The sequence below is a fragment of the Hermetia illucens genome, chromosome 4 (genome assembly GCF_905115235.1).
Source record: "Hermetia illucens chromosome 4, iHerIll2.2.curated.20191125, whole genome shotgun sequence".
NCBI lineage: Eukaryota > Metazoa > Arthropoda > Insecta > Diptera > Stratiomyidae > Hermetia > Hermetia illucens.
In genome coordinates this window covers 12,986,101-13,036,685 of record NC_051852.1, presented here as the reverse complement: position 1 = coordinate 13,036,685, position 50,585 = coordinate 12,986,101, and the positions used below count along the sequence as shown (strand labels likewise).

At 44.5% G+C, this 50,585-nt stretch overlaps 2 protein-coding genes across 3 annotated transcripts; both read right to left on the bottom strand.

Annotated features, from left to right (window-relative positions):
• Positions 1–5,505: 5,505 nt before the first annotated feature.
• On the bottom strand, positions 5,506–7,025 carry LOC119655284 (odorant receptor 46a-like). Its single transcript, XM_038061101.1, has 4 exons — positions 6,274–7,025; positions 6,119–6,218; positions 5,796–6,053; positions 5,506–5,735 (listed from the first exon to the last, which is right to left on the bottom strand). The coding sequence occupies exons 1-4, from the start codon at positions 6,987–6,989 to the stop codon at positions 5,682–5,684; spliced, it is 1,128 nt and encodes a 375-aa protein (XP_037917029.1). The 5' UTR covers positions 6,990–7,025; the 3' UTR covers positions 5,506–5,681.
• Positions 7,026–27,934: 20,909 nt separating this feature from the next.
• LOC119655231 (odorant receptor 94a-like) lies at positions 27,935–29,733 on the bottom strand. Of its 2 annotated transcripts, XR_005249890.1 has the most exons (5): positions 28,998–29,733; positions 28,843–28,942; positions 28,520–28,777; positions 28,281–28,455; positions 27,935–28,223 (listed from the first exon to the last, which is right to left on the bottom strand). XR_005249890.1 is itself a non-coding variant. In XM_038061013.1 (4 exons), exons 1-4 carry the CDS (start codon positions 29,711–29,713, stop codon positions 28,402–28,404), a joined length of 1,128 nt encoding a protein of 375 aa, XP_037916941.1. In that variant the 5' UTR covers positions 29,714–29,733; the 3' UTR covers positions 27,935–28,401. The 2 variants fall into 2 exon arrangements, 1 of the variants encoding a protein (XP_037916941.1); XM_038061013.1 differs by having other exon boundaries at positions 27,935–28,455.
• Positions 29,734–50,585: the final 20,852 nt, after the last annotated feature.

Below are 50,585 nucleotides of genomic sequence, written 5' to 3'. Positions count from 1 at the left end.
AATCCGGCTCTAAGATGGATCCTTGCGCTAACCCCGCCGTGAACCTCATCCAACTCTGACCCCCTTGCGTCTCATAAAGCAGCGAGTGGTTCATAAGATAATCCTTCAATATCTGTAAGAGGTAGCTCGGCACGTAGAACCACCATCCTTTTCTACCGAAGTGATCCACTATTTAAAAGTTAGCTAATTGCTAGAGAATAAGTAAAAGATGCAGTCAAATATATAAACAAGGCTTTCGTTGAATTTCGGCTATCAATCATCAATCTCACTCGGTAATTCCCAAAGAAGAATATCTTTCTATCCTACGGAATTAAAGGCATTTTTGACGACGAGCAACATCCACGACTCGCCTGACAACATCCACTGTGGGTCTTTTTGCTCTAAGGTCGTATTGCCCTGGGGATAAGTCTCCGGCAGAACGTATTGCTTTAGCGCGGCAGTGTCATATAAAGTAGTTACTATGAAAAGGGCATTTCAGGGTCGCGTTTCCCTTTGCTAATCAGCGCAATCCTCGTCACCTTCCAATGAGAAGGGAAAGTGCCCTCTTTTAGGCAAGCTTTGATTGCGTCGAATAGCAGGTTTGGCCGATATTGGAACGTCAGTCTGTACATCATCACGTCCTGGTGCCTTCTTGTTTTTCATGGAGATGATCGGCTCTTTATAGAGAAAAGTGGGCAGTCCTCGGCGCCCTCCACGCTGCATCATTATTCGGAACGGGATGTACAGGGAATAGTGCCCGTACGATGTGGTCCATCTGCTCAGCCTAAAGTGAACAGGATTTCTGCAGTTTCGAGATACCAGGGGCCCACGGGTCCCCATTGAAGGTCCTGCCAGCATCTTGTTTTGCTTTTGTTTATTGCATTGTGGAGTCTCCTTTTGGCTTGTACTTTGACATTGTGATACATGCCTCCTTCCGGGCCTTTGAAACAGTGTGTAAAGCCGGGGAGTTTGTGACATTCCTTCCAGAGTTCTATAATTTCCGCCGTCCACCAATACATAGAAGGCTTGTCACGTCTCGATGCTCTCCTGGTCATTATCAGGTTCATAGTTGAATTTGCGGTAGTGTTAGCTGCATTGCGACTACCTCTAGATGAGCCCTTCAGTACGGCCACACCTGCTCCAAAAGTTTCGGCAAATCTCCCGGTGTTCACCTTCGCGACGTTCCACGTACAGAAAGAGCGTCGGCGTGGCGAATTTGTGTCAACCACTTCCAAGTCGATGTATTGATAGTCGCTTGCCGAGAAATTTTCCAGAACTCGTCGCCCGTCCACCAGCGACACCAATGATTCTGACGCGAAGGTTACGTCGGGAATGCTTTGCTTGCAGCCTGGACGCCGGAATATTAAGGTGGATCCGCTGTTTAAAACTGTCTTGTTCTCGCCACTTTCTAGCTCTTTCCAGTTCTGCTCTGAAGATTCGACATCACTCTGAGCTTGCAGTGTGCGCAACGCTCTCATCAGGCGCGCTTGGATTGCTGCATAGGACGCAACTCTTTTTTTCGTTGCAGGTGTTCGATTCACAACCTACCTGGTCGCACCTATGGCTTCTTGCCATATGTGAGTACCACATTGGCGTTGAGAATAGCATGGTTTGTCAGTAAGCCTTATACACATAGCGACTATCAGGCAATTTTCCTCCAGATCGAATATGGGCCCAGCGGCGATGTGCGTGAAAAGGTTTGAAGAGGATGTATTCACAGAGATGCTATTGGGAGGCCACAATTCCGGTGGTGCGGCTTCAGAAAAGATAGAGCAAATGATGGAACGCATAATGAGAGCATGTGACGATGCTATGCCGAGGCGGCGAGTCTTCGCAAAAAGGCGGTCAAACGGAATGTAGAGATCGCGGAATTAAGGGCTGCATATTTTCGAGCTAGAAGGATCTGCCAGCGATCTAGAGGAAGACCAGACTTCAACGAGAAACGGTAAACGGCCTTCGAGGTAGCCGTAAAAAGGCTATACGGGCCAGCAAGCGAGAATGCTTCAAGGAACTTTGTGCAGAAGCAGACAAAAGCCCCTGAGGAACAGCGTACAGGGTGGCTATGAAGAAGATGAGAGGGCGAATACCACAAGTGACCTGCCCGCATCTTCTATTCGATATCGTTATGGCGTCCCCCCGGATAAAGGGGAGCGCACATAACGTAAACAAGCATTGGATTGGATTTCGATAAGCCCACTCATCGATAGACGTTGTAGATTGTAAACGTTGAAGTTGGCTCGAAGCGCGATGTCGTCTAATCAACGCTGTGCGTGTTGACGTTGATCGTCATAAATGCGTTGAGTTCAGCCAGCTGGGAGTGGATCAAAAGCTCACTGGTTAAAACGGTTGCCACTAGTTTCTTGGAAGTTACATCTTCGAGAGGACACTTTGGTACGATACAGTTGAGGGATCCAAGCAGTACACCGTCACCACAGGAGTACCATAGGTCTCAGTGTTCAATCCTCTCCTGTGGAACGTGATGTACAATGGGGTCTTTGTCCTTCCCGTGCCAAAGGAGGCCACGCAGATGATCAAGCCGTGAAGACGTTGAAGCGTACGCTAACGAGACCATTAGCGCCATAAAAGCCTGACTGTAGATGATTCACCTTGACTTTACGGAACAAAAGACGGAGGCGATCTGATGATTGACGCCTGGACTATGCCTGTGAGAAACCCGCAAATACCAGCGCGGATGATGCTTAACATTGGAGGTCGAAGATAAAGTCACAGATAACGTGTGGCCGGAGTGGTTCGCTATACGCGGCACCAATTTCGAAGGAAGCAATAACGTGTGAGAGAAATCGGACGAGGGTAAACATCGCTTACTGTTTTGTGGCGCTAAGGGTGTGCAACGCCTTCAGAACAATATCAGGTAAGGCAACGTGCGTTATTGCGGGAATGATCCCGATGAACATTTTGGGAAGTCTGTACGAGGAAAGGATACATAATGCAGAATACCGAAAGGCGGCAAGGCGAGAGTCGCTGGAATAGTGGCAGCAACGGTGGGATGACTCGCAGAGGGGTCGCCGGATCCACACTTTGATTCTCCGTATTGAAGCGAAGATAAGGCGAGATTAACGACCATCTGACGAAATTCCTGTCAGGACATGGTGGTAACAGAAAATATCTGCACCAATTCAGGTTGGATGATTCCCTCTATTGTCTTGAATGTGGCTGCACACTGAATAGGCGGAGCATGTTATGGTCAACTGTCCACAATTTTACTCAGAGATGAAGAGCCTGGAAGACTTTCTGAGAATCAACATAAGCCCACAGAACATCGTCGGGGAAATGGTGAAGTCGGAGGAAAACTGATGTACGGTGAACTCCGCAATTAAGAGTAAACAGGAGGAACTTAGAAAAACGGTGTGCGCAAGGAAAGAGAATTCAAAGTTTGGTTGTTTAAAGTGTAGTTCTCCCAATGAAATAATGCTTTGCGGCGGTTTCGGGAGGAAGCAAGCAGGAGAAAGTGGAGGCGGTTTTAGTGGATGAGAATCTCACACACTGTTGCAACCTGGCGCAGCAGTGTCTCGGAATCCCAGTACCGGCGGTCGATATTCCTTGATCGTGTTGCCACGGTGGTGAACCACTTGCTATAAGTTTTTTAGATTTCGAAGAGGTGTTCAAGCGAAGTGCCACTCTAACGAGAGCACCAGTAACAAAATTGAAGGAAAGATGAGTTGAAACCAGATCGCTGGACGACAGAAACGGCAACAATACTGACCGCACATATTAAGGAGGAGCGCGAGCAGGAGGTAATCCAGGACCAGGAAAAGGACTCACTTAGAACTTTGAGATCTCCGCCAATGCCAAACATCAAAAAAGATAAAACGGAGGGAAGCTCAATGAATGCTAAACGTGAAGGACTATTTAAAAGTAGTAATCCGGTTGGGACTCATGGAGTCGAAATTAGCTGCCCCAACAGTGTCACAGGCGACCCAAGTAACACCTAATCGTATTGCCATCAACATGCCACCAAACAAGAGGGTGTGGGAAAAAGATGGCGATTCTCTGGGAAATCAGCAGGCGCTTAAGAGGAAAAAGGCCATACATAAAAGCACCGAAGGGAGAAAGCAGGTCCCCCATTAATGCGTGAATCGAATTGAGGCAGTTAATAAGAAGGCGAAGAAAAAGTGCGAATTCGCCCAGAAGCAATCGTGATCCCCAGCAAGGGAAATTTGTCCTACGCGGAAATACTGGGAAAGGTCAAAACTGACCCCGATCTAAAAGATCTAGTTGGAAATGTCAACAGGATTCGAAGGACCCAAAAGGGTGACCTCATGTTTGAGCTGAAAAAAAAACCAGCTTGGGAAAAACTGATGGCTTCCAAGCTCAAGTGAAGAACTCACTTGGGGAGAATGTCACAGTACGGACCCAAAAACATGAGGTCTGTATACAGTACCAGGATTTCGATGAAATGACATCCAAAGGAGAAATTTGCACTGCCTTGATGGAACAGTTCAAGTTGGAGGAAGTTGCCGAGGAGTCCATTGTGAGTTTGCGGAAAGCCTGTAACAATACTCAAACAGCCAGATTGCGATTACCAGTGGACGCAGCGCAGAAGCTATTGGCGGCCAGGAAGGTTCGAATCAGATGGGTTGTTTGCTGTCTGAGAGAGAGATTTCTCTAAAGGGGTGCTTCAAGTGCCTTGCGTTTGGTCATTTCCCGAAGGCATGCACCAGCGGCATTGGGCGGTTCGATCGATGCAGAAGATGTAGGGAGAAAGGTTATATTGCCAAAGAGTGCAATAGGGACCCCAAATGCTTACTGTGCGAAGGAAGTGAGGGGCGTCATATTGCCGAAGCGCTAAATGCCCGGAATTTAGGAAGTGGCCGACTTCAATGAAAAAATAAGGTTTATTCAAATAAACATCAACCATTGCAGGATCGCTCAGGATTTACTCGAGCAAACCACCTACGAATCCAAGGTGGAAATTGTCATCATTAGCGAACCCTACAGAAACCGTCACGGTATCGTATGGGTTACAGATTCGACTGGTGAAGCAGCGATTTGGCATGCGGTCGACAGTCAGGCAGGCTTTGTGTGGCGAAAATAAACGGGGTATATGTGTACAGCTGTTACGGCCCACCGAGTCTGACACTGTTTGAGTTCGAGGAAAAGTTTGACAGTTTTGTTCTCGACGCAAGCGGTCATAGTTGAAGGGTGATTGTTGGTGACTTCAATGCTTGGGCCCCAGAATGGGGCAGCAGAGGGACAAATTCAAGGGGTTGCAGTCTTTTAAAGGCTTTTGCACAGTTAGATATAATTCAGGCCAACGAAGGTTATGTAAACATCTTTCAGAAAGGGAGCCTGCCTCGATCGTAGACCTAACCTTTGTCAGCCTTGCACTGAGTGGGTGGAATGTCCTGGTGCCTTAGCAGGGACTACTAGGAGTAAAACACTTCCGGATAAAGTACATCCGAACACTTCAAAGGTTAGATTGAAAGAGGGCGAACAATTTTTCGGTTTGGTAGGACACGTTAGGAGGAAAAAACACAGAAATGAGAAACAATCTTCAGAAGATCTTTAACTTGATTATTAGAGCAAACTGAAATCGAAAAATACACATTAAAATCCGAGTATTAAGCGTGTTTCATTAACAACAAATGGCAAACAAGTGCGAATTCTGATAGAACATTAAAGTTGGTGCGAAACTAAATCGGCCATTGTCGTTGGTTATTGGATCATTTGATTAGCTTCCTTCATTCAGGAACTTGTTGCAGCAAAGCGTAAAGTTTATAAGCGGCGTCAACGATCTGAAAAGATATTGAAATAAAACTTTCAAAATAGTTCAGATACTCAATATATCTTTATACCTTTGTAAAAGTTTGCAGTAGTAGGCTCTGTATAAACCCAAATCTAATGACAATTGGATTATTGAGTCTCATACTAAGGATTAGTACCATTTTGCGACAATCTTGAGGAATATCTGGCCATGGCGATGAATATAAATCGAAGAACAGTTTTTCCGACTTCCCTGTAAGAGAGTCTCCTGCGTAGCACACTAAGAATACCTCATAGAGCATGCTCGTTATAAAGGAAAGGAAACGTATGTATGTTTCAGTATCATTCGCCTGAAATAGATTAATTAAATTGGCTTTTATCTGATAATCTGACCGGAAAACTTGGGAAAATTTACCAACCCCAACGCGAACGCACTCAGGCAGATGAACAAACAGCTGAACAATGTCTGGGTGAATATCATTCCGGAGAATATATTTTCGAACTCTCTGGTTAGTCTAATTGAGGAAGCACATGAGATAGTGGGTTCTATTCAATAATGGATCTTCTTACCTCAATATGGAGTTGTAGTTTGCGACATATTCCTTGAATTTAATCCGCCACATTGGAGCATCCTCAACAGGTAAATTTTTCAGCCGATACCCAAGGGATTGGAGTTGTCCACCAATAATCAGAAGTACACAGGCCATGAAAGTATCCGCAGTTAAGTGCAAAATGATGTAAGTGAAAGAGGCGGAAAACTCGAATATAAATAGGACCGAACATAGCCCAACCTTTCCTTCCCATTCGAAGGGATACCAATTGGGGAGTGTTCGAACTGTTGTAATTTCTCCAAGGATGACAGGAGTCAACAATACCGATGAACATAGAGAAGTTAATAAAACTCCCAATATTTTTGGTAGAAGCTTGATTTTCCGTACTGTCGAAATTTTCGTATCTTTTTCTCCAACTTCTGTGAAAAACGGTATTTTATCGAGTTTGCTTAGGAAATTTTTAATTTTTTCGGTTTTTATATAGAAGATTAGTGTTTTGACCATGGTCAGCACTGCATTCCCGGTATACAGCGGGGTTATGATTATCTCCACAAACTCAGTTTGTTGAAAACTGGACACAAACATTAAAACTGTTGACAACGAAACTAAGCACACCATGAAGAAAAAGGCTCGGAAGTAATTCAGAAGGTCCTTTTTCTTATCCTCTGACCGCCACACTCCGAAAAAGTTAAAAACGGACACATGAATCCTAAGTAAGTCACTTGTCCGATCCATGTCTGAATATTCTCACTGTTACTGAAAGGATTAGAACTGCCAGTTGTGATGCAGCCTTTTATAGTGCAAAAATGCAGTTGAACCTTTAATCAAAGGATTACTATTGAAACTTCTCCCCTCCAGTTCCCCACAAAAATGGAGAGAATATGATGGGAGGGGGAGGGGGGAGTGGCATTTTGTAGTGTTAATTGAATAAAGAGCCTTCATACACTCTCCACATTGATACGTGTTATTTCGCTTGGAAGTGATGATATAATGGGATCGATATAATAATGGCATAATTTGTAGATTCAGGATCTACGGATTGACTTGTATGTAATGGATTGGTGAGAATAGTACAAGTGTAACCTGTTTAGTAGGCTCGCACTCCCCCTCCTTTTAGGTAGTTCTGGAATGGATAGAAACAAGGAGGGTTGTAAATTCCTGCCTGATAAGGTGGAAGCGGTAACGTATTAACTTCAGATCTAACGAGAGGTGGGTGGAAAATGGGGATTACCTCCGGGCCCGGAGTTTCCCCGGGGTCCCTGAATAGGAATTTCAATGAAAACGGGTATAATATGGGGCCTTCATAATTTTCAATCCATACCTGTATAGTTTTTACCCCCGGACCGATTTTGTGGCACAATTTCTACCCTGGGGGTGGATTTCCTCTCTACGGTCCTGGCTAACTTATTGGAGTTGCTCTCCAATAATATAAAATGTACGAAGATATGCTTGATATTGCTGTTCAGGCTTCTAGTTGTAAGTGGGGTTGGGTTTCATTATGGGTGATAGTGAACATGAAGTTATTGGGATGCTTCATGGTCGCAAATGCTATGCTATCGTACGAACCTAGGGAAAAGTTGAACGAGCAGGTCCCCCGGCACCTAACTGCAGCAGCTGCACTGAAGTGTCCCATCGACAAACGTGTAACCCAGGCTAGGAATCTGGGGGAGAATCTGGGTTATTTCAGTCACTTCCACGCAATTGACACTTCCTCTTAACTTTCCTTTTCACATCCGTAGAAGAACCTGGAATAGGAAGGGGAGGGTGGGGGTATATCACGAAAAGTTCTGGAAATTAACGCAACACTTATTTAGAACAAGTCGGGAACAAGAAGCTGAACGCTTTAGGTATGAAAGGTTTTGTATATTTCTTCTGTATATAATTATATTTGAAAGGGCATTTGTTCCATTTGTACCTGACTCATAATGTTGTGGCGGCACATTGGAGGTGCGAACCTAAGCGCCAACATGAATTCGCCTCCACCGTTGCATTCAATGGCCGTAGAAAGAGCTGACGATCTGACATGAAACTGGGGCGAATAAAATGACTGTTTTGTTGTGTCACTATGGGCTGCCGCTTGCCTTGCAAAACAGGACATTAATAGACCCCACAACTTCGTTACAGACGTAAGGGAAGATTTCTATCTGCCGCAATGACACTCTCTCGATAATTTTCAGTGACGTTGCCGACCATCGCATTCGCGCACTCCTCCGAAAGTTTCGCAAGATCACTATGGAAAGTAGTTTCTCCAAGCCGGTGAAGCACGATGTGCAGCACCATATCAATACCACCGGCTCTCCTATCTGAGCACTTAGAGGATCTCGAGTGTATTTTTCAACATCCCCTTGAGGCCGCATTTGTCTTAAACGTTGAAAAATGCAGATTGCCACAGAAGCAGGTGAAATTTCTTGGCCACCCTGACCCCTGGCGGTACCCAACGTGACCCAGACAAGGTTGAGGCGATTAAGAGTTTTCTACTACCAACCGCAGATTCTTGACATGTTAAATTTCTATCGTCGTCAGGGCCGCTCATCATCAAGCGATCCTGAATGCCTACTTGTCTGGGCCCAAAACTAAAGACTCCCGCGAGGTTACGTGGTGTGCTGAGGCGGTCCATGCGTTTGAGACAGTCAAACAACAGCTTCTTGAGGCAACACTGCTGACATTTCCTCAGCTAGAAGCTCCCCTAGCGGTGTTCGTCGATGACGTCGTTGAACCTCTTTTCAAAACAACTCGCCTAACTACTCGCCGCGTACCTCGCTATTAAATACCGTTTCTCCCTTGAGCGCAGGCCGTTCACTATGTTCACGGACTACAAGCCCCTTGTATTCACGCTTAGAAAAAAGCCCGACAAAGCGCCCCCTCGCCAACTTAGGCATTTGAGTTATATCAGCCAGTTTACTTCTGATATTCAACATGTTCTGGTAAAGACAATGTTGTTTCAGACGCCTTGTCTCGAATTTCCGAGGTCACAGTCCCCGCCTCGGGACAAAAAGGACACAAAAAGACGACGCAGAGCTTGAGAACCTGAATGTAAATTCCGAATATAAATTCAAGGAGTTTCCTATTTTCTGCTCAAGCTCTTATTTACTCTGTGAGACCTCTAATAAAGGACCCAGGCCATTCATTCCGGCCGATTTTCGCAAGGAAGTATTCCACGCGATTCACGATCTTGTGCACCTAGGCATCAGGACGACGAACTGGTTAGCCACCGCAAATATCTCTGACCGCCCATGAACAAGGACGTAAATTCTTGGGCCAGACAGTGCATCGCGTGCCAGAAGTGCAAGATCAACAAGCACGTTTGAAAAGAAGTAGGTGTGTTTCCTCGGTCAAACAAGCGCTTTCACACCATCCATCTCGACATCATCGGTCTTTTGAGAGGTTCGTACGGATTCAAGTATTGTCTCACAACCATCGACAGGTTTACGTGGTGGCCTGAAGCAATGCCTCTGTCTGACATAACGGTGCAATCATGTGCCGAGACCCTCTGTCGAGAATGGATTCCGCGCTCTCTCTACTCTTTTCGCGGAGTTAGGGAAGCTCCTTGACTTTAAACCATCCACCATCCACAGTCCAATGGTATGCTGCAATGTTGGCATCGGACGCAGAAGGCCGCTCTAATGGCCTGTGACATCCGTCGTGGTCACGGTCCTTGCCTTTCGTCCTCCTCGCCTCCGTATAGCCCAGCGAGATGAGTTCGTGGCCAGCCCAGCGGAGATGCTTTACGGGGAGAATTTACGCCTCCCCGCCGATCCTGTTTTGGACATCAGAACAGGGTTAAACGACTCGGAAATGCTGCGTCTGCTTAGGGACGCGATTTTGAAGATGCGTCCGACTCCACCGTCCAGACACGCGACATTGGTCAACACCCCCAGGGGTCTCGAGATGTGTGACCAGCTCCTCTTCAGGGTGGACGCCCCTCGGAAGCCGCTGCAACCACCATACGAGGACACCTATATTATGGTGACAGTAACAAGAGAAGTGTTTAAATTTCGATATCGCTAAAATGTTATGTATTTACTTTGTCAGATCATTCACTTTATTCACAGTCAATAAATTTGCACAAAAGTGATAACTTTGACCTATTATAAGTCCATGAGCCTGCTAATCGCTCAGAATGAGGATCTCCATACACGATTATGGACAGTTTTCCGAAGCAAGGTGGAGGGTAAGGGTAGACTTTTCACGATCGAGATGCGATAAAAAGTTGAAGTTACCATATGAACTAGAAATTTGGCAATGTACTTGTACACGTGCCCAGGGAAAAGCGGAGGAAAGGCACTTCGGAGGAGACATTGGGTGGAAAACTTAACGAGGTTCTCTAAGGAATCTGGGGAGCCATAGAGGCGGGAAGAACTGGATCAATAAGGGAAGTAGACTTGCTGCCCAGAGAAGAGAAGAAGCTGGGTGGCTTAGACCTAGACCTTCTAGGGCTTAGGGTGGACAGTGACGTCGAGGAAAGTGCCACGTCGGAGAAGGAGTGTGATACTCCGACAGTGGGGGAGAGCTCCAAGCACTAACGGAGCCAATGACCAGCACTAAGATAGTTCGGATAAACCCCCACTATGCGAAAGCTGTATCTGCGATAATCGCAAGGGCAAGTTCCAAGGAGAACATAGGAATAGTGCTGGTACAGGAACCCTGGGTGTACCGGGGACTGATTCGTGGTCTGCAAGAAGGAAATATTCAGGTAATTTTAGGTTCCTCTTGTGAAAAACCAAGGCTTTCATCACTCTTAAACGTAATTTAAAATATATATGTCTTTCATAGTTTCTGACCGGAGACCTTGTGGCGATCAAAATCTCACTGGAAGCCGGGGGAGTACTCGTGAGACAGTCGTAGTATTGGGCTACTTCCCAGGAGACGACATCCGAATCCCACCGGAGTTAGTTGCTAGACTGGTAAAATATTCTAAGAGGTGGGAGCTACTACTTCTCCTCGGCTGCGATGCTAACGCCAATCACGAAGTCTGGGGAAGCAGCGACATCAATCGAAAAGATGAGTTAGAGTTAAGTTAGAGATATTTAACATAAGGAGCACTTCAGCATTGGTGACCAGCATTAGGCAAGAGGTACTAGACCTAACTCTAGGAAATACTCTAATGAACGGGCTGGTCAGGAATTGCAAGGTGTCCGATGAGCCCTCTATGTCGGATCATAGAATAACTTGAGATTCCTATGCCACACACCTGATCAAGAACATGATTCCCTACAAAAGGGCGGTGATATCAGGAGCGAACTGGAACTAGAAACAATGGTGGAAAACCTCAACAAAGTTGTCATTGGTGCAGCTATTCGTCTGGTAGTCGATGGGTGGTATAGGTTCCAGGATGAAACGTGGATTGGCACCCACAATGGAGCATAAAACCTGGCAAATGCCTGCTGAACCAATACTAACAGATCTGCTATCAAACTTTATCTGCATCTTCAGGTGGTGACCGCTGGGAGTTCTTTATTATAGAAGAGCTACAGGCGGTAAAGGATGAAGGCGAGCCTTCTGCCTTCTGCCTCTGCTGCAGGACAAATTGTATCAACTGGTCCTCCAGGTGGGGCTGAAAACGCTACACGTAAAACAACTTGCCAGAAGTCAGTCAAAAGGAGCCTCGGATTGGATGGAAGCTACGACGACGAACCCGGCAACGAAAACGTAATAACGATTTGTGCCTTTTCTGATGGAACGCGCACTCCCTGTACGAATCGAATGCTGCCGATACCCTGTCCCAATATGGAGCAGAGATGTGCAGGGTAGGGGCCTGAAGAAGAGCCACTACACCATATATTATATGGTCATCCAGTAAACCATGTGCCCGGAGTAGACTTCTTAGTCAGCCAAAAAATAAAACCTGCTGTTATCGGCTTTCCAAGCATAAGCGAAAGGCTATGCAGTCTACGCTTGCAACGCAAATTTGGAAATATAAGTCTCATTAACGTTCACTCCCACAGAGGAGACTGCAAAGTCGGGGAAGGACACCTTCTATGAGGCAGTAGAACGAACCCTCGAAGCCGATCCCAGGTATGATATCAAAATAATACTTGGTAAATTCTCCAGTCAAGTAGGGACGGAGCCCATATTCAGATACGTTGGATCCCATAGCTTATATTATTATGGTACCAATCAAAATGGACTGCGGATATTCAATTAACAGTGTCGCCCGAAATGGTTGTTGGAAGTACTTGGTTTGCACCTCGAACACAACACAACACCATCTACAATCCCCTCTGACAATCAGGTCAGAGTGAATACTGAACCCATTCGCAACAAGGTCCTCCGTAACAAATACAGGGGGGAATTGGATTGGGCAATAACCACAGTCAACATAGGTCCTGGAGATAAATCTTCACAACCACCTAAAGACGGCTATCATTGAGACGGCTAAAACACATACTTTTCCCCAATCGCAAAAAAGTCGGAACAGCTAGCAATGTTGCATTCTCAAAAAACGCGGACGCGCACGAAGACTTATCACGAACTCCGTCAAGTGGAGAAGTGACTTCACACACGCAAAAAGGAAGCCTGGGAGAACCACCAAGTCTGTGAAGTCCAAGAGTACAGGAAGCATCCGCACCAAGCGCGCAAGTTTTACCAACAAGTCAGCAAGCCTTATCCACCTCGATGCTCATCCTGCTGAGACAGAGGGAAATCTGATTTCGGATAGAATTGGCATATGGGAGCGATGTTTTGAGTGTTATGTTGAACTGCTCAACATCCAAAATATTGCAAGTTGGAGGTCCCGCCAACTGAAGAGGACGGACAAATGTTGCCACCACCAAGTTTCGAAGAAACAGTCCAGCTTAAAAGTCATAAGCCGCCAGGAGCCTATGGAATTACAGCTGAACTGGTTGAATATAGAGGCGACCAAGTACACTAAGCGGTTCATAAAATTATGTTCAAGGTGTAAGATAGCGAATCAATGCCAAGCAATTATAGAGGTATCACATTGCCGAGTACCATCTATAAGACATTCTCCACTATCTTGCTAAGTCGGATAGCGCCATACACCCAGAACACCATTGGCCCATACCACGGAGGCTTCACTTCAGGCAAATCAGCAACAGATCAGATTGGCAAGCAATGGAAAGACTGTTGGAGTGTGGCCATTAGTTGCATCATCTTTGCATCGACTTCAAGGCTGACTATGATAGCGTAGCGTTCACAATCATGAGAGAATTCGGTATCCTGGCGAAATTGATAAGACTGACTAGGCTGACCATGACCAATGCGCGAGGTCAGATAAAAGCAGCAGGATCACCCTCGAGATCATTCAACATCAACAACAGTCAAAGACAAAGAAATGCCATATCGTGCATCCCTTTTAACTTGACCCTGAAAAAAGTGATCGGCGATGCAGATGTTTACGCAAGAGGCACCATCCTCTTCAAGTCCACCCAATTACTGGCCTAAGCTGACGATATCAACATCTTGGGAAGAGCAACCCGAGACGTACAAACTACCTTTATCCAAATCGAGCAGGCGACGCGAGATCTTGGTCTGCACATTGATAAAGGCAAGACGAAATATATGGTGGTAGCACCAACCATTGGTTAAACGGGAGCAACTAAGATAGGAGACTACGAGTTTGAAATCGTTGATAATTTCTTTTATCTAGGGTCGCAAGAACAGCTTCGACGATGAAAAAAACTGGCATCTTGCCAGTCCTCATGTATTCCACGGAGAGAAAAATTGTGAACTCTTGGCCGCGTTCGAGAGAAGAATCCTGCGAAGAATTTTTGGCCGCCTACAGGAGGATGGACGGTCCCGTAGCCTACACAACGACGAAATCTATGAGCGATGCCATGACCGTCAGGTTGTGGATAAAATCCGGCTTAATAGTTTACGGTGGGCGGGTCACTTAATTCGTATGGATGAGGAGCCCGGAAAGTCTATAAGGCAATATCTATAGTCATCATCATCATCATCAACGGCGCAACAACCGGTATCCGGTCTACCCCTGCCTTAATAAGGAACTCCAGATATCCCGGTTTTGCGCCGAGGTCCACCAATTCGATATCCCTAAAGGCTGTCTGGCGTCCTGACCTACGCCATCGCTCCATCTTAGGCAGGGTCTGCCTCGTCTTCTTTTTCTACCATAGATATTGCCCTTATAGACTTTCCGGGTGGGATCATCCTCATCCTAAATCTAGAAAGCAAAAGATTTAGCCAGAAATTGTCTGATAACCAGTAACTATCAACGCTTGAAGAGAACACGCCCACTGCAGTTACTAGCCTCGTAGTCCACACATTATTGAAGCTTAGCAACTTCCAAGCCGAGGAAGTTGTTTTTTAAGGTGTATCGCTTTGAAAACACAGCGATATGAGTATGTGAAACGCTAGCCATACAAGAAACAATAGTATTCTTGGGAGTCGGCTTTGTAAGGGCAAAAGTTAAGGGCGTCCATATCTAACATGCTAACTAACTCTTAACGGGCTCAGATGATGTACTGAAGATCATTTTTTTCTACACGCCTGAACATTAAGGGTCTTTGAAAGTAGCGCTGCGACAGCAAAATGGATAAGTACATTCTAACCAGTAACAGCCTCCTTTTTGTTTAGGGCGTCTAATATTGGGCATCATGCCAGTTAACGCAACTACAACATTCCCTGCATTCTCGTTCGCGTAGTTCAAGTAGGCCTTGAAGATCAATCGATGATTCAGCCTGACACCGATGTATTTGATGGAAGCCTTGGACTCAATCGCATGCTGCTACACTTGAAACCTTAGAATTTTTTTCAGCTTGCGACTGCTGACTAATACAGCCTTAGTCTTGTATTCCGCTAACTCTAATCCATGTGATACCAGCCAATCCTTGATCCTTGACAGTATCCTCTATCCTCTGAGTTGAAAGCATTCCTCATATCGAGGGCGATGATAGCATAGTATTTTTTGATACCACCTAGCCACCTTATACCTGCAATTCCTTGCTCAGTCTAATTGTCCGCTGCGTTGATAGCATCCACCGTTGATCGGCCAACGCGCAAACTGTACTGTTGGTGGCTTTCTCTACAATTGAGAGCAGCCTGTTGCATATAATACACTTCAATAGATCCCCCTCCTCCCCTTACCGACCAGATGTACCGCATTGCACGGGCAATATTCCCCAGACATCACATACGGGTTGATGTCAATAGCGGGGAAAGCGTCGAGGACTGCCCTCTTTTTAAATCGTGAGAGCTCGAAGGAGCGGTTCTCACCATGAAAAACAAGAAAGCGCCAGGTCCTGATGGTATCCTGGCGGTTTACAAATCGGTGTCAACGGCAAGACTTCCTTTTCGGGGCATTCAACGCTTGCTTAAAGGAGGGCATTTTTCCTTGTTGCTGGCGTTGTCCATCTGCATCTGAGTGCGATTGATGTCAGAAATACCTTTAATTCCGCAAGATGGACAGATAGGCAAGGCATATTAGAAAACTCATCCTACGTGCCATGCTATCTCTTGCAGGATTATCTGAAAGACCACTTCCTGCTCTATGAGACGGTGAAGGGCCAAAGGAGGATGGAAATCACGTCGGGAGTAGCACAGGATCAATCCTAAGACCGGACCTCTACGATAGTCTGCTGAGACTTGATATGCCCGAAGAGTCGCTGCTGGTCGGTTATGCAGACTACGTTGCGGCACTTGTTGGCATAGTGATGCGGCGGGTAAGCGGATGGATGACTGCTCATGGTATCAGCCTTGTGGTGGAAAAAAGCGAAGTAGTCATCTTGACCAGAATGAGAATCCCGACTCTGCGTCCCATATCGATCGGCGAGTTGACTGTCGAGTCAAAACCAGTGATTAAATACCTTGGTTTAATGTTCGACTCGAAGATGAGCTCCTTCGAGGAAATCAAATCCAAGCAGCAACGGACAAGGCTGCAGCTGGAGTCTCGGCATTGAATCGGCTAATGGTGTATGTTGGAAGCCAAATATCTAAAAGGAGACGTCTTCTTACGGGAGCAACGCAGTCAGTTCTGCTTTATGCGCGGAGGTATGGACTGCCCTTGATAGGGAGCTGCATCGTAAGCCCTTTGTTCAAGTCCAGAGAAGGCTAGTTTCCCAGTGCTGAACGCACGGTGAGATTGACTTCTTTCTTACCCAACTTCAAACCGGGCAAGTCATGTATACCATCTGGGAACACTTACAAAGTTTTCTAGATAAATCAAAAAATGAAGACGCTGAATCAGCCTAATGTAAAAGTACATATCGAGCTGACAAATGACCTCGTCTGCAGTTGGTGTACAGGTGATGCGTGAGCTGCACACCTAATTTTAATCCGCGTATCTTTTAATAACGTATTTACTATCTCTCGATAAAATAGTCTTTTGTGCGAAACATTTATTTTTTACTAACGCTCGGAACAACCAACGTAATTGGCATGGGGGGTTTTCAGTCTTACCTGCACAGGATTAGGAAGGCGCAATCTCCTGATTATTTGTTCTGCAATGGAGTGGCGGACGACGCTGAACACACCTTTTCTTTAGTGAAAGATGGGATGGCTTTCTTTAGCAGCTTCGTGCAGACACAGAGGAGCTCTCTCCAGGCAACATTGTGGGAGAGATGTTGAGGAGCGCTGGCAGGCGGTGGTGCTTTACCTGTTTTGTTCGGGCCCGGATTGAACTCGCCCGCCAGAGGGACCGGATGGCAAAGGGTTTCCTGAACGAACAACGCCCTTCCTCCTATCCCCTCCCGTTGGTGAAAGGGATTCCCTGACTTGAAGGCTTCCAAAGCCGAGATAGAGGGAGGGTGAAGCAATGTGTCAAACGGTTTCAGATTACTTCTCTGATGACAAGGAGGTGTATAAATTAATTGGTAGTCGGACAGCTTACTGTTGTGGGAGTTCAAAACTTTGTGCGTAAACGCATTCACCTGCCCTACTTCCAAAAAAAAAACAAGTTTTCCATATTGTCCAGTTAACAAATGGGACGACAAGACGATGGCTCTCCAGGTGGTTTGCCACTCTTTGGTAGCAGCACCAGCATCTGCTTTTCCACTGAGATGCCCTCTTTTCAACAACTATTTAAAGTGGAGACGAATCCCTCTGCTTTTATCGCCGCCTTAAAGGCCACGTTTGGTATTCCTTCTAGCACGAGTGTTTTTTTAGCTCCTACCAATCTATCCCTGGCAATGACGAGCTCATCCTTTGTTATATTTGGGATATCCTTTAGGGATGCTCTCTTTCCGTCGCAATAGTGCATTTACTTTTTTTTTAAAAATAGAGTGGTTCTATGCTTCTCAATAACACTGGGCATTTTATCTGCGGGGTCCTGCTTCCTTTCAACCAATTCATTCTCTCCGCCCCTTCGCACAGTTTTCGCAGCTTTCTCAGATTAGTTTTGTATCTTTCTTTTGGTGCGTTGGCAATTTCTTGCAATTCCATCGAGATTTCGGTAATCTGTGGGCGTTATTTTTGCAGCTTGGCACGGAGGCATCATAGGCTGCGATTATCTTTCTGACAATTTGCTCAGATTTTCCCCCCGCTGTACTTGTTGGTGTGGAACTATCCTTAAATGTCTCAGTGAAAATTTCCGAGTCAAACATCTTTGATTTCCACTGTTTCGTACAACATGATTTGTGTCCCTCGCCAGGAAATGATTTTCATCAATGCACTGTTTACGAATATCCACCTTTGAGCCTGTCTTTCTTTTACGGAAAGTAACAAAACCTTATTGAAATCGGTTCAATGTCTACCTGCCTGTTTGTCACAAGCTGTTTAAGCGATTTCCCACAAGCAATCGATCGCGTAAGTCCGCATCAACAGCGTTAGCAATCATCGGCAGTGATTGCTGCAAGGTCAGCGTACGTTGCTGACTGATCAAGTATCACAATAAACAACAGCAACCTTGCCCATGTGCTAATGCGCAACATGCACATGTGCTAATGTGCAAAATGCAAGCGATTCAGTGTTCCGGCTTGCTACTGAGCGATGTCGTCACCAGCACCATAGCATATGGGAATATTCTAACGACATCGCCCAACGGTTGACTGTTGTGTATACAGTTTTTGTTTTGATTGGACCTTTCAAAAAAACTTAAGTTCGGGGTTGCTGCTAATGGACTTTACGTATTTAAACTGGAGCGAGGCGGAAACGGTGTGGAGTCGAGTCGTGTTGGAGTCGAGTCGTGTTGGAGTCGAGTCGTGTTGGAGTTCTTTTGGAGTCGTGTTCGGAGTCTTTTTTATCGGATACGGAGTTCTTTTTGGATATTAAGTTTGGAGTAATCGAGAGTAAACGAGCGGTCGAGTAGTTAGGATAGTTAGAAAGTTAGTGGTAGATAAGCAAAATTAGTATATTATTAAAAGTTCAATAAAGTATTAGTGAAACCAGAGAAGAGTGTTTGTGCCTTTATTGGAACCGCTGGAACTTCCAAAACAATTGGTAAGACCCTAACTTTGTCCTTTCCACAGCTTTACTCGACAGCGAGGGATAAAGGGCCAGGACTCCATCGCTCTCAAGGGATAAGCGCGCCAAGTTAAATACTTGCCTGGACTTGGGTGCGATCTGCGCTCTATTAGGAGACTCCCAAACAATTGGTCCGTCGAGCCGGATAGGATACCAAATTAGGATCCTTCAAGTAAGTATCTATAAATTAAAATTTATAAAATAGTGAATTTTAATAAAATTTTTTGTGCAAATTATTGTTAATGAGTGCGTAGTTTACAAACGTGTTAGTGTTCCGTCGCGACAATACTGAACGGTTCATATAGTACATCGGTAAAATTATCACTCCGAAACTGATGCTGTAATTCCTGGACTTGCAGCCACCGCCTTGTTGCAGGAAGATCTTCCCTGAGACCTTTCCCCATCGGAGGATTTAATAATCCCCGCTGGATTAAAAAATGTGCGGGTGTCAGCACCTGCAAATCGTGACTATTATTTGACAACGGGTATAATGGTCTACTGTTAAGGATGGCTTCCCAAGTACATACAGCGGTATGGAAATCCTCATATGATAGATTAAGAACCGCTGCCATCCTTCTCACAAAACGCTTGAAGCTTCCCACTGCAGTTTCAAACAACCCTCCGAAATGGCTTGCCCTTGGCGGATTGTGGTGCCAAACTATCCGCTTTTGTGCTAAGCTTTTCCCGACTTCGGCAGACACCTGCTGCCAAGCATTGGTCAATACTTTAGCTGCGCCGACCAAGTTCGTGCCATTATCTAACCGAACCGACCTCGGCTGCCCCCTTCGACTCACAAATCTACGGAAGGAGGCAAGGTAGGCATTGGTGCTGAGGTCGGAACAAATCTCAAGATGGAGAGCCTTGGTTGCCATATACACAAACACAATCACGTATACTTTGATTGTTTTTGAATTTCGCAACGGGCCACTTTTGATTTGAAATGGGCCACAGAGATCAGTCCCAAAGTTTTCAAACACAAATTCAGCTGCTGTCTGTTCTACTGGGAGATCTGCCATCCTGGGGGTAACTGTCAGACCTTTCATACGAATGCATTTGGTACATGCCCTTATCCATTTTTTCTCAAAAATGCTACAGCGATTGGTACGAAATTTTGTGGGAAGTTTGGAACTGTGGGCGCCTACGCATACGGTGAGTAACACCCTTCTACGTCGAGTTTAAGGGGGGGGACGTACCCATTCATGCCAAAGGAAGGTCTTTTAATTAAAATAGTCCATTTATTTGCAAACCACAATTTTTAGGTACACTGGAACATAGACTAGGTTTTTACAATCAATACTCGATAGATGAAGTTATTATAATTTATTAATTTTAATGAATCAGTAAGAGCAAACGACTATTTACACGTTAGAGGCAGAAGAGAATCATCTCGCTTCATGTGTTTCTTTCTGCCCCTAACTCATGGCACACTTTCCTCGCTAGTCCTCCACTCCCGTGACGAGCTCTACAAAGTGGATAGTTCCGCGCCATCTATTTGTTCGCATTCGCAACATTCGAAATAAATTTCCAATGCCACAGTCTAAAGCTTCGTTCGCTAGATATAGTCAAGATGGATATCAAATGAAAGGCCTCGATTAGCCTTTTACGAAGCCGGTATTATGATAGTTTTGACATTTATTGTGTAGAGGGGGGGGGGGGGCGGGGGGGAGGATAATTGCTCTAGAAAGTTGACGGGGCCATTTTAGGGAACTACTTAACTGAAAAATCCGAAAACAAATCATGAAGCTGCTCCTACGTGGTTCTTACAGAAGAAATCCTCAAAACGCCAACTTTTTGTTTTCGACTTGTTTTGATTTCAACTCACATCCTTATGTCGAAAATATAAGATACAATTAACCAAATTTTATCCTTAGGATGAATCTTACAATTTACTTCCTGGAATTATGAGATTATTTGCTCCTTGAAACATTCTCCTAAAGAAATTCGAATTATCCATCAACATTTAAAAATACACACCCCAAGAATATATTCCTTGTTAACTCAAATGCAAAAAGGATGGAACATACGCCATTTTCCCTCCCATTCCAAAGGATATCAAGTTGGGGGTGACCACATTGTGGTCATTTGCATGGACGACGGTGCTAATAACATGGTCAAAGCGATGGATATCAATAAGGATATAAACATTATTGTTCGGAGGAAATGTTGAATGAATGTTAGGTTCATCCTTTAATAGCTACTCAGGCAATGAAGGCGGGTATTTGATGTTCAAATGCATCACTTGCATTTGGGAATATTTTCACTATCGTCGGAAGCAAGAAACATTAACGCCATTTTCAATGGCTTCCATTTATATTCCAAGAATTCAATCAACTTTCTAAGTTGAAACCTATAATCAAATGAAAGTGTGTCAACTGTTGCTGCCAATTCATAAATATTCATGAAAATATGGTGGAGGACGCTGCAGTCTGGACATATGCCTACGAACTTAAATGGTAAGCATGCGATGTACATACTCGCCCCATCTACATATCAGGGGGTGGTTATATTGTGGTAATGAAGTTATTTGTAAATTCAGGGGGTGTGCATCGGGTAATTGCCTGTTATCTATATAAGTAGATATATTCGTTCTAGTTTAAATAGGCTTTGGGAAAAGTGCAGGTGCAAATCGCAAAGCACTCATTGGACAATCGTTCATTTTGGTTTTCCACTTTTCCATAAGGAGGGAGGCAGGTTTAAAATGGATGTAACTTGGGGGTGGAAAATGGAAGCTCCGATAAGGGTAATGGGTGCAAGTGGTAATGTAGTGGTTTATCGCGACTATTCAGTTAAAATATGGACTAATAAGATACTGCGACATTTTTTAAGTCCTTTCTAAAGAATTGGAAGAATTAATGGAACTTCGTGAAGGGTCTACCGAATGGAGTAGAGGATTGCAGCAAATAGCCAAAATACAATAGATCCGTGCACGAATGCACACGAGACAAGCTCCAAGTCGTCCGCAGCTTCTTCAATGTACAGTGAAGGTTTCAGCTCGGTGAAGTTCGCTCCACGTTAGCAAGGTTCGTTCTGATGGTGGATTCGTCATTCGCAATTTTGCGGCGCCAAGAAGAATATATACAAGAGGAGGAACTCCAGCGCCAAAGGAGTACGCAATCTTATTGTGCACTTTTCGGGTAGGGACGAGGTAGATAAGTGGTATTGGTGTGTCCGTACCGAAAAGATGGTTTTCTTGTGAGTGTTTCTTCATCTTATTCCAGCAGGAAACGGATGCATCCGAAGGATTGAACTTGGATTTATTCCCTATTTCCTAGGAGAGCAAACATGGATCTATTGCCGAGAATCTTGGGCGTGTTACATTCAGGGCATGAACCCCAGCCCTTATGTGTAGAATTTTGGTCGCGCAACTCCCGCCGCGGTCGAATATGTGCAAGACTTTTTTGTCTCCATAAAATTTTCAAGGAATATACTGTGAGTTGAATCTCCTATGTATAGTCTTCTTGGGTGGCGCTTTTCTTTTTCTCGGCAGTTACTTTTGAATGTAATTAATTTGAATGAATTCGTTTCATAATTCATGATTTTCATAATTATGGCTTTAGTTGAGTCGGAGGTTTTTCTTCATGTAAGCGTCGCTTTACTACGTAGGTAGATGTGACCTATTACGAAAATTTGTTCCATTGGTGCCTGTTTCCTCATTGAGTTCGACAAAGACTGCAACGTATGCAACAGTTTGTGAAGGTTTGTAATTCTATATAGTGTTACCTTAGAATCTAGTGATAGCTTGCCTGTACCACATTCCAAGGTTAGGTTAAAGTGTAGGGGAGCGAGTTCATCTTCTTGGTCTACACCGCGTTAAATTACTTAGTACCTTTAATTGGGGTGCAGTTTCTGTTATTGTTAACTTAGTTAATTGGTCAGGTATAGCCGAATGAGGAATGTAGGACGTGAGCGTTATTTCATTTTTTTTTAGGAATTTGGGAGTCCTAAGTCCGCATCCACTTGATGTCGGACGGGACCAAATGGAGAGCAATATGCTCCCACTCTTTATGGTCCACTGACTCATCTTGTTGAGTTTAACACCCAAAGTTCAAAAAGTAAAAAAGGGACAAAAATGGCTACGGTTTCGTCCCAGGGTAGAGGCAACTCATAAGGCGCTGCCTCACCTCTGCCCTGGGAGTAGCGTGACCGAAGCGGCTCGCAGATATTATATCCTCCCTTTTATAATTCTCAAAACACGACGCGCAGTTCAGATCAAAGCTGGGCCGGAGCTAGACACTTTTTTTGATTAATCATGGTCCTACTCACAGGGCCTGGCATGGTGAAAGTAAAGAAAACGATTAATGGAGGAGCAGAACCAAAGGCGAAACTGGGGTGAATTAACGGCTAAAAGTTGGGTAGCCAAGATTTATGGGACACAGACGGAATCATCAGCAAGTGAATAGATTCATGCTCAATGTGATTGTTGTGTTACGAGCAAGGACACGGGACATCATGAAGTAGTAAGCCGGGAGTATTTAGATATTACGGAAACTTTAACAAAGGACGAGTTCTATTAGGCTAGATGTAAGGATGGCTCTAACATCAATAAGGAAATCCTGTAAAATAAAAGGATCGGAGGTTCGCACACGGAATTGTCAGTTCGCTTCGAGTTCTCGGAACGGACACAGATCAGGAGCAGAAGCATCTCGAGGGCCGCTGAGAAACTTTTCATTGGACACGTCCAACAAGGTAATTGGAAAAAAAGGAACAATTAAAGTAAAGATTTTCATTACATTTTCAGATCTGTGTGCAACACCACTTATGGACTTGGGATCAGGATGTCCGCCAAGAGGTGCAAGATGATACTCCCGGAGCAGTTATCAGCAGCAGAAGAAGAAGGAAGCCCTTCGGAAATGAAGGTCGTAAATGTGACCCTCCTTGAAACAATCGAGGAATTAAATCAAAGGAAGGCCGCCATGGTCCAGCAACTAGATTGCCAGCAGCGCATCATCAAGCAGTTGGAGGAGCGCTTGGCATCTCTCAAAGGGAGAATGCTGATTCCAACGTCGAGCAACGGCAACATCAACGTCAACAACAATGGAATCAACAACGTGAACAACAACGGGAACAACAACAGGCGCAGGAACAAGAGCTACAACAACACCAAGATGGAGGAGAGATGTGCCTCGAAGTGGTCATCGAAGAAGAGGAAAGCGACGAATTCAATTTCGTGCAGCGGAAAAAGGAAACTACAAAAGATAAGGTCGTTCTTAGTAGAGTAAGTGCTCCTCCGGCAAACCCACAGGCACCCTCACCCCCAATTACCCGCCCAAAAAAGGTAAGACTCCGTCCATCGCAGTGATGATCAATGTACCTCAGTTTTTGAGAATTCTGAAAGAAAAAGGGTTGAAAGAATACGAGGGACGATAGGACCCTCATTTATGCGCGAAGTATCGAAGATCATACGGCGATCTTCAACCTTATCAAAGAAACCTAACCTTAAGGACTCAGTCCTTAGTAATCCGTGCTCTCCATAATGAAGAGAATCCGCACGTGAAGGTTAAAAACGCGTCAAACTTGGTCATGCGAGTCGACAAGCTTCTCCGCAGTCAGAATCCAACGCTTCTGTTGAAGTCGCAATCGGGGCTGTTCATGGCTACCTTCGAGCCCTCTCAAGAACTCAAAGAAGCATTTAAGGTGAAGTACATACTCCACCAAAAAAATTCGTTTGAGAAAGTCGGCTTGACTTCCTCAAACAGTGCAGTGCTACAACTACCAAAACTTCGGACACATCGCCTTCAATTGCTCCATCGTGCACAGGTGCGTGAGGTGCACAAAAATTCATGTGCGAGGGGAATGCTCAAGAACCGGGACAAACACACCAACTTGCTGGAATTGCGGCTAGAATGGACATCCCGCCAAGTACCGCGGATGCCCGGCATACAAGGACATGGTTCTCAGAAGGGAAGCTGGCAGAGCAAAAGAAAAGGTTATATCAGGAGGGCCAAACAGGCGGTGTCTCAGATGTCACTAAGCTTGGCCTAACCAGGTGTATCTTATGCTCAAGCAGCCAGGAATACTCTTCCTAGAGCTGCAGCCCCAAAGCTTCACAAAACTTTAACCCAGACAAGCGAATCACTTACTGAAGCAACTGGGAATACTCTTCCTACAACTGCAGCCGGTCAAGTTCCTCAAGGCAACAAATTGGCCTTCAGAAATTTGGTCGAAACGCTCGCTAAACTAATGAACAGCGACAATTCGCTGCTATCCAAATAATAATGTCCCTATGGAGGTAAAAATTGTCATTTTATGGAGTTAAAAATTGTCTTTTTCAACTCCGCGTCCTTGGCCTCACACGCCCAACGTGCCACCGTACAAGAGTTGATAGATTCTCTGAAAGTGGACTTCTACTGTGTGTAAAGCAGGCATAACGTACGTTTATAATATTATCCTTCCTGGGGCCATTTGACAAAAAACTGAAATAGGGTTACCCTCGAAAAATGGATTCACAACCAAAACCCATTAAACCAGCTTGAGATGATCTTGCCCGACACACGCACAAGACCGGAACGTATCTGATCTCGGGAGTGCCCCAGCCTCCTTGAGTTTTTTCTCCAGGTTCTCCATAAATACCATGCACAGCAGCGTTGAGAGGGGTTGCCCATTGCTGCCCCGGAGGTTGTTTTATAAAATTTATTCCTGAATGTGAAATAGGATTCAGTCTTCTTGCTCCATTCGGATGAATCTTTGTGTGTCGTGACCCATTCTTCGAAAAAGTATAGGACTTCCTTCATCGGTACGCTTGGGGACAGCACTTTTACGTCGAAGGATACTAGTATTTCATCACTTTGTATACCCGGGCCTCATTGAGTCTGGCAATAAGGATAGGAGAATACAACTTTGAGACCGTTGAAAATTTCTTCTATCTAGGGTCGAAAATCACAACCGATAACAGCTACGATGATGAAATCCGCGCACGGTTGTTGTCAGCCAACAGAGCCTATTTCATCTTACAAAGACTGTTCCGCTCGAAGCGTCTCACCTCACCCTATTATCTTACTGTACAAGACTATGATCTTGCCAGTCCTCATGTATTCCTCGGAGACTTGGATTCTTAGCAAGAAGAATTGCGAACTTTTGGCCGCGTTCGACGGAAGAATTTTTGGCCCCCTGTATGAGGATGGACGATTCCGTAGCTTACATAACGACGAAATCCATGAGCGATACCATGACCGTCCGGTTGTAGATAAAATCCGGCTTAATAGGCTACGATGGGCGGGTCATTTAATTAGTATGAATGAGGATGATCCGACCCGAAAAGTCTATATTTATGGTAGAAAAAGAAGACGAGGCAGACGCTGCCGAGATGGAGCAATGACGATCAGGACACTAGACAGCTTTTAGGGATATCAGATTGGTGGACCTCGGGGCAAAACCTGGATGCCTGGAGTTCCTTTCAAGGCAGGCCTAGGTAGGATACCGGTTGTTGCGCCGTTGATGATGATGATGAGGCAAAGTATTTTTCTAGCAAAGTATTCGCATGCCTTTCTGGAATGTTCCGCGGGTGGTTTCTGTCGAGCGCTACGCAATCCAGTGGTACGGATTCACGGGAATAGTGTGTAATTTAACCCTGCCTTGTGTATTACGTTTTTGTATTCTGATGACGGTAGTCTCGGCGTTTCCAGCAAAGGGGATTTTATATAAACCAGACCGAGTACGCAAGTCTTAGTATCCAAGTGGAAATCTACGTAAAACAAGTACACAGCAACATGTATGCTGAGCAAGTTTATGTGCAGTCACAGAGGTCAACATACATTTTGTCCTGTCAATGTTCGCTGACACTATTAAAGAATTCTTATACAGTTCATCTGTGCTTACTGCGGGAATTGCGGTCAAATCCGGAAAACCCTAAAATGTGTCAGTGACCCTTCTTGCTGGGGGAATAACCCCTGGATAATTTTCAACATGAGAGTAGAGCACGTGATCTATGAGGATGACCAGCCTCTCAACTGTCCGGCTTCCGAGCAGAGCTCTTTGAAAAATTGGCAGGCTGGTAACTGGGTCTTCTACTGGGGAATGAGCACCTCCTAGGCATGGACGCGGCGTATGCCTTACCGTTGCATTGTGTGGCATGCAGACCTGTCTCCGTTGAACCACTTGCTCTATTAGGTTGACCTATCTACACTTTTAAGAAGGTTTCCTAGTCCAAAGCTTTTGCAGATCAGCCTGTTTCCTATTTTCCTGACATGTGGCTCCCTGTTTAGTACAAAGGGGATCGCTGCCGATGTAGTATTCGCTAACGTGAGAGGACATACTACGTTCCAGTGTAGAGCTGACAAAGGTAAGGTCTATGATAGAGGAAGACCGCCTTTGCGAAAGGTACTTGCCTCAACATCACCGCCAAAACTAAATCTAACAGGGCAAAAACCTCTAATAGACTTCGGTCCTTGTGGTATTCTTCCTGCTTCCCTACTCAAGGGAACAAGCGTTGAAATCACCGGCAATCATTTTTGGACTTCGTGGCCTACAATCGAGATGTTTTCAAATTCTAACAATGTGTGACTGGGTGTGGCGTAGCAGCTATGCACGTACACACTACTTATCTTCACCCACACAAAATCACTGGACGACTGACTCATGGAGCATTGTATAGCTTGGCCACCGTGCACTCATATCGCCGCTCCACCAGTCGAGTTAGTGACCCATACACCACCGTCACGGTTCCTATAGGGTTCACTTATGGTGGCAATTTCCATTTGAGATTCATAAGTTGTCTGGTCAAGTAAGTCCCTAGCGATCCTGCAGTGATTGAGGTTTATTTGAATAAACCTCATTTTTCATTGTAGCCAACATTTTCCTGAATTCCGGGTATTTACCACCGTCGGAAATATTCCGGTTATCCCTTCCTTCCTTTCCTTCGCATAATAGGTATTTGGGGTCCCTATTGCACTCCTTGCCAATATGTCCTTTCCCCCCCCCCCCCCCCCCCACACCTTCTACATCGATCAGATCGATCAATGCCGCTGGTGCATGCCTTCACAAAGTGTAAGGTAGATGCTTGCCGTAGAGCCGATTTCATTAAAGAGGTATTTCAAGTCTCTTTAAGGAAACCTGCTCTCGGAGGTGGTAGACAACCCATCTAATTCCAACCTTTCCGGCCGACAATAATTTCTGTGCTACCTTAACGATGGATTCTTCTTCCAGTTTTTCCAACTCAAATTGTTCTTTCAGCGCACTGCATATTCCAAATACAAAATGAAATTTGTTGTTGTTGTGGGAACGAATTTGAGGGTTTAGGGGAAAGGTACCAATTGTTGGGTTGTTTTCTTAATAAATAAAATTAATCATTTTAAATGTCAAATGTTGGATATAAATGAATGTTGGGATGGGATATCTATTAACAAATTGATAGGAGTGTATTGGGAAAGCTGAGGGGAATATTACATATTATTAAATACACTCTTTTGTAAGATTGTTCCTGGAAAAGGCGAATGAAACACTGGGCATGTTACGAAGTCACGGACACTACAGTAACTCGGCAAATCCTGGGGTGGAATTGAAGTGCATTTCAGCGGATCGTATACGATGCCGTATAGGAGTGGTTGACCGGCAACGAAGAAAGAAGAAACACCTAAATGATCTGTAGTAGCTAAACATCTGCAACTTGATTATTAGAACAAATTCAAAGCGGAAAATAAACATGCAAATGCTAACGTTTTGAATATTTCACCAACAACCACTGGCAACGTAGTGCTGAGCCTCATAGAACAATAAAATTGGTGCAAAACTATGTTGGCCATTGTCGTTGGTGGTCGAATCACTCAGCTGAAGCCCTTCATTCGGGAACTTGCTGAAGTAAAGCATAAAGTTTATAGGCGGCATCAACGATCTGAAAAGCGGTTCAAATGAAAATTTCTTTATATTAGACCCCGAGTGTCAATCAAAGCCCATACCTTTGTAAAAGTTTGCAGGAGTAGATGCTGTATGAACCCAAATTTTATGACAATCGGATCACCAAATTTCAAACTAAGGATCAATACCATCTTGCGACAATCTTGGGGAACATCTGGCCAAGATGATGAATATAAGTCAAAAAGTAGTTTTTCTGATTTTTCTGTCAGATAGTCTCCTGCGTAGCACATTAGGAATACCTCATAGAGCATAGTGAATATGAACGCAACGAAACGCATGAATGTTCCAGTATCAGTTGCCTGAAATAAACTTATTAGGACTCCTTTTATCTGGCCGGCTAGCTGGAAAACCTAAGGAAACTTACCAATCCCAAAGCAAAGGCACTCAGGCAAATTAATAAACAGCTGAACAACGCTTGGATGAATATCATTCCTGAGAAAAGATTCTCGAACTCCCTGCTGAGTCTAATTAAGGAAAAACATTTTAGTAAGAGTGGCACTAACCAACCGAAATCCTTACTTGTATATAGAGTTATAGTCCTTAACATATTCCTTGAATTTAATCCTCCACATTATGGCATTATCAGCTGGCAGATTTTTGAACCGATACCCAAGGGACTCGAGTTGTCCGCCAATAATCAGAAGCAGACATGCCATAAAAGTATCCACAACAACGTCCAAAATGACAAAAGTGAAACCGGCACAGAGCTCGTAAGTAAACAGGACGAAACATAGACCAAGCTTTCCCTCCCATTCGAAAGGATACCAAGTAGGAAGGGTTCGGCTTGTTGTCATTTTTCCAAGAATGACGGGGGTCAATAACACAATGAAAACCAGAAACGTAAATGAAAATCCCAGTATTTTAGGTAGAAGCTGAATTTTTCGAACTGTTGAAACTTTCGTGTCCTTTTCCCCAGCTTCCGTGAAAAACGGTATTTTATCGACTTGACTAAGAAAATCTTCAATTTTTTTAGTTTTAAGGCAGAAGTTTAGCGCTTTAGTAACTGTCAGTACCGCATTCCCAGTATACAGAGGACTTATAATTATATCCGTCAGCTCAGTATGATGGAAACTCGCAGCAAACATGGAAACTGTCGTCAACGAAGCTAAGCACACGATAAAGAAAAATGCTCGGACGTAGCTCCAAAGATCTCTCCTTTTGTCTTCGGTTCGCCACATACCGAGAAACTTGAAAACGGACATATGCACCCCAAGTAAATCACTTGTTTGTTGCATGTCTAAAGGTTCACACTATTGCCCGAAAGAATGAGCATTATGTCCTGAAATGGTATCCTTTTATATTGCATGGATGTAGGTGGGACTCTCCAGGACCTATAATTGTCAAAGAACGGGTCAGAAAGGGCTCATCAATGGTATTCATCGATTCCTCATAAATAATCAATAATGTTTTGGTATCTCGAAGTGTCGATTTAATGAAAACTCTTGAATCCTTTTCCGCACCCAAACCTGTTATTTCGCTTACACGTAATGAGATCTCTCCATTTGCATATCAAAGCACCATCATGAGAATGGCATACGTTGTCGGTGGAGGACGATTCCATTGACTTTTTGTAGGTCAACCGCATTCACTTCAACTTCAATAGCCACAGGGAATTGATGAGAAAAGTGCAAGTGTATCCTGTTTAATAAGCTTACACCCCCGACATAAGCTAGAACAAAATGCATACAAACAGTACTCGTACGGTAATCGGTGGGAGTGGTAATTGGTATAACAATTTATAGGGAAAGCGATGTAATGATATGGAATGCGCGAAGATACCCTTTTGCTCGTTTTTACAAGGACCGGAAAAGTAGGATATGTGGAAAATTAATAATAATTCCACTGTCTGTAAGGATATAATCATAATCCAAATCCTAGGAACGTGCTCACTTCATCGAGGATTGTAAAACTCCCTTCCTCTCTCTTCTTCCTAGTGAAAATCGAGGAAATTTGAAAATTTCCACGACCCCCGAAGGCTCGTCCGAACGAGAAGGCGTCCCAGATTCAGGAAATGCAAGCCCATTTTCACACTACGAGGTCGGGAAGGCGAGATATCGCGGAAAATCCACGGTGAGAAAGCCTGGTGAAAATGGAGGAAAATTGAAAATTTCCCCGACCCCCGGGTCGTCGAAAGGGACAAAAATTCAAAATCGTCGGATTTTGGTGGGTGATGCCTCGTACGAAAGGGGAGGCGGCCGAGATTCAGGAAATGCAAGAATTTTCACAATACGATGTCGGGACGGCGAGATATCGTGGAAAATCCACGGTGAGAAACCTTCATGAAAATGGAGGAAAATTGAAAATTTCCACGACCCCCGGCTCGTCAAAATGGACAAAAATGCAAAATTGCCGGATTTCGGTGGGTGATGCCTCGTTCGGACGGGGAGGCGGCCCAGATTCAGGAAATACAAGAATTTTCACACTACGAGGTCGGGAAGGCGAGATATCGGGGAAAATCCACGGTGAGAAGGCCTCATGAAAATCGGGGTAAATTGAAAATTTCAACGACCCCCGGGTCGTCAAAATGGACAAAAATGTAAAATCGTCGCATTTCGAATGGGAAATACAAAACTTTTCACGCTACGAGGTCGGGAAAGCGAGATATCGCGGAAAATCCGCTGTGATCCTTGTGAAAATGGAGGAAAATTGAAAATTTCCACGACCCCCGGGTCGTCAAAATGGACAAAAATGCAAAATCGTCGGATTTCGGTGGGTGATGCCTCGGTCGAACGGGGAGGCGGCCCAGATTCAGGAAATGCAAGAATTTTTTCACTACGAGGTCGGGAAGGCGAGATATCGGGGAAAATCCACGGTGAGAAAGCCTCATGAAAATCGAGGAAAATTAAAAATTTCCACTAAAATTTCCGGGTCGTGAAAATGGGCAAACATGCAAAATCGTGGGATTTCGGTGGGCGATGGCTCGTTCGAACGGGGAGGCCAGGATTCAGGAATTTTCACATCAAGAGGTCGCGAACCCAAGGTGTCGTAGGGAGTCCATAACTGAGGTGCCTTTCGTTTTTAAGGTTTTGTGTAAACACAAAACCTTATTAAAATCGGTTTACTGTCTGCCTGTCTGTCTGTCTGTCCGTCTGTCCGTCTGTCCGTCTGTCCGTCTGTCAATCTGTCTGTCTGTCTGTCCGTCACACGCATTTTTCTCGGAGACGGCTATAGCGATTGACACCAAATTTGGTAGAAAGGTGGGAACTGTGAACGCTCACGCATACATCCTTTTAGGTCGAATTTAAGGGGGGGTCCCCATACATGCAAAAGGGAGGTGTAAAATTTTTTTTCATCAAATATAGTCATATGGGGTATCAAATTAAAGGTCTCGATTAGTACTTTTCAAAGCCGATCTTAGTTTTGACATTCGTTGGAAGGGTGGGAAGTGCGGGGGGTTGAAAGTGAACACTTCTTTAAGAGGGCCATTCTGAGAAACTACCAAACCGAAAAATCTGAAAAAAATCAGGAGGCTGCCACTATATGGTGCCTGGGCTCCGAAATACCTTCTATTCCGATATCTGCTTAAATAAAGTTAATAATAGTATATTACTACAATTTTTTGTAATTGGTTAGAAACCCCCCCTAAGTTCATCATAGTTTATGTAACTGACATTTATGTAACTGAAACCAAGAATTGAGTTTTCCTCGGGGCACTGAATTATGTTCGGTGGTCAAAGGGTAGTATAGGTCCCAGGGCGAAACATGGATTGGTATCCACGATGGAGCATTAAACCTGGGAAATGCCTGCTGAACCAACACCAACAGTTCTACTACCAAACCCTATCTCCACCTCCACGTGGTGACCGCTGGGAGCTCTTTCTTAACGAAAAGCTGCAGACGGAGAAGGATGAAGGCGAGTCTTCCGCACCTAAAAACGAGACAAACTGTACCAACTGGTCCTCCAAGTTGAGGGTTGGGTAGGGCTGACAACCCTACACGAAAAACCGATGTTACGGAGTCACGAAAGGAGCCTCGGACAGGATGGATTTTACAACGACGAACCCGGCAACGACAACGGATTAACGATTTGCGCATTTTCTCATGGAACGTGCGCTCCCTGTACAGAGATAACGCTGATGAGCAGCTAGCCGATACCCTGTCCCAATATAAGGCTGATGTAACACCGCTACAAGAGATGCGTTGGACAGGGACCGGTTGTGGATGAAATCCGGCTCAATAGGTTACGGTGGGCGGGTCACATAATCCGTATGGATGAGGATGATCCCACCCGGAAAGTCTATAAGGGCAATATCTATGGTAACAAAAGAAGACGAGGCAGACCCTGCCTAAGATTTATTTATTTATTTATTTAATGAGGACAATACACAGAAAGCAAATTTCTTATTACATATTGTCCTCAGAGGGAGGAGCAAGTAAATGGCATATTTTGCGCTTAAAGCTAGAGAGGGACATAGAGTCAAAGGAACCAAGCTGTAGGGCATTGTAGGACCGGCAAAACCTCGGGATCGGAGAGTGAAAGTAAATCTCGAGCTCGGCGAAGGGTACATCAAAAATGTCCGCATTACGTGTGTTATGAGACGAGGCGGTACGGAAAGTAACATCCGAGTTGGCGGAGCAGTCCATCAGACCATTGCAGAGTTTGAAAAGGGTACACATATCAAGGAAGATACGGCGTTGCTGTAGGGAGGGGAGATTGAGGGTGCGGAGTCGTGACGGATAATCAACCCGTGGAAAGTTCTTTTTATAAAAGAGGGACCGGGTGAATTTGCGTTGTACAGCTCCAAGAGCGCGACCGTCACGGATGCGGTGGGGAGACCAGACTACACAGCAATATTCAAGGATGTTTTTGACAAGGGAATTGAAGAGTGTTAAGGAGGGCTGGATTGAGGTAAAGTCGGACGAGGAACGTAGGATAAAACCAGACATTTTGGAAGCTCTATTGATGATGTCAACGAAGTGGGAATTGAAACGAAGTTTATCGTCGAATATTATACCCAGGTCTTTGAAGGAGGTCAGTAGTGAAAGGGGTTGACCACTGAGAGAATAGGAAAAGGATAATGGGGAGGGTTTAAGGGAATAGCGCATCCAATGGCATTTGTTGACATTCAGTGTTAGCTTGTTGACCGAACACCAACGGGCTAAATTATCAAGGTTGGATTGTAAGAGAGCACAGTCCAATGGAGACGAAACAGAGGCAAACAATTTAAGGTCGTCTGCGTAAAGGAAATACGCACATTTGAGGGTGGAGGCGAGGTCATTGATAAAAAACAGGAAGAGTAGATGGCCAAGTGTAGAGCCTTGGGGAACACCAGAGGAAGGAGAGAAGGAACCAGATGAGTGACCATGAAAAGAAACTTTGCAGGAACGGTATGAGAGATAGGAGGAAAGCCAGGAGATGACTGACGGAGGGAAGTCTAGCGAAGAAAGTTTAGAGAGGAGAATGTTATGGTCAACGGTGTCAAAGGCTTTGGAGAAATCAGTATAAACAGCATGTACCTCCTGTCGTGAATTCAAGCATTTAGCAACAAAGTTGGTAAAGACCAGAAGATTTGAAGCCGTTGATCTATGTTTCACGAAGCCATGCTGCTCTTTGACAATGAGGTGACCGAAGTGCGCGGTCAACCAGTCGTTGACGTATCTTTCTAGGATTTTGGAGCAAGAGGAGAGAAGAGAAATGGGGCGGTAGTTCACAGCAAGGGAAGGGTCTCCGCTCTTGAGGATAGGAATGATAAGGGCCTCTTTCCAGAGACGGGGAAAGTAGCATTCGTCTAGACTTTTGTTGTAGATTATACACAGGGGGAGGGAAATGTGTTTTCTACAGTTAAGGAGGAAGAGATTAGGAAGCCCATCGGGGCCAGGTCCGACATTGGGATCAAGGTTACCAATGAGGAACTCAACCAAGGAAGGCGTAAAGAGAGGAATGGCTAGTGATTCGGAGGAGTCTGTGATTATGAAAGGTGTAGAGGGTGAAGGGCTCGAGGGAGAAAACACTGAAGAGAAGTAGGTGTAGAGAAGGTCGCAGGATTGTTGTGGGGAGTTGGCAGTGGAGTTAACGAAGTTGATAGAAGAAGGGACAGATTGAGTTGGATTACGAGAGTTGCGAGCGTGAGACCAAAAGGGTTTTAAGTTACCGCGGCCAAGGGCGGCTTCGACGCTCAATAGGTACCTTTTACGCGCTTTTCTGACCATTGACTTCACAGTAGATCGTATAACCTTAAAGTGAGCAAGGTCGGCGTCATTTTTAGAAGCCCGAAACTTCTTCCTCAGTGTATATTTCAAGCGAATGTTAATATGAAGTTCCGTTGTGAATCAAGTTGGGTACGAACGTAGGCAGGGAGGGGAAGAAGGAACATAACAGGAGAAGAGATCAGAGATAATATTGTAGAAGGTGTTAAGAGCTTGATCACACGATGAATTACTTAATATATGTCCCAGTTGAAAGACGCTAAAGCTGAGTACAGACCGTCAAAATTGGCTTTGCGGAAGTTGAACTTAGTGGGTTTACGCTTGGTTTTGGGTTTTGAACGAGAGAGCTCCGCTTCAAATTCAACCGCGGGATGGTGAGCGTCGGTTTTTACATACGGGAATTTGCCAGGAAATAAAGAGAGGTTGCGCTCGGGGAGGTTGGAAAGGAATAGATCGAGAGTGCGGCCCAAGGAGTTTTTGGTGGTATTGAAATTCAGGGCAGAGCAAGTATACATAAAGGAAGAAAGTGGGAGGGGGGGAATGGGAGAGGTTGTTGGAAGGAATTGGAAGGCTAGGATGATTAGGCCAGTTGAGCATGGGGAGGTTGAAATCTCCACAAAGGAAGAAAGGGAGGGAAGGGAATCTGACGGTAAGGAGTTCAGATAAACTGTCAAACAATTCTTCATACAGGTGAGAAGGGCTAGCACAGGGGACATATACACAAGAAACAATGAACGGGAGGAAGTTGGGCGGGGAGACACGACGAGCAACACAATCAAAAGGAAAGCCAGAGGAGGAGAAGAATTTAGAGACCTGTGAGGAGTGGCCAGATCTCCCATCAGGCGCGACCCCAGCTGGCGGATTGGGGCATACCTATTGATGTGTAAATATATGCTCATGCACTTTTCTTTTCTGACTGTGCATGGGCTAGTGTTTGCTCATTTCTGGTGCGCGGACCAAAATGGCTATGGGAAGGACACCCAGAAAATAAAAGCAACATGGACGAATTGAGAAGGAGTAAAGTTACGGTGCAGGGGCTCGGAACCCCAGTACCGGCGGCTTTTGGGAGTGAGCAAGCGGGCTCCCGGCCGTCGATTTCCCTCGACCGCAGTGCCTCGGTGGTGGACAACATATCCACCGTGGCATCTAATGCTACAAGTGTTTTAGATTTGGAAAAGGAAGTGTTCAAGCGAAGTACCACTCTACCAAGGACACCAGTAACAAAACCGAAGAAGGGTGAATTGAAAGCAGATCGTTGGACAACAAAAACAGCAACAAAATCGACCGCACATATTCAAGAGGAGCAGCAACAGGAGGTACTCCAGGACCAGGAAAAGGACCCATTCAGAAGAAGTTCGTCAACTTTGAGATCTCCGCCAATGCCAAACATCAAAAAAGATAAAACGGAGGGAAGGTCAATGAATGCGAAATGTGAAGGAGTATTTAAAAGTAGTAATCTGATTAGGAATCATCATGGAGAGCAGGGCCCTGAAGCAGAGGAATTACCTCTGGAATTATTAAGTTCATCAAGGACAAGCACAACGTCCACCAAGCCATAAAAAATATGGTGAGAGCAATTAGAGTGCAGAAATTTGCACTGCCTTGATGGAACAGTTCAAGTTGGAGGAACTTACCGAAGAGTCCATTGTGAGTTTGCGAAAAGCCTATGGCAATACTCAGACGGCCACATTGCGATTGCCAGTGGACGCCTCGCAGAAGTTATTGGCGGCCGGGAAGGTTCGAATCGGATGGGTTGTTTGCCGTCTGAGAGAGCAGATTTCTCTAAAGAGGTGCTTCAAGTGCCTCGCGTTTGGTCATTTCGCGAAGGCATGTACCAGCGACATTGATCGGTCCGATCGATGCAGAAGGCGTGGGGAGAAAGGCCATATTGCCAAAGCGTGCAATAGGGACCCCAAATGCTTATTATGCGAAGGAAGTGAGGGACGGGATTACCGGCATATTGCCGGAAGTGCTAAATGCCCGGAATTTAGGAAGGTGCTGACTTCAATGAAAAAATGAGGTTTATTCAAATAAACCTCAATCATTGTAGGGTCGCTCAAGATTTACTCGAGAAGACCATCTACGAATCCGAGGTGGAAATTGCCATCATTAGCGAACCCTATAGAAACCGTCACGGTGGCGTGTGGGTTATAGATTCGTCTGGTGGAGCGGCGATATGGGCATGCGGTCGACAAGCCATCCAATGTACTGGGAATCAGACATACAGCGGCTTTGTGTGGGCGAAAATAAACGGGGTATATGTGTACAGCTGTTACGCCCCACCAAGCCTGACACTGTCCGAATTCGAGGAAATGCTTGACAGCCTTGTTCTTGACGCAAGGGGTCGTAGTCCAAGGGTGATAGCTGGTGACTTCAATGCTTGGGCCCGTGAGTGGAGTAGCAGAGAGACAAATGCAAGGGGCCGCAGTCTATTAGACACTTTCGCACAGTTGGATGTCATTCTGGCCAACGAGGGAGGTGTAAACACCTTTCAGAAAGGGGGGTCTACCTCAATCGTAGACCTAACTTTTGTCAGCCCTACACTGGCACGTGGTATGTCTTGGTGTGTCAGCAACCACTACACCCACAGCGATCACCAGGCAATCTTCTTTGGGCTATGGGTGGAGTCACCGGGCATAAGATCATCATGCCCGAACCGAGAAAGATGTCAGGCTGGTCCGCTAAAGCTCTGGATGAGAAGACCATCATGGAGGTGTGGTTAGACCAACCTAATAAAGCAGGCGCCTCTACGGAAAGAGCTGCCCATGTGGTCCAATGCATCGCCGAAGCGTGTGACGCGTCCACGCCGAGGAGGTGCTCATTCCCCAGTAGAAGACCAAACTACTGGTGGAATGCTGAACTGGCCAGCCTTCGATCAGCCTGTCACCGAGCCAGAAGAGCAGCTCAAAGAGCGGTAGGCAGAATCGACCAAGGGCAAAAAGAGCGCACCTATAAGGAAGCCCGCAAAACCCTCAAGCTCGCCTTCCAACGGAGCAAGAGGGAATGCTTTAAGGAGCTCTGTTTAGAAGCAGACGTAAACCCGTGGGGGAGCGCCTACAGAATCGTGATGGGGCGATTCAGAGGCCGATCATCCCCGCAGATCACGTGCCCTACATTCTTGTTAAAAATCATCCAGGGGTTATTCTCTCAGCAAGAGGTGGGCGTAGACAGCTTCCAGCGACCTCTGAATGACACGGCAATACCGCCAGTCACCAGTGACGAGCTGCTGGAGATCTGCACTAAGATAGGAGATAATAAATCTCCGGGTCTGGATGGCGTGCCGAGTAAGGCTCTTAAGCTGGCCGTGAAATCCAGACCAGACATGTTCGCTGAGTTGTTCGAAGCGTGCAATCCACGGAAGGGGCAGTACTAGCAAATATTGCATAGTGGTGACCCTGGATGTGAGAAATGCATTCAATTCGGCCAATTGGAACCTAATACGGGAATCTCTGGCGAAGATTGGTGTTCCCGCTTATCTTGCAGCTATTATCAACAGCTATTTACAAGAACGGAGGCTTTGGTATGACACCGATGACGGACCCCAAGAGTACGTTGTCTCCGCGGGTGTCCCTCAGGGCTCCGTACTGGGCCCACTGCTGTGGAACATCATGTACAACGATGTTCTTAATTTTCCCCTTCCGGAGGAAGCCACGGTGGTGGGCTACGCCGATGATATAGCGCTGGTTGTTGTCGCAAAGCATCTCGAAGATGCTGAGTTATACTCATGCGAAGCGATCAGTGCTGTTAAGGGTTGGCTTGAGAGTTCTGGTCTGACACTTGCGGAGGAAAAAAACGAAGCGGTCCTTATCACCAAGCGCCGTAAAAGAAATTTTGCCCGTATTCAAATTGGGAATCATATCATCACTCCTAAGCCTGCCATCAAATACTTGGGAGTAATGATAGATGGGAAGCTTAGCTATAAAGCACATGTGCAGTATGTCTTACGACAAAGCATCCACTGCGAGTGTGGCCCTGGCAAGATTGATGCCGAACGTGGGAGGGCCACGGCATGCTTCCAGGTTGCTTATAGCTAGGGTAGTCAGTTCGATCCTGCTCTATGCAGCTGCAGTTTGGGGAAAGGCATTGCAGGTAACATTTAACGGTAACAAATTGAGTTCAGTCTACAGAACAACAGCCCTAAGAGTGTGCTCGGCATTCAGGACTGTTTCAGATGATGCAGCATTCGTCATTTCTGGAATGATGCCCATTGACATCTTGGCAGATGAGATGACGAATATATATAATGCGAAGTCTATCTCTCCTTTATCGCAGACGAAGAACGCCGAAAGGGAGAGATCGTTAAATAGATGGCAAGAGCGTTGGGAACGCTCGGGAAAGGGCCGGTGGACACACAGGCTCATCCCTGCCATCAAGGAGTGGTTGGAGAGACGACACGGCGAGATTAATTATAATCTTACTCAGTTTCTCACTGGGCATGGAGGATATCGCCAGTACCTGTTCAGGTTTAAACTGGATACCTCACCTCATTGTCCAAACTGCGATGGAGTCCCAGAGGACACAGAGCATGTATTCTTCCACTGTCCAAGGTTTGTAGAGGAAAGGAAGAGCGTAGAGGGGACTCTAGGAGAGGTGCTTGTGCCAGAGAATCTGGTGCGAAGAATGCTAACATGTCAGGAAGACTGGGATGCGATCAACTCCATGGTCGTATCTATCCAGAGCAAACTGCGAAAGGCAGAGGAGATCAGATAAGCGCGGTTACGTACGCCGCGTAGAGACGAAAGGGGACGAAGCTAAAATGAGCTGACTCCGCGCTGTGATGTAATACCGCACCGTGGTTCCACGGGGCTTGGAGGGAGTCGGGGGTGGTTTTAGTTGGTAAGAATCCCACACGCTGGCGTGTCCAGGCCAGTGTCTTTTGAAGATTTCCACCTCCTCATAAAACAAAAAAAAAAAGAGGAGGAGAAGACGAGTTCAGCGGGGAGTGAATCTTTTATAGCAATTAGGACTCCACCGCCGGTGGACTTACGAGAAGCATCCCGGTCCCTGCCACAGCGGAAAGTAGAGTACCCTTCGGAGAGCTCGGAGTATAATATGGCATCGTCTAGCCAGGTTTCGGAGATACAGATGGCATGGTGTTGCTGAGCCAGCGCGGATAAATTGAAGGCCCCAGCTTGGTTCTTAAACCCTTGACGTTCTGATAAAACAGACGGACAGTGAACATGGATCCAGTTATATAGCTCGGCGAGGCAGGCGGGTTGCCCTGAAATTTACCCGCGAATTGGGGCGCTTATATGGCTTGATGAATACACCCCGACGCCAGACAGCTTTTAGGGATATCGAATTGGTGGACCTCGGCGCAAAACCGAGATGTCTGGAGTTTCTTATTAAGGCAGGCCTAGACCGGATACCGGTTGTTGCGCCGTTGATGATGATGATGACTGAATTATGTTGGAGACATAGACCTGCATAAGGTTTGGTGACGTCGGTTTAGTGGATTCGGACTTATAGATTTCTAGTAAGTGAAATTGATTGATGACGAATTGCTCTACTTTTGGTAGATAGTGGTCAATAAACTGATGTCGGTGTGCGGCTTGAGAAGGAGAGAGACCTTCACTTACAGTTTGGGCCTGGAATATTCAGCTCACTAATATTTTTAATTTAATTAATTTAATTTTAAACACCGGATTAACGCCAACGTTTCGGCGCCCAGGTTGTGAAGGAAGCATTCCTGACATCACTTTTGCGTCGGAATCTCTGGCATCATCGGTGGACGGGTGGCGAGTCCTTGAAGACTTCTCGGCAAGTGATCATCAGTACATTGCGTTCGAAGTGTTTGACACTGCTTGCCGGCGAGCACCAACACGACGTTTCCCCTGCGTGTGGATTGTCGCGAGGGTGAACATCGGAAGGTTCGTTGAAGCTCTTGGAGCAGGTAGGGTCGCGCTGGGAGGCACCCGGGGGGTGGTGGTGTCGCAGTTGACACCGTCGTAAATTCAGTGATGAATCTGATAACGACGGCGTGCGAGGCTTCCATGCCCCGGAGAGGCCCCAGGCGCGACAAGCCTTCTATGTACTGGTGGACGGCGGAAATTGCCGACCTACGGAAGGAGTGTCATAAGCTCCGCCGTTTGGCACAACGTTTGTACGCCAACGAGGAGGCATGTGCCATAAAGGCACAATATAGATCAGCAAAAAGGAGACTTCGCAGCGCTATAAATAAAAGCAAAGCTCGCGGCTGGCAAAATCTTGTTAATGAGGTGAATGATGACCCGTGGGGACTTGGCTATAAGCTTGTTACTCGAAAAATCGGGGCTCTGCTGAAGCCCTGCATATTGAGCACCAACCAGATGGACCGCATTGTGCAGGTATTGTTCCCCAGACACCCTGTACGGGTTGATGTAAATAGCGCGGAAAGCGTCGTGGATTGCCCCCTTTTCACAATGGGAGAACTCGAAGAAGCGGTTCTCACTATGAAAAACAGGAAGGCGCCAGGTCCTGATGGCATCCCGGCGGAAGTTTACAAACTGGTGTTCCGCCAACGGCCAGAATTGCTGCTCGAAGCATTCAACGGGTGCTTGAAGGAGGGCATGTTTCCGTGTCGCTGGAAAATGGCCAGACTCGCGTTGATCAGTAAGGGTAAAGGAGACCCGGAGCTTCCGTCTGCATACCGACCGCTGTGTATGCTTGACACGGCCGGAAAAGTGCTCGAGAAGCTCATCAGGGGTAGACTCGCTGAAGCGATCCGTGCTGCCGGGGACTTTTCCGCAAGGCAGTTCGGGTTTAGAACAGGGAAATCTACAGTGGATGCTGTTATGGAGGTCGTAGATGCGTTTAATCGAGCCGGGGCACACAGCTGCCGATCTCGACGGATAGTGCTCCTCATAACGCTTCACGTCAGAAATGCCTTCAATTCCGTAAGATGGACAGATATGCTAGGCACACTAGAGAACTCCTTTCACGTGCCAAGCATGCGAATATTGAGGGATTATCTGAAAGACCGCTCCCTGTTCTATGAGACGCTAGAGGACCAGAGGAGGATGGAAATCACGTCGGGAGTAACGCAGGGATCCATCCTAGGGCCGGATCTCTAGAACGCTTCCTACGATAGTCTGCTGAGACTCGATATGCCCGAAGAGTCGCGCCTGGTCGGTTATGCAGACGACGTTGCGGCACTTGTTGCCGGACGCACTGTTGAACAGGCGCAAAGCAGACTTGGCATATTGATGCGACGGGTAAGCGGACGGATGACTGCTCACGGTTTCAGGCTTGCGCTGGAAAAAACCGAAGTAGTCATCCTGACCAGAAGGAGAATCCCGACCCTGCGTCCCATATCGATCGGCGAGTTGACTATAGAGTCAAAACCAGCCGTTAAATACCTTGGTTTAATGCTCGACTCGAAGATGAGCTTCTTTGAGCAAATCAAAGCAGCAGCGGACAGGGCTGCAGCTGGAGTCGCGGCCTTGAGTCGACTAATGGCGAATGTCGGCGGCCCTATATCAACTAGGAGACGTCTCCTCATGGGAGCAACGCAGTTCGTCCTTCTCTATGGTGTGGAGGCATGGCCTTATGCCCTTGACAAGGAGGTGCATCGTAAACGCCTCGCTCAAGTGCAGAGGCGGGGAACTTTGCGAGTGGCGTCTGCTTATCGCACGGTTTCCGAACCGGCTGTGATGGCGATTGCGGGAGTGATCCCCGTTGCCCTCCTTGCCAAGGAGCGCAAAGCTATCTATCGCCGTAAGGGCGAAAACTTAAGAGAAGTGGTTGCCCGTAAAGAACGTCAACGCACCCTTAATGAGTGGCAACTTTCTTGGCAAAATGAGCCAAGGGGCAAGTGGACTGCGCGGCTCATCGCCAAATTAGACCCATGGTTGAACAAAAAGCACGGTGAGATTGATTACTTCCTTACCTGCATGGAGGTTTTCAGTCTTACCTGCACAGGGTTGGGAAGGCGCGATCTCCTGATGGTATGTTCTGCAATAGAGTGGCGGATGACGCTGAACACAGCTTTTTCTCTTGCGAGAGGTGGGACGGCCTCCGCCAGCAGCTTTATGCAGACACAGCGGAGCTCTCTCCAGACAACATTGTCAGAGAGATGCTGAAGAACGCTGGCAACTGGAATCGTATTGAACTCGACCGGCAGAGGGATCGGACGGTTCCCCTCCCGTTGGTGAAAGGAATTCCCTGACTTGAAGGCTTCCAAAGCCGGGGGAGTGGGAGGGCTAGCCCGAAGTAATGTGTCAAACGGTTCCAGGCTAGTTCTCTGATGACAGGGAGGTGTTTAGTTGGTAGTCCGCCAGCGTGCTGTTGCGGGAGTCCAACACTCTGTGCGTAAACGCATTCACCTCCCTACTCCCAAAAAAAAAAAAAAAAAAAACTAATATTTTTAATGCAGATTTTGTATAGTTGTTTTTATTTAACAATAGAACTAGATAGCAGCTCCTGTTTGATTATTATGTGGGTTAGAATTGGGGAATCTCTGCAGTCCCTTGTGTGCTTATTCCCGTAGTTAAAGCGTGTCTCTTTGCCAACCATCATTCTTCTTCATCATAACTCCCAATCGATGATAAGATTAGAACCTACCGATTTTGTTTAATAATTTTAGAAAAGAAATTTAAATTGAAAAACGATGAAATGTAGTAAAAACAATACAAGCAGTTTATTTTCAATATTAGTTTTTAATATATACTGCAAATTTATTTTGTTACAAAACATGATAGAAGCAGAAAGTAAATTTTTACTAATATGTATAATTAAAATTTCATTTATTTAAAAACCTAGAATAATATACTTTAATTTATTATTGTGCAGTTGCATTTTTTTTTTCATAATCTAATCACCCTAAAACAATTCATCATTTTTGTTTTTTTACAAATATATAATAATTACTTTATTGCTCTTGTGCACTTGCAAGAGTAGTTTTTTTTTCTTCGTTCATGTTCTTTTTTGTATTTTTTTTTTCATCTTCTTCTTCTTCTTGTTCTTGTCTTAAATATTGCAATATTGGCGAAATAAATGCCGTCGTCATTTTATATGAGTATTTGTGAAATTGAATTATTTTTAATTTATTTTGTTGCATTGTCCACTTTATTTTTTTTTATTTTTGTAGTTTCTAACATATATTTAACAGACTTAATTTGTATTTACTATTGACTAAAACAATTTGTTTACTTTCTCTTTTTCTTTTGCTTATTGTGGTCCGGCCACCGTATAAAACTAATTAACATAAATATAATTATCTATGCGTATATAGTAAAGAGGGGTGTGTGTATGTGTAGTTTTTCTGCGAAAACCCCCATCGTAGCGGGGGAAGTGGCTACGTTGGGAGTTCAAAATAATTATTTCCTAAAATAAAGTGTGTTTTATTTCTTTGTTGTTTTGTCTTTTTTGTTTTAATAAAGTTTCAAATAAAATATATGGGGAAATGTAACCATTTGTATTGAATAGATTTGTCTGAAATTAAATGATTTTTTATTTTTAGAGTTAATATCCTTTAAACGCATTCATTCCATTGTTTCGTGCTAGACATTTTAAAATGTTTGTTGGAAAATGATGAAATTCATTTTAGCTCATGATAAGAATTAGTAATTCCTGAATGGTATAAAATAAATTAATTTAAATCTTAATCGTCTGAAAAATGCTATTTTATTTTTATTTTTCCCTGTTCACGCTGCATTGAGATGAGAAATTATTTTGGGGAAACATTTTTATTTTCTGGATGTTAAACTCTAGTGAAATCTAAAGAATTAGTACTAAAACTTTGTCTATTCGCCACTATATGAATGAAATTTCATCATCTACCAACAAATTGAACATTTCTACCTTTTCTCTACTATGACTACCCACATCGTCGATTTTTAAAGCAAATTACCTTATTACTTAGTTCTGTGTTAAGCTTTTTTTTATTTGATTTGATTCGTTTATAATATTTTAATAAATCTATCTACCGTCAATATTACGTACGATATCATTTTTTTTTGCTTTAAGTTTAACACATTTAATGTTTACGTCTATTGTTTATTATTGATTTTCTATTATCACGTCGTTTGTCGTATAACAACCTAATCCAAAGAACGAAATTACTATCATTTAAAACAATTCAAATGTGTTAGCCTTAAAAATAATTCAATTTCAATTACTTTCTTCAACAACATCTTCGCCTGCTTCTTCTTTGTTTTGCTTTGTGAGAGAGATAATAAAATGTTTAATTTTTATATACAAAAACTAAAACAGAAACTTTTGAATAAATCGTGCTCATTTTCTGTTTCTCCGGTGATAAATGCTATTTCTTTGTTCATTACTATAATTCCATTCTCAACTGAATTGTTACATTCCACAAAATGCTATTGAACAATTCACTGATCTGAACAATTTAACGAAAACAAACATTCCATCTTTGTTTTAAAAAAATTTACGATTCTGATCACACTTTATGGCATTTCAGTTTGCATCCTACACAAAAAAAGATACTTTCACGTGGTTTCACAGATTTTAATTATTTTTTTTATATTTATTTTTTCTTTTTTTGTAGTTTTTGATGCGGTTGTTTTAAACGTTTTGAAAAAATAAATTTTCACATGCGTATAATAATTTTGTTTTTTTTTTTTTGTATTTTAAACATGTTGCTGTTGAAATTGTTTGTTGTTTATCGGCTTGTTTGCTTTTCTTGCAGTATTAAATTTAGTGTTAAATTTATATAATACAGTATGTAGCTAAAATTGTATGTGTTATAACAAAGAAGCAATTTTTTTGTAGGTTTTGTCGTTTTTTTCTTGTATGTTATATTGATTTCATCGTAATTTTTAATTATTATATTTAACTAGGAAAAGTTTTGTTAAATGTACATATCATTTTGTCATTTTGTCTTTTTTTTTTTTCTTCTTTGTAATGATCTCATATTATTAGAATTTGTTCACTATAGTTTTTTGTTTTGTTGTTGTAATAAAAAGCCTACTTGTTTGCTATTTGTATTTTTAATAATATTTTCATCTTTTTTTTTTAATACAAATGTTTCTCTTCATTTCTTAATTTGTTACATTCGTTAATTTATTTTCTCTTAGTTATTGATTTTCTTACAATAAGAAAGTCAATTTGAAAATCTATTTTAAATACTTTTTTTTCAATATTTTCTATACTTAAAAGGCTCGCCCCACCCCTCGCGGTGAATAAACGCACGCAGAAAACTAGGAAAATCAGATGAAAATGAGAAATATGTTGATAATTTATGAGAATTAAAAGTGTAAGAGGTTTTATATTATTTACGCATGGTTTCCTTTTTGGTTTTAGATCCGAAAAAGTTTTGTTTTGTCTTAAGTTTTTGTTTTTTTTTTTTATTTGTCTTGACAATACATGATTTGCGTAAAGATTTTGATTTGAAAGTAAGTTTTAATAGTGCGATTTATAAAAAGCCTCAAAATACTGCTTGTTTTTTAATGTTTTCTTTATTATTTTTCGACAAAGTCATGTGAGTGTAATTTCTTTTTGAATTTTACGTAATGTAATGTCATATTCAATTTAGCGGAGAAATTTGGGAGCAGAAAGGACCAACTTCGATCAAATTAAATTCAATTAAATTTATTTTTCTTTGGTATTTGATACTTCAGGTCTTAATAAGAGAAACCCAATGATTTTCACTAATAAGGGACCCATTTTTAACAAAGTGGGTTTATTCATACCGTCTGGACGGCAGTTCTCTCCCTCTACCCGGGAAGAACTCGAGGGAAACCATGAAGGATTCATATATCAATAAAACAACTCAAACAAGTCCAGAGGGATCTTGCCTCCACGGCCTCGACAGTAGGTAAATTCGAACTGTGCTAAAAGTACGCCATTTGAGTCTAATATCTGGTTGCCAGCATCCCCAGGACAGCAAATTAAGTTTCCAAAAAACCCTACTGTCCTCCTAAGCTGACCCGTGTGTGAATGTGGTCGGGGAGAAGCTATATGGTCTATTGTACTCGAAACCCCCGTTCAACGGAATATCCCGAATTCGTTACCAAATCACAGGATTTCCGTCAGCGGATGTGATACTGCCCGTCGCAACTGGAGAATATCAGCACCGAAGATCCGATGTCTGATGCGTCTATAGGTGGGGCATTCACATAAGAAATGCTCCGTGGACTTCACTTCCATTTTACAGGAGGGGCACGTGTCATCTTGAATAATTCCTATTCTGAACATATGTATGTCCAGCTAGTGAATTATGGCCTGTCAGAATGTCTACAATGCTCCTGCAAGTCCTCCTTTTTCGTGTGTTCGACAGGATAAACGTTACAGCAGGCATATTCGATTCTGACAGGCAAAGTTTGGTGTGTCTAGCAGCATTCAGGCTCTGTCACCTGTCATTGTGAGAAGCTTGTTCCCAGTTTTTGAAGACAGCCTTAGCCAATGCTACTGATACTCCAATTGCTGGTTCCGGTCTTGGTATGGGGAGATTGAACACTCTTTTGCTAAAGCATCCGAGATCTAATTTTCCCCTACATCACAGTGACCAGAGGAGCTCTACTGTATTGAACCTAGAGACAGAGTTCAAAGGGTTTCTGCATTCCCGAACGATTTTCGAGATCATCAAAGAACTACTCAATGCCCAGTTCGCCGCCCTTAGGATCGCATATACTTCGGTTTGAAAAACCATTGCAGAAAAACCCCCTTCTCGTTTTCACTCGAGAGGAAGACTCGGACTCCAGAGCCTTGTCCTGTTTTTGAGCCATCGGGGTTGAAGACATCTATATATCCCGCCACGTATTCTTCTGGGAGTTCCCTTTCCTCTCTACGTTTCAGAATAACTTCATATCCTCTACCAAATAGATGTTAAGGGACCCGAGAATCGGCAGGCATTGCCAAAACTGGATTCAGTACTCTCAGTAACTCCGACCCACTCATAGGTGATCTTGATATAGTGGCAGAGTAAGCAAATAAATTGGCGCCTTTTCTAAATCTGAGTTAGGTGGAAATGGACAGCTTGACAATGACAACTTTGTGATTCACAGGATGGTCACAACACCGCTCAATGAGGTGGGAAGAAATAAAGAAATGAATCACATCCTCGAAACAGCCAAGAAAAACGGATACAACAGGAACCTCATTGAAAATCGGATCAAAAAGCAACTACGCCAAGCCTCAAGACAGCAACTTTCAGCACTTTTCCAGGAGGTAAAAATAGAATCCAGACAATGGATAACACTAACCTACTCGGAGCGGATGCAGAGCATCAAAAGGTGTCTACTTAACGTGGATTCTGGGTCACCTTGACCAGCAGACGGTACCTACTTAGCACCCGATTACAATCAGTCAAGGACAAAAAAGGATGTACGGACAAAGTGCCATTTATAAGATCTCCTGCCCAGACTGCGACAAGATTTATGTGGGGCAAAAAAAAACGGATAATTCACACCAGTGTGTTAGAACCCTTAAAGAAGGCCGAATCCGCTAAAAATAAGAATAACCCACACATAAGGTCCGCGATTGCCAGACATATAATAGATCAGGGAGACCATATGTCGTTGGACAACGCCAATATCTTGAAGGAGATGAACGATGTTAGGAGATTCGATGCCTAGGATAGTTTCCACATCTCGAAAATTAGATTAATTAGAAAAATATCTTCCAAGGTAATCTCTCCTTTTCAGCTTAGCTACTCAAAGCGAAAGAATTCCAGACCTTTTACTGAGTCATCCTTCATACTTTTGGCTTCAAAAAACGTGACAAGTTGGACTCCATAAAAGAACTTTAAGAGGCCTATTCATGCCTAAATGCTGACGGTTGATCCTCATTATGTGGCTTCAAGAATGGGAAATGCCACATGAAGTACAGATGTCCGGTTGTTAGGAAGGGATATTTGGTAGTGTACTCTTCTAAGAAGCAATTTATTGTATGTAACAAGAAGGCCTTGAGTTGATGATTGTCTGCGGCACGACGAAAAATCAGATTTTTTTTTTAAGTTTGAGTGATCGCCTCTTGATAGCATACCATTGTTGCTGGAAGGACCAGCTTATTGCTTCCTTCTAGAGCATGGATCAAACTTTTTCGGAAAATATGAGCTTCTTCAGAAATTGCTAATAGTTTCGCAGTTAGAGTATAGGCAACTCTTCAGCTGCTGCATACAAGATTACGTCTGTTTGTAAAGAACCCCGGTCTATAGGCGACAATGTCACCAAATTCGGTATACCTTACAGTTGTCTCTAAAAACATTGGCTGCATTGACCGTGAAGGTCTGCCTGAAGATTTTGAAGCTCCATCAGTTCTCATTGCCAAAGCTGGGGAGGAGAGGGAGACATCTTCAAGCACTTCCAAGGCGATCGCAAAGTTACAGTTTGCGCAAGGCTACGGATACTAAGACTTTGAGGACTCCAGTTGCTTTTTTTAGTGAATGCCACGGGGTGCTCTGAACAGTTACCCTGGTTGGACTCTGCTCCCTTGCTCTCACCACAGCAGACATGGTCTTAGGAGCTTATGGCATCAAAATAGCTGACAACAGCATAAACTGGACTCCTCAGATCACTGATACCTGCAGATGCTGATATGCCTCCAGACCGAAAGAGGGTACAGGTGCAAGCTTGAAAAGGAAGAAGCGAATCGTTCCTCAAAATTAGTTCAGTCGAGCATTAAGTAGATTGTGGACTCAAGACCAGTCAATCCTCAAGCGAAAAAGGTTTTGTCTAGTTTTAGACTGGTCGCCGCGCGTTTTTAGTCGATAACATCCATGTCGGGCTTTTAAATTTAAATAATCGGAGCCAAAAACCCCTTTCGGTCATGCTACTCCGCAGGACAGAAGTGAGGCGACCTTTAAATGGTTGCCTTTGCCCAGACGAGGAAATTGCAAAACTCTCATAAAATAGGGATATTCTCCAAAATAATGACCTGAGGATGTCAAGGAAGGATTGAAACGTCAAAGGCCGGGTCTCACCAAACATCTGAGGCAGGAGTAACAATTATCGAAAATGTGATTCTCCTCTTTCGATCGCGGCACTCAGGTCCGAAGTTTTATGACTTTAACCGCGCGGTCGGGGCGCCTTTTTTTATTTTTATTTCCTGGTTTAGTTCGCGTGTTGTTTATGTTGTTAGGGTCGCACGAACATTTTTTAGGATCCGGTGTGGACCCACGCACCAGCAAGGAGAAGTGATTTTTTGTAAAATGACAAGCGAGGGACCGAAGTGTTTAAAGAACACCTCCCCCCCTTCCCCCACATTCATGGGCCTGGCTGGCACAGAGGCGTACAAGCACGTATCGACGGAATACTTCAATCGAGCTTCACAATTTGCAGGGGGTCCTTCACGGTCAATTTAGCCAACTAGGTTTTTGGGATAGTTCTTCCCTCTAGGTCGTCTCATTCAGGATGGTCGATTGAATATCAAAAATCCATTTTGTCATCAGAAATGGTTCGATGATCCTCCCACGAAAGTATCTTACTTCTACTTCCCTTGAATCTACCAATGGACTCACTGGTAGATAAGAAGAGGCAAAAAATTGCATCCCCCTTTTGCATGTATGGGGACCCCTCCCTCTTAAATTCGACGTAAAAGGATGTAACTCATTGTATGCGTGGGCATTCATAGTTCCCACCTTCCTGCCAAATTTGATGTCAACCGCTATAATCGTCTCCGAGACAAATGCGTGTGACGAACAGACAGACAAATAGACAGACAGACGGTGGCTTCGCAGACGATATCGGAATAACTATCGTGGCACAAGATATTGATGAGATCGAGGTACTCATAAACGAGACAATTTTTGAAATCAGGTCTTGGCTAGAGGAAGCTGGACGCTCGTGGAGCATAAAACCGAGATAGTTTTGATTACCAAGCGAGGGAAGCAAACAACGATAAAGATCAGGATTTGTGAGCACATCATGGAGTCGCAGCCAACGTTTAAATACCCTAGGAGTCATGGTTGACCAAAGACTGAAATTCAAACACCATCTTGAAAATTTAGCAACCAAGGCTTCCGGGGTGGCTACATTGTTGGCAAGCATGTTACCAAATATAGGTGGTCCTAGGCAAAGC

What these genes read in the sequence shown, in the direction of transcription:
- LOC119655284 (XM_038061101.1), bottom strand. Translation starts at nt 6,989, where the DNA reads ATGGATCGGACAAGTGACTTACTTAGGATTCATGTGTCCGTTTTTAAC. An exon ending in AACTACAACTCCATATTGAG is followed by an intron (nt 6,219 to 6,273) that starts GTAAGAAGATCC and finishes TTCCTCAATTAG; the next exon opens with ACTAACCAGAGAGTTCGAAA. An exon ending in TACTGCAAACTTTTACAAAG is followed by an intron (nt 5,736 to 5,795) that starts GTATAAAGATAT and finishes ATATCTTTTCAG; the next exon opens with ATCGTTGACGCCGCTTATAA.
- LOC119655231 (XM_038061013.1), bottom strand. Translation starts at nt 29,713, where the DNA reads ATGCAACAAACAAGTGATTTACTTGGGGTGCATATGTCCGTTTTCAAG. An exon ending in GACTATAACTCTATATACAA is followed by an intron (nt 28,943 to 28,997) that starts GTAAGGATTTCG and finishes TTCCTTAATTAG; the next exon opens with ACTCAGCAGGGAGTTCGAGA. An exon ending in TCCTGCAAACTTTTACAAAG is followed by an intron (nt 28,456 to 28,519) that starts GTATGGGCTTTG and finishes ACCGCTTTTCAG; the next exon opens with ATCGTTGATGCCGCCTATAA.